At 38.4% G+C, this 63,073-nt stretch overlaps 1 protein-coding gene across 4 annotated transcripts; it reads left to right on the forward strand.

Annotated features, from left to right (window-relative positions):
* Positions 1-1,407: 1,407 nt before the first annotated feature.
* rhobtb4 (Rho related BTB domain containing 4) lies at positions 1,408-57,432 on the forward strand. 4 transcript variants are annotated; one of them, XM_081367229.1, is made up of 12 exons: positions 1,408-1,477; positions 1,875-2,161; positions 27,697-27,898; positions 28,267-28,370; positions 33,029-33,214; positions 34,000-34,801; positions 35,154-35,373; positions 37,244-37,362; positions 45,402-45,552; positions 50,533-50,621; positions 50,849-50,954; positions 51,828-57,432. In XM_081367229.1, exons 3-12 carry the CDS (start codon positions 27,707-27,709, stop codon positions 52,007-52,009), a joined length of 2,151 nt encoding a protein of 716 aa, XP_081223355.1. In that variant the 5' UTR covers positions 1,408-1,477; positions 1,875-2,161; positions 27,697-27,706; the 3' UTR covers positions 52,010-57,432. The 4 variants fall into 4 exon arrangements, with proteins under 4 accessions (XP_081223355.1, XP_081223356.1, XP_081223354.1 ...); XM_081367230.1 differs by having other exon boundaries at positions 1,415-1,757; XM_081367228.1 differs by having other exon boundaries at positions 1,415-2,161.
* Positions 57,433-63,073: the final 5,641 nt, after the last annotated feature.

Genomic DNA, 63,073 nt, shown 5'->3' on the forward strand with positions numbered 1-63,073 from the left:
ACTCAAAGAATGTTACTTAAGAAGAAGAAGAAGGAATATCAGGTCACTTCTCAGAAAGTTCTAAGATCAATGAACAGTAAACAGCATCACCTAATGATTCTCATTCATTATAGAACAGTGTACTGTTTTGCAAACAGAAGGGAAAATCTTGCTTTGTCAGTGCCATGACATAGGAAAAAAAACTGCTTGCAAAGTTTGGAAACATTTTGTGACTTTCTGAGCTGTTATTAGCATGATTTTTTATTTCATTTTAACATCTTTAAAGCATATTTAAGTACAGATTAAGGAATTATGGCTTTTTTATATTTTTGATGAGAATGCTTTGTGTCTGTATTGTATATTTTGATTGTGTTCATTCAAGTTTAGTTTTTGCTTAAGAATGGATCAGTCTCAGGCTCATGTGGGAGTAAAATGTCATGTGTTCGCTGCAAGTTGCTGTAATGTTCTAGAATAACAAACCCTGAATGTGCCGCAGGTGTGTTTGTAATGAGATGGAGCTGATGTAGGCCATATGTGAAGCGTCCTGACATGCAGGTCCAGCAGAGCCATCCACACAGCACAGTTTAATGCTTTAATGCTCAGTGCTCACACCCTGTGGGTCTGTGCTATGTCAGTGCTGTTTTGTAAAATGCAACTTTTTGTAAAAGATAAAAAATATTGCTCATAAATATCCCTGTCATTTCGTACAAAAGCAGGTAGTGTATTCTCTATTTTCTGTAAAAAACTGTTTTGTTGCACAATGATATCCTTATACTAATAGAACATCGGCATCTCCTTTGCTGATGGATATGGCATTGTGACTAGTCAGCAGACTAAATTGGGAAGTGTGGCAATCCATTGTAATATTTTCTGTGTATGACATTAAGTTAAACCATCAATATTCAAGAAGAAACCCACCACTACAATTAAATAAATTTAGAGTTCGAGAGAAACAAAATCCTTTGCAATGTTTTGTTTACCCTCTTTTTCATATTTTGATCATAACAATTATATTTATATTTTAAATATTTACATTCCTTTCATTTATTTTGATCTTGTACTGAAAATATTTACCTTCATGCATTCCTTGAGAGGAAGTCAATGATTATATGAAAATAAATTCATTGATGTTTACCTTATTAATAGCATTTACTTAATCACTATAACGTGAACCCAAATTAGCTTTTAGCTAAATATAACAATTGACATCTATGTTTAGCACACGTCCCATTCCATCACTTGCACAATTTCAGCCTTTGAGTGGCGACACAACACGCGCCGTAGACTGTCCACGCGCTGTAGCGCGAGCTGTAGGCAGACGCTCTCGCGCTCCACTTTATGAATGGATGGGAGTGGCGCTGTAGTGTCAGTGTCAGTGTCGTCACGCTGTTAATAGGCGCTGGCGTTCGTCAGTGGACTTCACAGGACAGCAAGTGGACGACATATGACAGCAGCCAGAGCGAGACATTAGGGGCAAAAGGCGACTGGAGGCGATACGGTGAGCGCGCGACTGTGACAGAGGGGCAGTTCACACATGTTACACGGTGGGAGGATGGGATAGGGTAGACAAAGGAATAGCAGGCACGTAGTTTAATTGGCCGCTCGTAGACTAGGCTACTAGGACACGTTTACGGACTGAATAATAAAAAGTTTCATTCCTTGTTATCACGCTGATGGCCTCTCACACGATTCACTTGGACTTTTTGATTCGCGGGATTCATTTTTACTCCAAAACCACCTGAGAGGGCTGCTTTTTCCCCGTCATTTTTTGTGTTTGTGTGAGTGTGTGTTTAGTTTATGGTATAGCCTACTTTGGTATGACTGGATATCCCGAAATGCATTCCTACAGAGTTGTGGCAAAGTAGAGATATAATTGTACGAATCTCTTTTCAAAGGCGTGACATAATCAAAAGGGCGAGACAGAGAAAAAACTCGCATCAGCACCACGCGAGCACACTTCGCCTGTCTGTCTGGGAGAGACCCCAACCGGAGAGCCTTCGTTACAGGATCTCAGAACTGTTGGTCTGCATTTACTGTCCCTCCCAAGAGTTTTTGGGCTGTTCCAACTCCCTTTTCTTTTATCTTGGAAGAAGGACACACAACTGTATGGTTTAGTAGAAGGCAGTGAGCACTTTACTGACGCGCGTACACGAAAGATTCACGAGGCGAAATCACATTAAAGGTAAGTACGGTTTTTATTTTTGTTACAAACACAAAACTTTTTAGTTTGATATGACATTTAGCCTAGTGTTTTGCCTACAGGTGCTGTTTAGTGTGATCCACATTTTTAGCCCATATGTGCATTATTTTTTTTCTCAGGTTTTAAAAATGTAATTTCATCTTGTCGTGATTGATGCCAGTATGACAACTGACAAGACTCACATTAGTTCGCTTTGAAACATTGCAACCTATTACAATTGTTCTAAAATTAACTTAAATTGTTGCTTTAAATTTTCTAATGAAAAATCAAAGTGGTGCCAACAAGTGACAACCTGCAGTGGTGTTCATAACACTTTTTCAACCACTTGAAATTAATCAACGATAAAGAAAATTGGGTTGAATTCCGAAAACACAGAAAACAAGTTATTGACAAATAATGACAAGATCGGAAGCAAAGAAGCTGTAAATATAACTATAGCCTAATCCCTTTTACAGTGTTAAAAGCACGACCATACGTGAAGTAGGCTAGACCTATTTTTTTTTTTTTTTTAGCGATTTCTTCGCGAGTTTACTGTGAGGTTGTTAATCTGAGGTTGTTATACTAGGGCTGTGTCTTAAAACTGCTCAGATGACTGACCGTTTTCCCTAGGCGCGTTCTGGTCAAAAACCATTGCAATAAATGCTGGTAAATAGGCAGCTAAATAAGTTTTGAGATACAGCCAGTGCTTTGTAAACAGACTGTGAGTCACTCCTGTAATATGGGTTCAGGATTCAAGTAGGGGTCCCTAATATTCAAGGGGGTAAGTGGGTGGGTCATGACATAGTGACAGCCCAACTATCTAATTTAGATTGTTTAACAATCTGCTGAACATTATAAAGTAGTTAATGTTTTTTAAATCAAAGTTAATGTAAAAAGTCCATGAGTTAGAGTCAGGCTACTGTATAGAAGCCATTGGCACTGTAAAGGTTGAAAACTCCTCAGCTAGAGGAACACGTAATGGACATTTACAATTACCCGAATGGATGTACGTGGCACTTTTATATTTATATTACTTCCACATTTCTCCACATAGATTTTGAAGATTTCGCACAGCTGAGTAAACACTGACTGTCCGGTCATAATCCACACTTTTCCTCACTTTTCCGTTTCCTCACTGCTGTATTAATAATGAACGCATGATAATAATAACTAATAATGATATTTATTGTGGGAAACATTCATTAAATATATTTACATTTCAAATGATACAAGACCAGCTACAGAAGGAAATTCTATGTCATTGCACTTTGATTTGTGAATTAATAACTTGTTATGCTACTATGCATATCTTGATTGAGTTAATGTAGATATTTAAAGTTAACTTGCCATGGCAAATGTTTAAGCTCAGATTCATATCTGTAGGTTTGAGGCTGATCATGTTGTTTGGACAATACAAACTTGACACACATTGGAAACAGTAACTACATGATTACTGGCAGTTAAAGACCGTTAAGGGTACAATTGCATATTTTTCCAACCGTTTGTTATCTGTCATGGAACTAAAACCATTGTTTTTTGGGTGAGGCAGATTGTGGAATATGTTACCTTTCTTTCTTTCTTTCTTTCTTTCTTTCTTTCTTTCTTTCTTTCTTTCTTTCTTTCTTTCTTTCTTTCTTTCTTTCTTTCTTTCTTTCTTTCTTTCTTTCTTTCTTTCTTTCTTTCTTTCTTTATCTACTTCATCTCCAAGAGATTGTTGTTGGTGACTTGAGCTTTCCAACAAGCTTGCACTCCAAACATTCCAGGCCTCTCGAGCACCGAGGAGCTGGCCAGCTCCACACAGCTGGGAACTATATAAGACCCGGGGCCAGTGTATTGAGCAACATCTTTAACTTGGTCTTGCACTCCCTATGGCCTGATACAAGAAGGGGGAGGGGGGCGTTCCACATTCCACTTTCTCTACCGGGGCAAAGTGCCATCCAGATCCCAGTAGGAATACATAGAAAGGTAGAAATTCCAGTGTCTCCAGTGTAGATGAATATGTCACAACACATGACAGGATGAGTAAATTTTGCACACGGCATACATCTGTATGCTGAATGCACAAATTACATTACACAGACAAGTGCTGTTCATTCCTGAACTCTGCACACATGCATGTACAAACATGGGGGTAAACAAACATGCATCATTTCCCCAAAGCACATGATGTCCGTCTGTGCTGGACCAATGCAGTTTAGAGAGACGGTCAATACAGTGTTCTGTCTCCCTCTGCGTTTTTGGCTGCTCTCGCAGTTGTTTTTGAAAGGGGAGAGTCCGTGTGCAAAGAAAGTTGAGGCCAGGACAGCGGGCCGATAGCGAGAGAAAAGAGTGGGAGAGGGAACTGGAGGAGAAAGAAGAGAGTAGATCCTTGGAAAGACTTTGCAAGGGGTTGCGGGGGAAAGGATCGCGGATGAATAATGCACAGCTGCATACTAAAAGACAAAAAGAGCATTTGAAAAGGAGAGCGAGAACGAAAGATAGTTACAGCAAAACAGCTCATTTTATGTCTTATAACAGCAATTACGAGACAGTATGGGAGGTAGGAAGAGGAGGAATATTAGAAAAACAAACTGTAAGCTTTAGTAAGGCAGTGAGAATGAGTGGAGAGTAAGTGGACTTTTTGAATAGTTTCGAATAGACTTTTGACTTGCGGTAGAAGTTTGGTCTTTATTGCAGCCTATTCTGGCCAAGAACACACTTAAGCCCCTTTCACACAGAGATTCCGGAAAATACACGGATAATGTGTCCCGGGATTTGTCCCGGGATCGTTTGATTTTGGTTCACACACATCCCGTAAAGATCCCGTAAAGACACGTGACGTCAGGATGTGATATGACTCTTCGTCATTTCTACACAAAGATGGGTCCATACTTCCCAGTAGCGCCACTGGCTTTGCCGAGTGGCTTGTTCCCCATATGCTGTAGCATAGGTTGTAGAAAGGCCCGTGCGATGGCATCACTACGACACACCCCTTACGGCATTGGTCCCGGCTTTTGTTCACACAGGCCGCGTTCCGGGACTGATCCCGGCAATGTTACTAGGTCCCCATCCCGGCGTCAATCCCGGGACGTGTTTGCGTTCACACAGAAGGCTCTCTAGCAATTTTACGGCAATTTCCCGGGATCAACGCGCTGTGTGAAAGGGGCTTTAGACAGGAAGAGACCATCTGACCAATATGTACATTTTATGTGCAGGGTTATCTATTATGCATTTGGCAGACAATTTTATCCAAAGCAACTTACTACAGAAAATACTGTAAAAATAGCAGAAAATGTCATCAAAATGGTTCTATCAAAGGTTTTTTTCCACATCTAAACTAAATTATGTTTTATTAACAAAGTTCGGGAGGAGCACGTTCAGATAATCAAACCTAATTAGACACGAGTGGAGCACACTCTGTTAATCAACCTAATCAACGAGTTAAGAGGTGTATATATACAGCAAACTTGCCTCCGTTCGTTGACAGTTTAACAGCATCCCTCCACCTCTCTAGCTCCTCACTTCTAGTCCTAAATACTCTTACAACAACGGGGGAGTACTCTGGGTTCGGGCAAAAATTTCGAATTTCATATTTTAAGATATGTCAGTGCAAGTTGCTTTCAGTTAAAAAAGCCCAAACATGCATTTTTGATGCATGTGGATGGGGGCAAGTGTTAAGTGAAACTTAACTGATACGTGCTGTGTACTTGATGTGCACAACTGATACTTGATGAAGGTAGTGCCAGCCATTGTGACACGTTATTTTAGGCAGTGTCTTAAGGCCCATTCACACCAAGCACGATAACTATAAAGATAACGATAAAGATAACTATATATGCGTCCACACCAACGACCGATAACGGTCTTTTTATTCTAAGCACGCGCGCGCCCGGATGATCCAGATCCATTTTAAATGCGCGAGACCTTTAAATTAGAATGGGTTCTGATTGGCTGTCAGTGTTTTATTGTTCGACAGCTGGAAAAAAATCGTTCTGAAAGTGATCCCAACGATATCGTTCCTCATATCTTTATCGTTATAGTTGTGGTGTGAACTCTGTTATTCTTTAATATGGAGAACGATTTTTAGAATTATATCTTTATCGTTATTTTTATAGTTATCGTCCTTGGTGTGAACGGGCCTTTAGTCTTTTTTAAAACTTCTTTTTACTTTTGTTTCAAATGGATTGATACAGAAACCTATTATCCATTCATTACAATCCTGGAAGCACTCCTCACAGTTTATATATTTATTTAAAAAAGTATAATTATAATGATTTTAAATATAAATAAATAAATTAAAAATATTTATTTATCTCCAGAACCATTTAGAAAGTGTAGCTCTCTGCTTTGTTTGTGAAACCTTCAGTGGCGTAAGCATGTTTTGTGCACACAGACACACGCAGTCCATGTGACAGTGCTGAGAGACGTGAGGACAGGCAGGTGTTGTGCAGGAATTGCTCAGTGATAAGGTCCTCACCCTGTCTCCTCCCTGTCCTAGTCCAGATTCCCTCTCCTACTCTCCGTCAGTTTGTTCATGTGTGTATGCTTCGAGTTCAACGGATAGGGCAGATAGGGTTGCACATTGCACAACTATTGACACACTTTCGGGGAGCATGAACTCAGTCACCCAAGACTGCTTGTCTCTACAGGAGTCATTGCCTTCTGAAGTTATAAGTTATTCACAACAGCATTGGTTTAAATTTGACAAAGTTTTTTAATTTTACTACTGTATACTTAAGTAAAGGTCAAGTATATTTATGTATACTTAATGTAGTAAGTATACTAATATCAATGTACTAGTATTATACTTGTAAGTGTACTGTACTGCTTGGGACTAAAATGGCCCACTTTTTAGTGTATAAAAGTCTAAGTATACTTTAAGTGTAACAGCAGTAAACTTTGAGTGCACAACTATATTACAAAAATGTTTTGTTTGTACTGCAACTATACTACAAGTGAACTTATAGACTGATAATTTACTAGTATGCTTGTAGCACATTTTTTTTGTTTATTTTTTTAGCCCTATTTTAACAATCTGAAACGCAAGTATCAACTTTGCGGGCGGATCTCGGGTGCTGTTGCTATTATACCGGCGGGATAAATGACTCTTGCGTCCGACGCAAATCTAAAATGGGTTGGTCTGAAGTAGCTTCATAGGTGTGGTTTGGGCGTAACGTGAAATAAACCAATCAGAGCGACATCTCACATTCCCTTTAAGAGCAGACGTGCTTGTTCCATGGCGGATTGCTATTATGATGGCGGATTTGCCAGGCGCACGCCAGGAGCGGTTCACAGCCGAGGAGACCGACGTTCTCGTCAGGGCCGTAAAAGACAGAAAAGTGACATTGTAGGGGGATGGGAGAAACCCACCCAAATTAACTTCGGTTAAACAGGCGTATAATAATTTGGGTAAATGGGTAAGCTAGATTTATGCCTATTTTTTCACATCTTCATGGACACCACAATGATTTCCCTTGTGTGGTAATATTTTTCCTTGTAATTATGTATAGTTTGTGTGGAACTGCTGTATTTGTGTAGATAGATAGATGAGAGAAGCAAAGTGTATGCATGTTGTGCACACGCTACATTATGGCCAAGCATGCGCCCTTAAAATAGCATCTGAATAACGCGCCACTGACTTTAGACTAGGTTTTTCCTGGTCTGTGGCGGAATTGTTTTCTGAAACTGCAAAATAGCCCCAGGGAATGTTTGTGCTGGAACACGCCTCCTCTTTTCGCTGAACCGCCCCCGGGAGCGCAAGTTCATTCCCTAATTTACAGACGTCCGTCTGTGGAGGGAAAAGTCCGCTGTGCGTCGGGTGCAAAATAGGAATGATACATGCGTCGGTGTACAAAGTCAATTGCGCTGGGTGCAAGATTGGGCCCTATATGTGAAGAAGTATTTATTAGGCTACTCAATCAAAAGAGTAAACACAACTAAAAGCCAAGTATAGAATACTTGATTATACTTTTAGTTATATCTCGATCAAAAGATTGAGTAGCCTACAAGTATAGGCCAAATATAAGACAAATATATACTTCTACTGACTTTTCTGTCAGTAGAAGTATACTTGAATGTAATTTAAGTATATTTCTGAGAAGTACATAAAAAGTAGACTGAAAGTATACTTTCTTATTTTTAATTTAAAAGAAGTATTCTAATAGCACACTTGAATAAACTTCTTTCTTGTGATAGTATGTAAAAGAAAAACCTTTGGGTGCATTATTTCTCCACCTCTTTTCTTTTTTAATACTAGATATCAAGGTCTGTTGTGTTTGCAGTATGTTTTTTTTTTTTTTTTTTTTCTCAAAAGTCAAATGATGTTGTACGGAAATGTTAAATATTTTCTCCAGTTAATGTACCGGTTTATGTAATCTCTGGGTAATGTACTTCAGGTTTTGCTGCTCTGACAAAACATTTGATAGCTGTTGATTATATGTCATGTTTTGTTTACATTTTTTTTCTGAAGCTCCAGACATTTCAAATGTCAATGAATACTTGAAAGAATGCTAGTTTAACATTTAAAACCTAATCATCAAAATGTTCTGCTGTCAAAATAAAAACAACATATCCACAGTGCAGATCCTGGCATAGAGAGTATCCAGGTGATTATATTATATATTGTCTCTGAGAAACACATACTAGCAGCAGTGTCTTATGCTTGTTTAGTTTCTGAATGAATCGGTGCTTTTGATTGAATTGGTTAAATGAATGACTCAGTGACTCACTCATAAAAAAAGTCACTTGTCGCCAACTATTGGTGTACATAACTGTTCAGATATATAACCTTTATCTGTTATTGACAAACCATAGATTAATTGAATTATACAATAAAAATATTATTTTGAAGTTTAATTCTTAAATTAATGTTTTTAAAAAAAATGGTATATTAACATTGGAGTACATTTTATATAATATAGTACATTAAATTAAGTTTTGTTTTGTTTGATGGGTAGATAGGCCACGTCTTGCTCCTCCAAAGAAGTACTTCCATGTAGTTGTTGTAACAGTTGCTAATGACAGTGTTGTATTTCCAGAAATGTATTAAATTTAAAAACCCTGTCAGCTAAATTTTTGTCATAGTTTTGCACAATCAATATGATCCTTTTACTGCAGCCTGTGTTCTATATGTGGTTTTGGACCTTTGGGCTCTGATTTACATGCAATCTGACAGATTGTATGCGCAAATTCTGAGTGTAATCCATGTGTTTTGCAAGAATAATTGCACAAAAGCAACATGTGAGCATAGATTTGATGCACCCATGTTTAAATGAGGCCCTCTGCATGTGGTAATTGTGTGCGTGTGTGTGTGGTCTGGTAAACCCTACATTACACAAAGATGGCAATATCCGAAATCCTTGTCCTTGTGGGAAAATTGTTTGGTCCCCATGTGGAAAACAGTTTATAAATCATACTAAGTAATGTTTTTTTTTTTTTTTTTATGTAAAAATGCAGAAAGTTTTGTGTGATGGGTAGGTTTAGGGGTAGGGTTAGTGCCGTTTGTACAGTAAAAAATTATGTCTATAGAAAGTCCCCCCAAAAACATGAAAACACAACATGTGTGTGTGTGTTTGTTACAGACTGCTTGCATGTTAACATACACAAACATTTTTGACTTTCCAGACCCAGAGTCAACACCAGTCTGATCCAGTCAGTGCACCACATTTTTATATTCATCAAATCACATAACATTTGCTTTTGGATCAAGACACTGTGGCTTCAGTAAATGACCATGTTTCCTTGACTGTTTGAGTTTACATATCTCGCATAACTACCTGAGCCCAAAAGTTACAGCAGTGCAAAAATGTTTTGACTCATTTAAAAAAGTTTTCATAAGGCTCTCTTGGGGGGGGGGGGGGGGGGGGGACACACACACACATGCACACAGTGTAAAATATAGAAACACATTAACTTTCAAATCATTTGCTCTTTGTAGAGTAGATGCAAAGCAACCTGACCCGATGTCCCGGCAGTGCCTGAAAACCACATTCCAAAATAGCACACCCAACTTGATCTGTGATCCCATAAAAAGCACATATACAGTAGTAATAAGCCAACACACACAATGAATCATGAGGAAAACCCTGTTGAGCAGGGAGTGGCTGGTGTGGCATTTCTGTGCAGAACACCCACAACAGCTTCTGCTGTAATTCTTCTCATAGAAGCACAAAACATAAGGGCTGACAATGCATCTCACTGTATGACCATCATCCAACACATAATAGATTGCTTTATTTGTTTCAAATGAAGTTTTCTGTATCTCACATGTACAAATGTATGAAAGTCATTGCATGATCTAACAATATCAAACCTTGTGGCATAATGCACAAGCTTTTCATGCAATGCATTTCACAAAAAGAAAGCTGTTTTAAATGATAAAACAATATGTATTTTTAAGTGTGACTTGACTTTAGGTTCCAAATAGTGTTTTGAGGCCACTGTATATTTGCAAGAGTGGACAGTACTTGAGTAATTGTACTGTGATTGTAATTAGGGAGTGTTCAGGAAACCTGTTTACTATCAACAGTAAAAAGTTTTTTTTTTTTTTTTTTGTTTGCAATTCCATGTTTCTAGTGGCACAGACATTACATATTTGAACTTTTACTCAATTACATTTCCAGGGGGTGAAATATACCCTTTACTGAGTTTACTCCTTGAAATTTTATTTTTTTAGACATATTCTGCAAGGGTTTTTTTATGACTAAAAAGTCTATTCAAGGTTAAATACAATGTGCATCAAAGTTACTTTAATGAGACAGTCTCCTCTGTTCCTTGAATGCATGAGTACATTTCTAAAGACAAACCTTAATATTTATTTTAATACTTAAGTACAATTAAATGTGATTCTGAGTATTCAAAAAAAATACTTTTGAATACTCATAATACATTATGAATTGTATTTTTTTACATAGTACCAATAAGCAGGTACAATTTGTCTGCACTCTTTTGACCCCTGGCAAGTGCTGATGTGACAGGCACAGAAATAACACCAATATAGATTTTTCCAGTGCTTTTTGGAGATGTTGTTTTAAGTGTTCAGCAGGGTGCCAGACAGTCAATTTGTTGTGTGTGCATGTGTTTGTGTCCATATTCAGTGAGTTCTGTGTGCATAGCAGTTCCTCATTATTTGGTAACAATTTTATATTTGTGGGCCTAATTTTAACTATTTACCCTGCTAATTCCAGTTCTAAACAGTCTATGGAAATACATTCCAAAGCGATTACATTGACCTGTTCTCTCTGAAAACCCTCCACCCAAAACATAGAGAGAGAGAAATGAGGAGTGACTGAGAAAATGTGAGACTATGAAACAAAATCACAGCAGCATATTGGCCTTTGGTTTGTTTCCAGCAGGTTCAGCTCCTATAGCAGAACAGCAGTGCAGTGTACTTCCTCATTCCCCCGGCGGTGGACAGCAGGTTCCGATTTGGCCTGTGGTGCTTCAGAGATGTTTGTTTTGGCATGTTAACATTAAATTAGCCTGCTTTTTTTCTCCTGGACCCTGTGACATTTTTTAATGTCACGTTATAGCTACTATTTTTCCATTTGCTTGGAATACAAGATACTTTCCACTAGGTGTGCTTTATAATTACTTTTTGTGAATTCATATTTTATGTACACTGGCATGCACCTGTAAACACCATGTGCCAATTTAATTAATATTATTATATATTTTTTTTTTTTCTAAACTGAATGAATTTCCATGCTGGTTATTGCTGGTTTCGAACTGATCTAGCTGGCGGACCGACACAGCTAATGAGTAGCAGCGTTTCCATTACCCTTCAAATTGCGCAAATTGAAAATGCGAATTGAAAATACACCCAATGGAAACACATCAATTTTGCTAAAACTCCCATATATATCGCAAAAAAAAAGGTTTTACACTCGCATAAGGTGGTTTTTCAGGCAATTCAAAAAGGTATATTTACCAAAACTGCAATGGAAACAGTTTTTGCGCATTTACAGGTCACCTGACGTAGATGGCGCAGTATGTTTGGACCGAAGACAAGGCAGAGTTCTTCATCGAACTCAAAAGTATTACGGGAATACTGGATTCTAAACAACAAAGAAATGCCCAAATATATCAAGACCTTGAAGCAGATGGAGAAACACCTCATATGTGCCGCTCCCAAGTGTAAGGGCCTTTCCTTGCCATTAATGCTTGGATAATACGCCTATGTCTCCCTTCGATTAAAAATAATGGCTGGTGCGGTGGCTGAGATATATGTAAACCTACCAACATCCATTGCCATAATTTTTGGAATGACTTATCGCAAGAGGAAAAAATTACGTTTTAGTCTCATAACATCGGTTAATGGAAATGCCGTCATTTCGCTATAGTTTTTTTAGCGACATTTAGAAAATATTGCAAAAGTTTTGCTGTAATGGATCTGTAATGGAAATCTGTAATGGAAACTGGTTACCCAAGGTTGTCTTGCTGGTTAAAGGTATCTAAATATCCAAAAACCACTTTCACAGGGTTATATATTTAGTGTAATTGTGTACTTACATTATCCTAAATGTTTCCAAGAATTTGTAAACAATTTTAAATAGTGCCTGTCTCTTGTCACTTGTCGCCTGTTGATGACGTAATATCTGCGTTTCCGCTTGTACTGCCATAGTTACCATGGCAACAGACGTGGACAAATGTGTAACGTCTAGCGGCACGCTGTAGTTGTTTCGTTCAAACATTATGGACCATGGCAAGCAGACTATGGGACAATAGGAGAAATAAAATGAGGATCAATATCAGTGTGGCGTTTCCGAGACGCCGCTCTTGCATGTGCTCTATTAGACAGGGGAGCAAATGTACATCAAATGAATCAATGTTATATAGTTCAACATGATGAAATATTAGAATATCAACAGTATGATATTCTAATATTGATCTAGTTTACTGCTAGTCTCATACAGCCAACAAACTAACACATAGAATAACATTATAACTTTCAAAACACTCAAATGCAGTTTAGTGTAGACCAAGTGAAACAGTGCTGTGTTACCTCACAATTTTAATACGTCAAATAAACTGACTGGCACGTAATCCGAACTTGCAAAAATATAGCATGTAAAATATTATGGACAATATAAACGTGCCTGCAAGTTGATGTGGCTATTTTACGTTGTTCAGAGTCAAGCAGAATGTGTCCATACAGAAAACATAAGGATAAATAGCCAACCGGCGCTGCCATCAGTGTAATACTCAGATTTGTGGGTCTTGAGGAATCCGTGCTTGCCGAGTATTACGCGTGGGTTCCTGGATATTTTCCGTATCTGTTGTGCCCACAGGATAGAGGAGTCAGACCAAGACTTCTGTGCTCATTACTCAGTGTTTATTTCGACATTCCTTAACTTGTGACTCTTCCTCGTTCCACCCAATCACATCGTGCATTTCCTTCTCCCCATCTCTCTTTGTCTCTCCCCCTTCCCGTTTTTCCCTTCCGCTCGGGATATCTCGCGTAAAATCTAACTTTATTTAAACCTTCCCATTTCAATTCTTACAGTAGTAATTCAGCTCTTGCGGGTAGTTCGGTAGAATGAAATGTCCTCATTCCTTTATATCCCCCGGGATTCGTGTGTGGTGCTGATATCTGTCTGTCATTAGCAGTCGTGCCCTGTTTCATACCACAGTCATGTTAAAAAAACATGAATATTTTCACTTATCCATAAATATTATACATAAACATTATCAGATCCATCGGCATGACGACAAGTTCCATGATTCAATGCTCATCAATCTAAGCCTTTGTTATTGTTTTGAAGAGGTTTGCTACCCCTAACGGCGAAAAAATACATATTGTACCTTTTATTTAAGCTAGATATTTACTCCAAAGGATTCAGAGGAAAGCTTTACCATTAGATGTTCCACTGTGTCTATATATTTAAAGTAGTAAAATAAATATTCTTGGCAAACACAGCCCTGGTGTGTATCCACACCCAGGTGTGATGGTCAGTATAGTCTCGTCCAGAGGTTAAGAACATTGCAGCATAATACATAAATAGCAGCACTGAGTAACTTCATTCCACAGATCAGAACAAAGATTGATGTGCTAAACGAATAATTCATGTGGTTGATAATTTGCACACACAAAAAAGTTCATTTTAATGTCTTTTCCTATCCAGCAAGTGTTCATCCCCTTAACCCTGTGGGTAGAAACTAAATAAAATGGTTTGTCTGTCTATGAATGCAGCTTTTGTCTTCAAATGAATGTAATTCCAGAGAAGCAGAACTTTGACTTCAGGCTAATCACACAGTTCTTTGAGTTCAACTGGTAATGATGTCATTGACAGACATGATATGAGGCTTAAGGGAAAAAGGTCCTGAAAACTAGACTTGATATTCCTTTCATTATCTTTTGTGACAGGTTAAGTGTCATTTTTCAAAAATGGGACGTCTGGGTCATATCTGAGACATAACGGTCATTATATTCCAAGCTATATGTGCAAAATGATATTACTCAGTTAATTTTAGCCGAAGTTTGGTAATCTTGAAAGGAACTTGTGCCGTACTGCACTTGGCCCCGGTGTAGCTCTGTGATTAAACAGCTGAGTAAAGGCTTAGTTTGGTTAGCCTCTTCATTTGAGCAGCTTCTGCTTAAAGATGTTCACATTTAATACATGGCACATCCTGCTAAGAGTGGCAACGCTTCTGTCTCCTATTCTACTATAAGATTAGATGTCTTGCTAATAGTAAAGATATGAACTATACGCAGCAGGGGTGGGGGGATCAGAATCACATCTGACTCAAGATGTCTCACCCATTATGGGCCTATAAGCAGATAAGGCCTATAGTTGCTCAGAGTGCTTGTTAAAGCATTTATCATGTGGGTAGATATTAATTGATTGCGGGAGAGCAGAAGTGTCTGTCAATGGCTTGAAGCGTCTGAGATACCCTTCCTAATGAGGCCTGGAGAGTTAGTCTTGACTGAAGTCTAGAGCATGGCTAAGCTCACTTCATCTTCATGTCACCGAACAATGCAGGGAAACCACCTTAAAGCTATCTTACTCTCTCCACTGTCATCTTTTCAAGCCTGTTGATTGGAATAGGATGGAGGAGTGTAGCTGACGTCACGCAAACAACGTGCGGTTCTCTTGAGCGCTGGGTGGATGAGTTGTGTTTGGCAGGTGGTTTTGCCATTGGATGTGTCAGATGAGTGTCTGCCTCCACTTCATACGTGAAACCTATAACTGAATCACTCAGCAAATACAAGCAAATTTCAAGATAAATTTTGTGCCCCCCATTATGTATGAGAATGCATTTTTTACATACTTTGTAAGAAAGTTGACACCTATAGTGCGCTGACATAAATCAGAACAGTAAGTAGGTCACATGTAGCACACTGACAGCTGGCCTGAACTCACAATGTTAACATCCTTGGAGAGCTTAAAATTGTGGGTTGATAAGACAGTGTGGCCTGTCTCAGTGTTGTGGAGATAAAGTCTGTCTCACATTCTCCCCTCTTTACCCCCCTCCATCATACCCTTGCCTGTCTTTTGTCTATGGAGAGATTCCATGCAGCTTTTTGACATGATAAACAAGAGTGGATGTTGCCAAAGAATTAATAAATAGTTCACACACAGATACAAACATGGATGCAGATAAACATGAGCCTGCGGTGGGTGGAGAAGTCCTGTTTAAGTCACCAGAGAGAAGCCTGTCATTTTCACCGGATGATATAGTCATGAATCAGCAGTGAAAGTAAAGTTTTAATGATGAACTCAGCAGAAAACACGTTGGCACAAACGTTTTCTAAATCTTACTGAATCAATTTCTGATTGATTTCAGTGATTTATACACTTTGGGGTTTTGGTTCTGTGTATATTATAATTAATTTGAATATAAATGTGACTCCCCTCCTCATGTGCATAAGTTCATGATGATCATGTTTGTAGCTACAGACTCACAATTTTATAATTAATGGCTATTAATAGAAAGACTCAATACAGAAACCCAGAAATTATTTTATTTTCTGTATATCTACACTAATTGCCATTTTCTTTCATTTTATCTTCATTGTTTTCCTAAGTGTTATCTTTGTTTGGATGTTCTGCACACAACCTCACAAGCCTCTCACATGGGCAACACCATGCCACTGTTTGTGTACTGATACCAGGAAACCTCCCTCTGTTCTCAGAATGTAAATCTCATCTTTTTCCTTCACGTTATGCACTTAATGACTTGTTTGGTGACTTTGTGTCCATGGCGCTAAATCTTATCCCTTATTTAACACAAACTATTAGTACGCATGACAGGGTTGTGCCTCATTCAGTTCACTGTGCCCAGTCAAGATAACAGTTTGTTTGCTGCAATCGATGTACTGACGTAGTCCTATGACTTCCTGTTTATGCTTTTTTTTTTTGTGGCTCAACTTCTTTGCATTTATGCTTCTTAAAAATATTCCCCATTGTATAACAGGTCTGACCTACTTTGCCTAGTCTGAAGATGAAGATGTTTGCAGTAAAATGTTACGCATCCGATTATGATAGCTGTGTAAAACACAGTTTGTAAGTTTGCCACTTGCATGAACAGAGGATGCATCATGTTAGCAACTTTATGCCAAGTGAGAGTACGTGTGAGTTTGTTTGATATGAATGTGAAAGACGGTTTTTAATGTGCATGTACAGTGCGTCTAAATGTGCGTGCTCATGACCTGCGGTTCACATCCAAAATCCACAATAACAAACATAGCTCAACTCTGCAGGAGACACTTCATAATGTTTCCCAGGCTCACCCTTCATCCACCCAGCCTAATTTATGTTTCTGCCCTCCATTTCCTTTGCTTTGCGCTGTCATAATGTCAGTATAAGAAGTCTGACTGTACATTATAGGCTCAGACACTTTCACTAACCTCACCTCATTATACATCATTCCATGTAAACCCTTTCATAGACAAATCCCACAATGCCCACATGTTCATAGTCTCTCACTCTCATTCTGGGTGCTCCAGAGAGGCCACAGGGGCATCATTTTCTCAGGGCCCACTGAGGCACTGGCACTGGCATGCCTGCTAGAGTCCAGCTGGGTCTAAGATGGATGGCAGAAAAGGCTGTATTGACTGAAGTGTGGGAACAGGGGCTGTATGTGCTTCACTAAAATCTGTGACTGACATCACTGGCAGGCTTTGTGCAATGACATCATGGACAGACCCAATCCGCAGTCTAGATGTTTGAGAAACGAGTTTTTTTTTAAGTGCTCATTGTTTCAAAATTGAAATACTATAAAAACGGAAACACCATGGTGATGGATGGGTGATATTTTCTGGGTGATGGGTCTTTCTCAGCACTTACTAGAGGTCTGTGTTGTGTTTTATACCAGTATTTATCACTAGAGGTCAGTATTACTTGCTGTGTCTGTTTAAGTATCTCAAACAAATATCAACGAGTTTCCCTGTCAACATATTAAAATGTTATTTTCAAGAAATTTTTATTTTTTAAGGCCCCCTCCCCCAACAATAGTTCATTGTTGTTGTCTTTTTAAGGAATCACAAGTGAATTGATGAATATATATGATGAATCGTTACTGCAGATTAATACAAAATATTTTACATTTGCTGAGACCCCCTACACTATCCCAGATATCAAACGTACATCGCAGAGATTTTGATGTGCGTGTTTTCATCTGGGAGACATCTTACTGCTCACCTGCAACGTGTCTATGAGATGTTTCCTGTCAAATGTTAAATAGACATTTAGAACATGTCTTTAAAATGCTTATACTCTAGAATGTATGTACAACTGACCTTTTAAAGACATTCATCAGATACACAGCAGAAGCTTTCCAGACGAAGTGCTCTTTATAAGACATCTTGGAGACGTACGTGTGCGTATATGCTTAGTGTTTATATAGATCTTTGTTGAGACAAGAGGGGCTTTCTGTTAGATTATTTCCTGTACAGAATTATTAGTAATTTATTTACAGTGCAGCTGTCACACTTATGTGGAAATGACAATTTTAATAATTAATACACATCTGAATACAGATCGTAATCTTGTTTTACCACGTAAACGGTCATCATTTACGAAAAAGAAGAGTGTAAAATAAAACACTGTAGCCTACGTGTTCCTGACTGTCAGTATGACTGAAACCTTGGAAGTTACTCTACGCGTGGTATCGCAATAAAATAACGTCTGTATCTATTGAATATGCGCCTCTTAAGTCCAATGATTAAGTAATGTATGTATGCCACTAGTTTTCAAACGCAACTACAATGTGTTACGGGACTTGCATTGTAAAAACATAAACCGCTCCGCCTGTCAGGGCGTGTTTGAGTCTAAACAAATGACTGGTAGATTGTGGGTTAACGGGCCGAGTGTTCCAGACGGGGCGGGGCCATCGGCCGCGATGGATTTGATTGGCTGCCAGTCACAGTGCCATGGATTCGGGGTGAGTTCAGTTTACGTGACGCTCGAGTAGGGGCGTGTCATTGGCGGAATCAGCTGTAGAAACAATAACACACCAACGACGCCCCAAAATGAGAGCTTATCTATAAATGTCAGTAATTTCAGGAGAAAGAGGCATCTTTGAGAGAGTGGGGATAGATGTAGCGCACTTCATGGTTGAGGTTTTCCACTGCATTCTGCAAACTTGTTTCAAGGGATCTCTTTCAGTTCAGCAGAGAAAGCGAGTGTGAAGATGCTGCCTTTGTGTCAGCCGTGACACGCCAGCGAGTTGAACACATACAGTCGAGAGTTTTTCAGAGACGTCTCAGTCATTTAAAGGTTTGATTTGATCTCCTGCACCCGGTTTAACGGGAGCTAGGAGGGAACCACGCGAGGACTGGCATGTGGGTCAATTCTGGAAGCGTCGGAAGGTAAGGTGAAGAAATTTAACTTTGTTTCACCTCGCGACAATCATGCAGCATTTGCGGATTCTTAGTTATTGTTACATTTTTGCACTGAACGATGCATCAAAACTGACTAGTAAAAACACCACCGCCCATCCTTAACGCTTGATGTTGGAAACTTATGGCAAGCTGTTTTAACATGTATTCATTCATTCATTCATTCATGCAACCTGCGTATTTTGTTACTGACTAGGATCTATTCAGTTAGTCACTCTCACATTACCATTTCCACTCTGTGGTTCACATATCAGCTATTCACTGTTTACTATTACCATTTTGTTATGTATTCACCATGTTTATGATAGGATAGATATCCCATTTTTATCAGTAACATTCTCTATATCACTAGATACAGTTGCTGTTTTATAATTAATAGAATCTATAGAATTGCTACTTTATAGTTCAATGAAAACTCTTACACCGTGACCACACATGACGTGCCGCGTGACAAAGTGACCAATGCAAATCCATTTGTCCTTAAATAATCCAATAGTAATCGGATTGATGGCTAAATCGGACTGAAAAGCCATCATGTAAACAATCTAATCGACCCGACTGAGCTCAATCTGAATGAAATTTCGATTGGATTGAAAGGGTCGGTGTTTTCCTTTTCTAATCAGATTCGAGAAAACGTAAACACTTGATTGGATTGAAAACTGAAACTGGAAAGGATTGCGCATGTGCAATGATGTATGACGTATGAAACGAGCTTCAGTTGTTGTTAAATATAATGTAATAAATTACTTGTGTTATTCTAAAATTCTCCTACCACTCATCTTCCGTGAAGTGGAGTCCCGGACAGCAACATAATGTCGGCCCAGATCCGGCCCACATCTGGTACACGTGGATTCCACACGCCCCAGATGTCGGCCGGATCTGGGCCGACACGATGTTGCTGTCCGGGGTAGAACAACATCCCATCAATCCTCACTTCATACTCTCCTCCACAGTAGGGTGACCATACGTCCTCTTTTTTCCAGGACATGTCCGGCCGGGATTTCGAGATCGGACAAAATATCCGGGATTCGGCTTTTGCTTTCTCGTCGCCATTCATTTTGTTTACATGCACACCTTTTGATTCAATAGGACTGAATTAATTGGTGAATCTGAATGTAGTGTTTACATGAACGCTAAACAAGTGATTGGTTGATGTGCGTTTTGCTAAGAAAATTCCTGTGTTTTCGTCTCGATCGGGATCCGTGTGAAGCAGAATGCATGACCTGCAAAGCTGGCACGTACGTGTCAGTGTCAAATAATGTAATAATAAACATAATGAATGGTGACTGTAGAAAGCAAAAGCCGAATCCCGGGCATTTTGGGCGATCTCGAAATCCTGGCCAGACATGTCCTGGTTAAACAGGATGTATGGTCACCCTACTCCACAGACACTTTATTTTGGGCTCGGGAAGGGTGTTTTTAACTGTTTGATAACTAGGCTATAAGCAGCATGGCAGACTGGTTCATGTACTCCAAATCAGAACCTGAAATTGAAAAATAAACAGTGGGAAACTGTATATTCATGCAGTGTGCGCATGTCAAAAAATATATTCTGATTGGAAGCTTGTGACATAGAAACGCGCACATCAACCCGATCACTTTATTTATCGTTCGTGTAAACACTACGTCCAGATTCATCAATCGGAATGAAATAGAATGGGGCATCAGTTTACTGGTTTTGATTTAATGATTTGTCATCATTTGTCAATATTGGCAGTGACTAGTAGCAAAGGAATACATACTAATGGTATATATGCTTGTTGCTGTTGGTATAATTATTATACCTAGTAGGCCTATATAGTGAATAAGTAGAACTATATAATAAATAGTTACTAATAAAATTGAAAAAAATGTTCTTTCTACTCGATTAAGTACCTTAGCATAACAATAGTTAGTCTTAAAGAATAAATGGCTTGCCATAGGAAGTGTGTCTTTGTATCGCGTTGCGGCAGCTGAAACTCTCCACCTTTTTCACTTTGGCCGGTTTGTTGCTATGCATCTTCTCAGTCTTCATAGTACCGTGTTTTATGTGTGTATGAATTCATTTTCCACAGCACACTCTGATTCGGTGGTGAGCATGTGCTTGGCTCACCTTTTCTCACCTATCTTTTTCTTTCTCTTTCTTAAATGAACTCACATTTAATTCACTGGCATTCTGTTTCATCTTAAAGCGAGAAATCCTCTTACTGAGAGAATTCACTACTGGTTTATATTTCTCAATGAAGCACATTCTGAATGGGGTGCTGAATTAGGGCTTTATACAACTATGAATGGGGGTTTGTCAATGGCCGTCCCTACATATTTTTACACTATACTTTTACACCTGATCTAATCACAAGAGAATATCTTGAGCATTTGAATTCTCTGAAATTCCACCATGATGTGTTTTTTTTTTTTTTTTGTGGCTTTGCATGCATGAGCCAAGTTCTCCCGCTAATGCTATTGTGAGATCTTACTGACTCTTTGTCCATTATAATCCAGGGACAAAGTGAAGTGTTTTAGTCTTTTGCTGATTCAGCAATCATTATTTTATGATGTGATTGCTAGGCTATATTATACAAGCATTGCTTGTCAGCAATAAACTGCTGCTTCACACTCATTACAAACTGCAGTTAACATCATGCTCTGTCATGCTGTTCAGAAATTGATAACACAAGTGTGTTTTTCGCTTTTTGTATGCTCACCTTATCTGACAATATTTTATCAGAATGACAAGTGCTGATAATCATAAAACAAATTCAAATTGTTGTGCGATCATCCATACCAAAAATGCTCTCAGATAAGCCAACCCTATCAGCGCTATTTGAATACATTCGCTTTAGCTAGTCCATTGAGAGCTGAAGTCTGGGGACTCTACCTTTCCTTTTTTTTTTTCCATGGGCTGACTTTAATGAGTCTCTCATTGCTGAGTTTGCTCTCAAGGGTAAAGGTACAGTTGTATTTATAGTGCACATGACAGCTTAGGTCCATAGGACTCATGACGCTTGTAGTCCATGTGGGCCACTGTGCTAAATAGTTAAACTCTTTTTGAAGACTTAATTGGTGGTTCACTGTTATGTATCAGCTTAACTTGTGCACATCTTGCTGTAATTACTACTTTGTTCTTGCTGATGTGAACTTGTTTGAGTATAGCATGGAGGACATGAGTGTCAGTTGGCTGCAGTTGCGATCAGTTTAAGGTTCATCAGAAAATACTAGCAAATTTATGTATATAGCCTACATATATTTGCTAGTATTTTCTGATGATGGCACGACGTCACATACATCAACAACATATGAAGCAGCCTCTATGGAAGACACTAGCACGCATTTCAGGCGTGAATCACGGCAGAGTCGACGAAGAAAGCGCGGTCGGAAGAGTCAAGAAAAAAAAAACGACGGCTCTGTGTGTTTGGTATTTACGACAGTGACGTTAAATACAAGTACTTCACAGCGACTCTAGGGGTCGCTGTTTGAGAAAAACAGAAACTGCATAGTGTGCCTTTAAGTTGCACTTAGATAAGTAAATACAAGTAAATATCAGGTATGTAAAAACAAATGATGCTAGTGCTTTCTCAGAACTAACTTCCCTTTTCAGAGCCATTTTCAATTACTTTTAACTGAAGGGGATTTTTTGCAAGTCGAGTCATAAATGTTGTAATTGCGAGTTCTGCGCATGTGAATGATTGAACAAAGTTGAAAGGGATGTATCAATTTGGCATATTACAGAAACACTGATCTGTATTATAGAGAACATCATAAAATATATCCATAATAATCTATGTAGAAAAGAAAAGAAAGCCTGTAGTGCTTTAAAATGGATAATTATGCAAGTTATTTTAATTTTACATGTTGTATGGAGTGATATAAATGTAGTTATTTGAGTTTACTGTTCATAATTTTGTTTTGTTTAGGCTGTTTCTAACTTGAATGGGTGACATGTCATAACAAAGGCCAAAATCGGAGGTATGAATTTCCCAGGTGCAACCTAACAGATTCATTTTGTCCAATGTTTTTACTTGAAAATGTTGTATCTATGTGCTATAGTTCTTTTAAAACCAGTTATCGTTTATTAATAATCGTTTTTTTTTTTTTTGTTTAAAAAATGCAAAGACATTCATACATGAAATGGGACTTAAGCATCCAGACACTTTTTGTGGCTACTGCATGTGAAGTAAATAAAATGTCCCTGATGCTATCACACTGACAGTAGATCTCAGTGATTCAGTGGTTAATTCCTCCATTACCCCCCAGTGACTGATGGCATTAAGGGGAAATATCTAACTCATTCTCTGATCTGAAGGACTCAGCACTCTGAACGACTTTGTGGCCTGCCTATAAAATGTAATTGATCCACTAAGAGACATAGACTCCTCGCAGTACAAAGGCATGTGGTGTAAGACACTCCAAGGTTCTATGCTGCAGTGGTACAGTTTGCTCAATGCTTGCTATTTTGAAGCAGTCTAGTATTTGGAAACAATGTAAAGTCTGGTGTGCAGCAAAACGCTGCTCCACTTTAACCTGTTTACTGGCAAGCAGGAGACCACCTCGTTACATAAGTTGTCTGTGCTCATGGCATACCCTATCTTCACATGTCCCCTCTATAAACACTTAAAATATGCGTATATAAACACCAATGTGGACACACTCAGGGCGAAACACTTGGCATGATGCATTGATGGAAAATACAGAAATTATTATGATAGGCAGGGGTTAACCCAGTGTATGTGTTAATATGATTTGGGTTGATTTAGTTTGTATATTTGGATTTTCTTTTTATAAAGAAGGGAAGTCTGGTTTCCGTGTAAAGGACGGGGGCTTGCAGGTGCTCTCTAAGAGCGAGGCTTAATCGTGGATTCTGGTTATGTGACGGCAGAGAGAGCAGCCTTTGCCACTGGAGCTGTTATGTAACACACACACAGTGCAGGAGGGGTGAGCAAGTCTCCGCTGCCCAGCTGTCTAGAAAGACAGCTGTACAGAGAGGGAAAGGACTGTCAAACTTACAGAAGAATACTCTTGTTTGAGATTTATCTCATGAGGAGATCTTGAAAATGTTCCATTTGAATCCGTAATTTAATTTTAGTGGTTGGCACTAGAAATATGTGGAGAGTGCTCTACTAAGTTATTATAGCCTACCAAAAGAGTCTATTGTCCATTAACTGCCATATTTGCTTGTGGGTTGTAGTTGGTCCACAATGCTGTGATATTCTTCTTTCTACCTACCTACATATTTAGATACACAAACACACACACACACACACACACACACACTGAGGCTGGCAGGACTGAATACAAGCAGACGAACTGTTGTGTGGGACGTACAGTGTTTGTGAATGGAGTGGGCGTCTGCCACGCGTCTCATCTCTCTTTCTCTATCTCTCGCTCATTCTTAGACCTCACCTCCCACTGTTTCTATCACTGCCTGTCACTAAAACAAGCGCTAGTGTGGCACACTGCTCGTCTCATTCCCCATGACAAAACACTGACTCACTCAACTGACTATGCTAAAAGCTTCATGAGACATCCATGTCTCTGGTATCATTGCTTTTATTATACACATTTGTTTGTTGTGTTTGTGTGTCACAAACGGAAACTATACTCAGTTCGTAGATATTCTGACCAAGTGTTCAGGGATAGACAAAAACACAACACTATAAATTGTCATCATTTAAAGGGTTAGTTCACCCAAAAATGAAAATTCTGTCAATAATTACTCACCCTCATGTTGTTCCAACCCCGTAAGACTTTCGTTCATCTTCGGAGCACAAATTAAGATATTTTTGATGAAATCTGAGAGCTGGTTCACTCCTTCATAGGCTGCTAGGTAATTGCAACTGCCGGCCCAGAAAAGTTAGTAAAGACATTGTTAAAATAGTCCAAGTGACTACTGTGGTTCAAGCTTAAGTTTATCATGCGACAAGAATACTTTTTGTGTGCAAAAAAACCCCCCATCTAACCCTTTAATCACCCACATGTTGATTCAGTTCTGTAAAAAATTCTTTCTTCTATGGAACTATTTAATGAAAATTAAAGGTTGTATCAGTGATTTCAGGCCCCCCAAAAAATCTAATCTTTCCTAACTCGTGCTCGTGCACGGCTGCATGCGAAGTCGGAGCTGAAGAAGAAGCTGGCTCAAAACCTCACAACACCCTCCCCCTGTCTGTGATTGGTTGGAACACTATTTATTTTGGTTTTGAGTGGTTGGTGAAACCAATTGTTGTTGTGTGCAGATCTCAGAGCCTAGGCTGCCTACAGAGACGCGTTTTTTTGACGGCATGCTTATGGGGCGGGCAGCTAGCGGATCGTTTGGAAAGATTAGATGAATGTGAGGTGTTTTTTTTTGGGCCTGAAATCACTGATACAACTTTTAATTAGGCTGTCAATCTTTAAAATGACACACACAAAATGTTTTATTAATCCAAATAAGTTGTGCAGGATATCTCAAATCTTCTGAGGCTGTACAGTAACTCAGTGTAGGGTGTGAGAAACAGGCTGAAATTTAAGGTATTATTCACCAATAATGTTTCTCAGTGCCATTTTTCAAAGGAAGTGAAGATTTTCATTGAATAGTGACTTAAATTTGAGGTGTTTCTCATAGAAAGCTATCATAAAGTTTCCATTTCCATTTTCTTATGATCAACAAGTATGCGTTTATTTAATCAAAAATATGGTAAAAACAATATAACTGAGAAATACTTTTACAATTTAAAATGACTCCAGTCGTCAGTGTTCTGCTGCTTAAGAAACAATTATTATCATTTGTTGGAAACAGTTGTGCTGCTGTATATTTTTGTGGGAATAAAAAATCTTACTGACCCTAAACTTTCGAACAGTAGTGTATTATAAAAAAAAAAAAAATCACCTTTTATATTCCAAAGCAGATGGAAAGTCATACGGGTTTGGAAAGACACAAGGATGAGTAAATGATGACAGAATTGTCTTTTTTTACGTTTTTTTTTTTTATTGAACTATCCCTGAATGTAATTGCAAACATGTAGGCCTATAGGAATTGACAATGTGTAGAGAGTTAAATTGTGGAAACATTGTGGTTGATTGTTCGAAGTGCATAAGCTTGCACTCACACCTCTGTACCACCGCCCCACTTTTTGCACGCTGGGAAAACATACTCAAGTCTGTTTCTTTGAAAATTTGGTAAAGATCTCCCAAATATTTTTTTTTTTAAATATGCAGTCATGATAATCTTCACCTTAATAGCATCCTCTATAAATGTTGGTGACTCTCACACAACAGCTATAAAGATTGCTGTTAGATAACAGAAAGATCTAGTCACATTTACAGCTCAGCTTCATCAGCCCGTAGTGCCACCGTTATGTAACCTGTTAAAGAAGCTTCCTCCAGAGCACCCTTAACACTGACAACATTTCACAGAGATGTCTCTGAAACCTTCTTTGCTGATCCAAAATCTCAAAACTGGCTGTAACATTCCCCTCATGAGGAATTAACTGAGCACTGGTGCTCTAGATAAAACGTCTCTTGACCTATTATAGGCTATTTTGACACATTACTAATCTTTGTCTGATTGCCACCTTGCTACTGAGAATGAATTGAGTGAATGAGAATCATTTTTAGTTCCCTGTATGTCACTGGAGGCCAGAACTGTGACGTCTTTGTCAGTGGAACAATAAACAGTGGCGTATTAATCTTTCATGAGCTCTTTTTATGGAATGTTAGCTGTCTTGGATAGCGGAGCTCAGAACGGGTTGTAATGTATATGGCTGTATCACTTTAGCGGTATCAAAAGAATGCACGGCTCTTAGTCGGCCAAGAGTGTTGCCTGTGTGTTTATTCATGGAAATGCTTTATTGTTTCCCGGAAAGTTAATTGATTTGTGCAGCTCAGGACACTTTTAGTGCATTTATCAAGGGTAATTCAAGCCATAGCGGGTGCACTTTTAAAGCCACAGAGGAGTTATGGTTCCCAAAATCATTTGTACTTAATTTTATACAGCCTCTTGTGTATTAATATAGATTTTTTTTTTTTTTACAGCTCATTGTACAGCTTATTGAACAAATGTCTGCATTCATTACAAAACAAAAATCTCTCATTGTTTTAATGAAAAAAAGCACATCTCACGTTGCTTGGTTTTGTTTGAACCTAAATGAGAACTTGCTAGTTGTCATGGATATTAAGTTACAGTCGTATGTGTTGGCACGCAAGTCTCCTAATGATTTGTTTCAGATGCATCCCTCTGCAGGTTTTTTTTTCTCTTTTCTCTGCAGTCTTGATACTTAGGAGGTTTAAGTCAATGTTTATGTTCAGGAACCCGGGCAAAGCGTGAGAATTAATGCTGTCTGGTTTAGCTGTGTTCTCTCATACAAATCAGCATTACCACCGGGCTTTGACCTTAGTTAGCTTCAGGTGGATTCTTCCGAAAGAAGGAAAAAGTGCTAGATGCACTTGTTCACGTCGACTGACGCGGTACAGCCAAGTGCAGAACTGTGTTGGCTGTCTTTGTTGTTCCTTCCTCAGACAGAAATAGCACCTGACCCAGATTTTTGTTTAAACTTTGAACATTTGGTGAATGAGTAGTCAGTATTGATGTGGATGTTGTTTTGAGTAACCACAATAATTGGAGTGAATTATTATCGTTTTCCTACCATCATTTTTTGTTTGTTATAACTTATTTGTATTTTTGTTTTGTTTGGACTTTTTGTCCAAATTAGAATATTATTCGATATAATAATGATTAACTATTTATCTCTATTTTGCTGTCTTTCAGGGCCCTCTCCATGGATATAGACACAGATTATGAGCGACCCAATGTGGAGACCATAAAGTGTGTGGTGGTGGGTGATAACGCGGTGGGCAAGACTCGGCTGATCTGTGCCCGTGCTTGCAATGCCACCCTTACTCAGTACCAGCTGCTTGCCACCCACGTGCCAACTGTCTGGGCCATCGACCAATACCGTGTGTGCCAGGAGGTGGGCAGACCTTTGGCATATTGTGTACATGTTGAAGAACATTATGTGTTGACATAAATAGTGTACTATAACTGTACATACATTAACCAGTGTATTTACTGCATATACTTTAGTATATCAATATATTCTTTAGTTTATATAAATTAGTTATAAATTGTATAAATATGTATCTACGATTTGTTTACTTGTAATTGTAAAAAGCTCATTTAGTTTTACTTTTTACTTGTTGTTAACTGTCATAATCCTAGCCAGGCAATTTCAAATGTGACATTTGTTCTTTATAAACTTGCCAGTTTAATAAAGCTCAATATAATAAATATAATGTGCTTCCATTGGTGTGCTGGTAAAATGAAACCTTACTTAACTAGGTGCTGGAGAGGTCACGAGACGTGGTGGACGAGGTCAGTGTCTCTCTCCGGCTGTGGGACACATTTGGAGATCATCACAAAGACAGACGCTTTGCTTACGGCAGGTCAGTTACGCAACATGGACCTGGATTTGAACTCATAGTGCTCAGTGTGCCGTCATTGCACGTCCAATAAACCATGTCACAGAACCCTTGCCTTGACACCCACACACAATTCATGTCCCACAATACCGTTGCTCAGATCAATCTTCCATTTGTTTTTGTTTTTTCTGATATCTCTCCATTCTTGGCTGTGGCATGTGTTGCCCTGCCAAGCTTTGGTTATTGCCCTAATCCTCCCAGCTGGGAAGGTAATGTGCTGTAAGCCTAGCCAAAGAGCACTGCGTGGAGGCTCTTATTCTCAGCGCAGTGCAGGGCAGCGGAGGATCAATGGATCAGCAGTGATGCTTTGGCTCAGGGCAGTGCAGCAGATCACAGTAGCTGCTAAACCAAGCAGAGAGATGGGTCAGTGAATGAGGGAGAATGACACTGTTCCTAAATGCTTACAGTGTTTACATCTAAGGGTGTGTTCACACTTGTAGTTCGGTTCCCTTGTTTTGGTCTGGACCAAAAATTTAAATGATGCATTTAGTCCTGGTTCGCTTAACGTGCACACTGTCATTTTTAAGACCAAACTTAAAGATTCAAAAACAAAATAAACGGCTTTTATGACGTACATTTTGTGACAGAACTCATCGAACATCCAAAACAATGCTGTGTGCTGGGCTAAACGCATCCATATGATAGCATTATTACCAGCTGAGAACTCATGAAGAGCTCATAAAATGAATTATAAAAGAGTCAAAACAGCCCCAGGAACAGATCAAGAGACCCAACTTTTCAGCGGTCTGAATCCGCTTGTTTGATGAGCACCAAGGTTCATTTGCATTAAACAATAAACAATTTGATTGCATTAAATACAAACTATCAAGCAATAAATATATTTAGTGGATGCATTTTGCCCACATATACTTTTTTCTTAATATTTATGTTTTTCAGTAAATACTCATTTTCTGAGAAAAAAAAACTGGGACTGAACCTTTTCCAGCCCAGATCTTTAACCATACGCACAACCGTTCAAAAGTTTGGGGTCAGTAAGATTTTTGTACTGTTTTGTACAGTAAGAAACATTTCTTATTACTATTAATGTTGAAAACAGTTGTGCTGCTTAATTTTTTGTGAAACCAATCATTTTTTTTCAGAATTCTTTGATAAATAGAAAGTTCAAAAGAATTATTTATTTGATATAGAAATCTTTTGTAACATTGTAAATGTCTCAAATACTTCTGATCAATTTAATGCATACTTGCTAAATAAAAGGATTAATTTATTTTCTAAAAAATCTTACTGACCCCAAACTTTTGAGTTGTAATGTACATAGTATAAGAGCTCATGGCAAGTGAGGTTTTGATTATGTTATTCATCAATAATGTTATAGCATTGTGAATGTGTTTTAGTATTACTTGTGTGACAGACACAGAGAGAGAGAGAGAGAGAGAGAGAGAGAGAGAATGGAAGACAAAGAGAAATCTGTGTGAATGAATCAACAGGATGTGTGTCTGTGAGATCAGACACGTCCTGTGTGTGTGCAGAGTACTAAGGCAGATGCAGTCAGCTGATAAAACATTGTTAATGGTGGTGCCCTGTTATGGAAACAGAATCAGGTGACCTTCACCCCCAGTGTCTGTTACTCAAGCTAAATACACACCCACACAGACACATTTAACATTTCTTGAAAATGTTTATCAAAGCCTAGCTGAGTCCATTAATTATTTGTGAACATAAACTGACAAAACACATTGTGAAACGCAAGTGAAACTATCCTAACTTATTTAGATGTTTAGGTAGATAAGGAAAAAACCTCTGGAGGAACCATGATTCAGTGGGTAAGTCCTCTTCCACGAGCTGACACATATTTATACATGCATATCATCACACGCGCGTTGTGTTTTCATGTTTAATGGAGACTTTCCATAGACATAATAATTTTATGCTGTACAAACTGTATATTCTATCCCCTTACAATAACCCTACCCCTGAACCCATCACACACAACTTTCTGCATTTTTACATTTTCAAAAAACATCACTTAATTTGATTTATAAGCTTCATAAGTTTTCCTCATGGGGACCAAAAAATGTTCCTACAAGGACAAGGATTTTGGATATTGCCATCAATCCGGGGACTTTTTTTCCCCATAATGTAGAGTTTACCAGGCCACACACAAACTGATACCATCCTCATGCTATGGTACTGCCAAAAGTTATATTCTTTGCTTTTTAATGTTTATTTTTGTTTGTTTGTTTGTTTGTTTTTCTTGGAATATTTAGGCTTATTTGTATGTTTAGATGTGTCTCTGTGATCGAGACTCTGTTTACAGTGTAGTCAAGCAGACCCGTAGTCAGGAGTTTGAACTTAGACATGCTCTACATAGCGCTACAGAACACCACACACACTGATTACATAACACAGTCCTGTATGACCCTCAGCACTCGTTTTTACAGCGGTTATTATTCACTGAGAAATGGTGAATGATTGTGGATACACCTGTGGTTGTGGTGTGTCAGTCTGTTTTTTATTTGTCTTATCACTGACCCATTTCCACATATTCTTGCAAACGTTCCCATGTTCATGAACGTACACACACTAACAGAGACACAGACAATCGTCGACTTTGACCCCTGGAGGCTGTAAGTCTATTTGCACATATACCTAGTATGCAGGGTTTGAAATGAACTGTTTCACTCACCGGCCAATTTGGCAACTAAATTTTGAAGTTACCAGCCATTCAGAACTTCTACTAGTCGAACCCCCCCCCCCCCCCCCCAAAAAAAAACAGATTAACTATATCACAGCTTATATATATATAGTGTGTATATATATAGTGTGTATGTATATAGTGTGTATGTATATATATATATATATATATATATATACATACATATACATATACTGTATAGAAATGCAGTATAGAAATATAAATACTTTTAATATTTTTATAAGTAAATATTTTTTTACTTATAAATATATATTATTTTTTTTTTTGACTAGCAAAAGTTCTGAATGAGACACATAGGCCTATATAGTATAATAAAATTTGTATTTAATACATTCATTTCTTATTGAACAAAAATCCTGTCATCCAGCCATCTCCTCCCTTCTTCTTTCGTCCTCATCCTTTTCACCAAAAATGTGTTTTACGTGGACAGATCAATACAGTACAAAGAACATCAATAAAAAGTTGGATGTTGGAAAATAACAATAACTTTTCTGTTAACCAAATGCATTTTAATCTTGGCTATTGATTCAATTCAAATGAATGATGTGCATGTTCAAGTAAGCCAGATATGTGCAGATTCTGCACAATATGCTTAATATATCAAGATGACTCACGAGTTGAGTGTTCGCGCTAAAGTCGCAGATTTGGCCTATACAAGCTTCCCCAGCTGAGGTTAGTAAACATTATAAGTAACCCGCCAAATTGGCTAGTGATTTGACAGCGTTACCCGCCACAGTAGATTTTTACTCTCATTTGGTGGGTTGGCGGGTGTTAATTTCAAACCCTACTAGTATGGCTTAAAATGCTGTTTAGTAATGAGTCTTAGCTGATCTTGCTCAGACTGTATATAGGCAATCCCATTGCAATGTCAACATTACCATATATTTTCTAAAGGAAGTCAACATGTTATAATTGTCCACTTTGCTAATTTTATGTTTTCAGGGAAATTCCATTGTTTAATCATCACACATGAGGTGTTCGCCAATAATAAAGCAAAATTTTTGAGAAGCCATATTGTTTCAAAAAAGTAATAGTTCTAGATTTTCACTTTGTTGTCAATAAGTATTTCCCAGAAAGATTATATCAAAGAAAGAAAGAAAGAAAATCTCTTAGAAATGTTGTCTGAGAAACACTCTCTGTCATATTATATCTATAAACATGCACATGAGCACTTTCCACTGTAAATGCATAACTGTGATGAGATCCGCTAGACCAAGTTTGTTTACATTACAACAACAATGCAGTGCTCCATTAGTCATTCTTGTGTATGCTGGTCTCACATGATGAGCTTGTGAGTGCAGCTGTGAAATATGACATGGTCGGACGACTCGCTATTATTAGACCAGCGCTGGTTATTGAGTCAGATGAGATGCTTTAATGACGTGCGCAACACCTTGCATGCAGACACATTCACTGGAAGAGCACACATGCATTAATACACACGCAATCACACAATCATTACTCTATTTGGCTGCTCACTCGCTCACTGTTTCTTTATGAAGTTCATTTATGCCGCAGGGGAAATGGTCATACCTCTACTTTCATTATGAGCTGGTGATCTTTGGATTTGCATTTATGCAAAAATCTCATTTATGAATGAATGTTAAAGCCATTAAACTTATATAATTGTAAATAAATATCACTTTGCATATAATTGTGCTACAACAATACACTTGTAAAATCATTCTCCATAATATAATATATAAATATATAATAAGTCTGGACTTATGACATTTGGAAACCAAGGAAATCTCTTTGCAGCTCACAGTAGTTTTGTTTGTTGCATTTCACAGTTTTTATTCCAATAACAGTGATTCACTGTCCATTTTAAAGCCTCTGTGTAGGATGATTAGTGTCCAGGGTTTGCCAATTTCCTGCCTATTACATGATTCCTTCGGATGTATTCTCTTTAAATAAATATATTTCTTTCTCTCTGTGTGTTTAGATCAGATGTGGTGGTGCTGTGCTTCTCTTTGGCCAATCCGAACTCCCTGCGCCATGTCCGCACGATGTGGTTCCCTGAGATTAAGCACTTTTGTCCCCGCACCCCAATCATCCTGGTGGGCTGCCAGCTGGACCTGCGCTATGCTGATCTGGACGCTGTTAACCGGGCTCGCCGGCCTCTGGCCAAGTATGACCACATCCTACACCCACTCGTAGCACATATTATGTTGTTAAACTTCAGTATGAAGAGTTTTTCATTCTTTTTTGAGCTTCCGATTTGAGAGGATTCTTGTGCTTTTTGTGGTCAGTTATGCATTTGCTACACTTGCCTTTGATGCCTTGTAGGGTAAGATGGGTAATATACCCCCATATATTGTATATAAAATTGTAAAAATGGTTGGTATGATTGAAGAAAAAAATACTCTATTTTAATTTTTAATTAATACTTCAATTCAGTAAGGACACATTAAATTGATTTAAAAAAATGACAGTAAAGACATTAATAATGTTTCAAAAGATTTCTATTTCAAATGAAAAACTTTCCATTCATCCATGGCTACCACAAAAATGTTAAACCAAATAACTTTTGTCAACATCAAAATTATATAATATTTTAGTGATAACAAGAAAAAAACTTTTGACCACTATTTCTGAAGGATCATGTGACATTGAAGACACTGATGATGCTGAAAATTCAGCTTTGTAATGATGCTGAAAATTCAGCTTTGCCATCACAGGAATAAATTACGTTTTAAAATATATTCAAATAGAACACAGTTCTTTTAAATTGTAATATTATTCAACAATATTACTGTTTTACTGTTGTTGTTTTTTATCTCATAAAGGCAGCCTTGGTGATCATAAGAGTCTTTTGATAACATTACAATCAACAAATTTTTTTTTGAATAGTAGTGTATAGTCTGTCTGGCTTTAATAATGCTTGTGTTTTTTCTTTAACTGTCCCCCTCCTAGACCCATCAAACCTACAGATATCCTGCCCCCAGAACGAGGCCATGAGGTCGCTAAGGAACTTGGCATTCCATACTATGAAACAAGCATTGTCGCTCAGTTCGGTGTAAAGGATGTGTTTGACAATGCTATCCGTGCTGCGCTCATCTCTCGACGCCACCTTCAGTTCTGGAAGTCCCATTTAAAGAAGGTTCAGCGTCCCCTCCTCCAGGCCCCCTTCCTCCCCCCCAGACCACCACGACCTGTGGTGGGCATCCCCGATCCTCCTCCCATGGATGGCGAAGGTCCGGACTCTCTTTTCTGCCAGCTGTTGTGTGCAGACGTCCTGTTCCTCCTCCAGGCCGGGGCCACTCGTGTCTTTGCCCACAAGATGTACCTGGCCACTTCCTGCTCAAAGTTCTATGACCTTTTCACTATGGACCTTGGAGCGGCAGGGCTGGAGAAGGAGGATGAGGAGAGCTCGGAGGGGAGTGAGGAAGAGGAGCAGAGCCGAAGAGGAGCCAAAGAACAGGCTGGGCGTACCAAGAGCCTGGACATTGATAAGGAGGGTGAAGGTGGCACTAGGGGTTCAAATAGGCTGCTCATGTTGCAGCAGGGCTCACTGAGGACTTCACAGAGTGATAACGCTCTGCCTGCCAGGGGCCAGTGCTCTTTGGGACCCCTGGGAACAGGCCGTGCTCTTTTGGGATGGGGGCGTGGTTTCCTGGGGGTTTACCTGGAGATGGTGGATGACCCTGTGACAGGTCGGCCGAGACTCATGACAGTAGTATCTATGGATGAACTCATTCAAAAAGGGCCTTTCCAGGTAAGAACAAACTTAAGGCCAATTCACACTGCACCAACAGATGCCGACAGACAGCAACAGACACTTTATCGGGTTTTGTCGGATCAGAGTCGGCGTCAGTCGGCTCTTGTTTAGGCCAATTAAAACGTTGAATCGCTGTTTGTCACGTCGGTGAATGTCTGAGAAGTGACGTACTGTAATCAGGTGACTGTCGCCGTTGGTCTGCATCTGTTGGTGCAGTGTGAATTGGCCTTTAGATGACATACAGTATTATAGCGATGACCATGATGCCATTGCATGTTTTTTAGGAATCTCTATGAAATCTCTGCGGCGGTGTCACATTATCTGTTTTCCCTTGTCTCGGCTCTTTTAGGCAGTGCTGCAGTACCTTTACACGGGTCACCTGGATGAGAAACGTGGGGATCTGATGCAGGTTGCCACCATCGCTGAGCTTCTAGAGGTCTTCGACCTGCGTATGATGGTGGCCAACGTACTGAACCGTGAGAGCTTCATGAACCAGGAGATCACCAAAGCCTTCCATGTGCGTCGTGCCAACCGCATCAAAGAGTGCCTGAGCAAGGGTGCCTTTGCTGGTAGGCAATCTGAAATCAGGGTCAAACATGCATTACGTATTTCTCTGAGGACGCATTAATATAGTGTCTATCGATCTATCTAATTCAAAGCAGCGCCATCTTTGATTTTCAATGGTAATGAAAGCGAGGCTGCGAGGGATAGACATGCAACTTTTCAGTGGGTTGTACTGTTATTTAATGTGTTTTGGGATTGTTCTGCTGAAGAAACAGTGCTAAAATATCTTTCCAAGCTGTGGAAAATGATAAGTGATCTAGGCGCTTTATATAGCTTTTTACAGTGGATGCCATTGAAAACACAGTAAGTCTATCACTTACAGCCCCGCTTTCATACCTGTCATGGCGCTGCTCTGAATAAGGTCTATATTGTCGATGTTAGATTAAACTCATAAGGAAAATCAGTTCATATCATTTTGTGACACAAATGTCCTGACAAATTTTATCTATCGTATTGTGAAAATACCCTGCTATCTATCTGTTTTATCGTTTTACACTGAGATGCTGAATCAAGTCTTTTCTACAGTTTTCAATCTTCAACTTTAATGACTTTTGACAACTTTTGATGTTGCTGAGGGAATGAGAAAAAAATTAATGAAGTTCTAATTGATTTTTTTGACTAATTAACTGTCCTAATTTGGATAATTCTGATTCTTCTGGAGGTTCTGGTGTTATTGACTATATCTAATCTCACATTCAAAAGGTTTCCGTAGTGACACCATTGACTTGAGCCTCATGAGTTCTATTTTCAAATCCAGAATCCTGTGGAATTGGAATAGAATAGTTTATACTCTAGAGCGTCAATTTGCACAATTTGTCTTTCCTTTCCTTCATTCAGTCTCTGTTTTTTGTTGTTGTTGTTGTTGTTGTTGTTTTGAGAAAATACCCAGTGGAGTGCTTTAAAATATCCTTTCATTTGCTGTCAATTAATATTTGCATATTGTGAACGTGTTTGCATTTCTGCTTTGTGGTGTTCTGTGTCGCTTAATCTCTGTTATTGTCATGTCTTGTGTGTTGTGTGCATGTTTGTCATATTTAACCTTTTAATAATTAACCTCAACACTCCTGTACTCTCCACTTACACCTGTTTATTTCATTGCATCCTCTGCAATTGTCACAATCTAATTACTCAACCATGAAGGTGCTTCTCTCATGTTTGAAAACCTGAATGTTTGTCATCTCCATTTTGGCCAGAGGACTACTTGTACATTTCCTAAAGCCGGGGACACACTTAACGACTGTAAGTCCGATTCTGAATGTAATTTGATACTTACGACTGATCATAACCAAACGCGCAGAGTCAGAGACAGTTGCGTTCAGTCTGTGTTCACAGTCGCTGTTTAAAATGTGCTCCAGTCGGTGGGAACAGTCTGTGTACAGTAAGTGTGTTCAGTTCAGTCTTAGAATGTTTCAGCTAGTCATTAAGTGTGTCCCCAGCATAAGGCTATACTGAAGATTAGAAACCAAATCATTAGAGATTTATTTGCTTTCCCCGTCAGAGTGAAAAAATCAGCATTGAATTTAATTAGTTGCAGTTTTCCCATCATACCCTCCTGATACCCGCAGCATAATGCTAAGCAACCTTCCAACATCATCTGTTGTTTAACGTATTTAGTGAGCATGTGGAGTCATCCATGACAGTCTCTAAAGGATTCGCTGCTAAAATAAATTTGCCCCCTATATGGTCTGGCCCTCCCTTCACTTTTTTCTGTCTTCTTATCCTTAGCCTTGTCAATCTGTCTATTTATTATCGGTCTGTGTGTCTATTTGTCTTCTCGTCTGTCTCTTTGTGTTCGTCCGTCCACCTGTCTCCCCCTCTGTAGCCTCGACTCTGTGACACACGCCGAGATGTGTGCTCTTTTCCTCCTGGTTTTAGATGTGGTGTTTCGATTAGATGACGGATATCTGCCAGCCCACAAGCCACTGCTCATCTCAAGCTGTGATTGGATGGCAGCCATGTTTCGTGGATCCTTCATGGAGAGTTATATTGAGGAGGTGAGCAGAGATTTTAGTGATTCATATTTCATTAAAGCAGGATCATGTCGCAGTCTATGCTAAGGTCATAGACAAATACTGATATGCTTAAAAGAAGATTTATCTGAGAAGCAAAACTGCATAAGTATTAAAGATGTGGTCTCATTTACTGTTGCTTGATGAAATGATGAAATTTCCCCACACAAATTTGATTGAACTTTGGCACGTGACCAATAGGAAGCTGCTTGTTTTGAAAGTGACCTTTATGCATCTCTACACTATTGACCATTTTTTATGCATTGCTTCACTATTGAATTAATTTGTTTTTTTAACAAAATGTTGCTGATATTTCGTGCTAAAATGTGATTGGGCTGTAAGAAGTGTATTTTGTCTTACTACTGCCACTGCCGCCTGAAGTGATTTTTCACTTGTTTTTGACTTTTATACTTGGGTTAAAATTAAATCTACCAGTGCAGTAAGACAAATACACTTGTGGTAGGTATTGTTAAATTTTTTTACTCTCACACCGTGTCTACACCAGATGCGAGTGACGCAATACGACAAAAGCAAATATAGCCCATTATAATTAGTGATGCTGTCTACACTAGATGCAACACGACACAACAAATCCCCGAAACTGATGTCCCTATTTCTGACTTACTCCAAATGCTCGTGATACTTCTGATACGAAGAACCAATAGATTTGCAACGGTCGCTTTGTCCGTGACAACTGTCATGTCCAGTGTAGACACTTTGGTAGTTACCGGTATTTTTGACATCAGTAGTCTGCCATATGGGTTTGATTTGATCTCAACAGAAAATTGGCTACAACTATTTCACATCTTTAGAGTTTCTCCTAAATTTATTTATGGACCCACAAAGTAATGACTAGACTCACACATTGATCCTTTTCGTACCCTGGAGCTCTGACAGATCCCACTAAAAAAGTGGCACAGGTAGTTAAAACTAGGCCACCTCTATGACAGCCTGACCCACATTGATGCAGCTGCGACTGGAGACCGTCTCATCCATGTGGAGGAATTAACAGCCCCGCAGGACTAAACAGGCCTCTGAGGAAAGTGCTTCAGGCAGACTGTTGCCGAGACTGAGAGGAGGTCCTGTGCCAGCGGGAACACACGCTGAGATATATCTGCTTTCTGTCTGCTCTCTTATATTCAAAAGAGGGACACTAGAAAGGGTCTAGAAAGATTTATTTGCTGTGATTGCGGTTGTAGACCAACTTTAGGAGTTGGTATAGTTTTGACATTATGGTAGAGTCATATTATTATAGGTTGGAATCAGTTGTAATTGTTTTACTTGAAAAAAATAAAATAAAAATTAAGTCGCTGTATGAGTTTCCTTTTGAGAAAGAATTAAATTTAAAAAAATCAAAAATCGAGTAAAAACAGTAATATTATGGAATATTTTTGCCATTTAAATAACTTCTTTCTTTTTTAATATATTTTAAAATGTAATTTACTTTTACTATTTAGCTGTATCAAGCTCATATTTAATTTCAGTAATTTCACTTAAATGACAATGAAAATTACCTATGAATTGTCATTTAAGTGAAATTACTGAACTTAAATATACAAGCTTGAAAAGAACGATCATTCTAGAAGAAAATTTCAGATGGCACTTAGAGGCTTTTGCATCTGAACTCTTCATACACTAATTCGTTCCCTCGTTTTACTAAATCATGGCCACGTTGTAATAAGTCGTTCCCTTGTTTTAGTTAAATCAAAACGAAGGAACAAATTAGTTCAATGTGGCCATGATTTACTAAACGAGGGAACAAATTCTTAATTCATGGCCATGATTTACTAAAACAAGAGAACAATTCTTAATTTGTTGTCACGATATATATTTTTGTCCGCATGTTATATAGGAGGCTCCATCAAGATATGATCCATGAGATACTGTCTCTTTAGATTATGCAAAATCTCTTGCCAAAACAAGCTCATATTTTTGTGTGTGTTTCGGTGCATTGCATTGTTTGCAGTAACAGGAAGTCTGTTAAACTGGGCACTTCCTGAAATTAAGGCAGAGTCACTTCCTCAGCACCATCACGTGTAAAGGAAGTTTTAGTCTGTGTTTCATAGTTAATTGGACTCTAAGGTGTATTTTTCAGCAATGTTTAAATTAATTTCATGTTAAATTAGCACATGATAACCATTCCACGCAGTTTTTGATAAAGTTACACTTGTTTTCTATGGAATTAATCTGACACAGTTTCTGCTTGGCATAAATTTAGCTCATGTATTTTTCATCCAAAACTATTAAGTCGGGTGTCAAAGGTAAGGTTTCGCTGTATTCCTTTCTGAGGCCGATCTCACCCGCACACTCTTTCCAGGTCTATCCCGTGCACGCTCTCTGATTTCTTTGGGCTACCATCTGTCAGCTCAAGTTCTAGAAAGACAAGCTCTCTGAGGGCAGGAACTCAGAACCAAGCTGACCAACACCCGAGGTAGAGAGACAACAGGCTGGGTTATAATTGTCCAGGCCTGCCGGTGAACAGGATCACCCTGTATAACATTACAAGCATTACAGGGAGCTAGATTTACAGCACAAGTACAAACTGATGTGGGAAATAGGATGCTGTCTGCTTTTCTATTCTGACAGCATTGGCTGAGAGTATGTCACATAGAGAGCAACACAAGGTGGCCAGAGACAAGTAAACTTGGTTCTGCTTTGACAAGCTCGACATGCTCATTGGTCAATCGTTGCATTTTAAGGAGTATAATAGAGTTACTTCCCCCCAAAATGAAAATTATCTCATCATTTACTCATCCTCATGACGTCCCATGATGTATATGATTTTCTTTCTTCAGATGAACGCAAAAAGATTTTTAGAAAAATAATCCATCTCTGTGAGTCTATGCAAGTGGATAGATTCCTTGACACTTCAAAAACATGCAAAACGAACACAATGGTAATCCAAACAACTCGAGTTGGTGAATCAATGTTCTCTTTAGCAAAACGATATTTTTGTTTGAGAAAAATACTAATAAATACTAAGTGATTTGAAAGCACAGAGGAACACCACTTCTCACGCGAGTTTCACAAAGCGCTTACATCAAGCATGTATGGTGGTTGGCCGAAAGCGATAGTTTAAAGTTTAATAAGTTTTTCTCAAGCACGTTTCGATTCAGAAGACTTGATTCATTAACTGGAGCTGTATACAGTAGATTACCTTTGTGTTTGTTTTGCGTGGTTTTTAAAGTGTGAGCTTTGAGGGTTGCATTCGCTTGCATTATATCGATTCACAGAGATGGGACATCTGGGATGGCACAAGGGTGAATGAATGATGAGAGAATACATTTTTTTATGGAGTATCTCTTTGATGTCTATTTTGGTTGACACTGAAATAGCATCTGTATGTTCCATTAGTTAGTGCAGTAACTAACTTTGAGGTAGTGTTATTTCTATTTAGTCTCTTATTTGCGCACAGTGCACATTTAATTCAAGCAGTTTTGATTAGAGATCTCATTAGGAGCAAATTTTACCTGGAGTTCACAAGGAGATGGGTTGTTTGGTCGTCGACTTAAGCAACCGAGTTTCCAAGTTTCCTTAAAATTCTTTGTATACAAACCATTCCACTTGAAAGTGTCCCTCCTCTTGTGCCTCTTTCTTAGCTTTAAGCAACAATTGCTTTGGAAATGTTCACAGGGCTTTGGAAATGCTCCAAAATGTTAAAGAAAATTAAGCCTGTTCCATACATTACAGTAATGATGTGAGGCAAAGAGCAGCCAAATGGCTTGTTCCTCATCTCCTCTGGTCTGGCACATTGGCAGTGTAGCGACTGGCTGTAGTGAACACTGTACTATTTTTAGAATGAGGTTTTGAATAGAGCGAGCCCTTGTCACTGTCTGCACGGCAGCCGGTACAGAAGATGTTGTATAACCAAATTTAAAGCCCTTGCAAGACCTCAGGCTGGCAAATATTTAGAAAGTGTCATTCAGTTGAGTAAAGCCTGATCGTTCACCCGTAAGTGGAGTCTGTGCTCAAATGTTTCTTGTGTATAGCTGCACATTATTGTTGCTCCTCAGTTTGTGACGCACAGAGTCAAGAATTGACCTTGAATGGTCTACCACATGTAAGCTTTACTATTTGTAACCCTGAGTTCAAGAAAGACGACGAGGGAGGTAATACGAGGTTTATTAGATACATACAAAGATAATAGCCAACGTGCGAAACAGCGTGCAAGCATAACACGAACGAAGAACTGAACACAAGCAGGAACTTAAATACACAGAGAGGATTAACTTAAAGACGAACAGCTGTGAAGATGAGTGTTAGTGTCCATGGTGACTGATGAGTGGCGAGTGAAAACCAAAACAAACTGAACATGACGGTGACACTATTCTAGTCCCTGCTCAGAAATATGTCTCAAGGTTTTTGAGGTTAGGCATTGAATACGTATTACTGAAGAAAACTTTAACAATCCATACAACTTCTGCACTGCTTCTGCATCTGAATGTTATTTATAGGTATTTTATGTTGTACGTTTACATCCCATGAAAACTGTTCATGGAACTACTGAACCAGGAACTGTTCTCTGTTGTTTGTTTCTCTGCTTTTTAAGGCAGGAAGTGTCTGAACATATGGGAGACGCTCAGGTGTTAGACTTCCTTTCAGCAATATCATACTTCTGAGTGTGATTAGCACAAGCCCGAGCGGAAGCTCAAATGTGAGAAGCTGTCACATTTTCCCCGTGAGAAAAAGACGAAGTGAAAGTGTAGACGATGAAGGCGGAGACTGTGGTTTCGGGCACTGCTTTGTTAGTTGATGAGAAGGAGTCTGGTGGTTTTTGATAGGTGACCACTTCCTCTGTAACACACATTGCCCTGGGTTTTGACCTCTTTTTCTTCTCAAGGTAGTTTCTATGTAGGTTAATTTTTTTTTTTTTCCAAAGAACAAATTAAACAGACTATTCATTTTAATATCACCATTTCATTTAAATTACATGCTAAAATCAGTTGTAAAAAATAAAACGCTAAAAACGAGTGAATTTAGGCATCACATTATAAAGTATGAAAATGGATGTTCATTTAGCAATTTGTTAAAGATTACATTTAACGGTGCATTCAGTAGTTCTTTAGCAAACATTAACATCGCTGTTCTTCTACTTAAAGTACCGATGCTGCACTGCCATATATTGACATGGATCATCACTGTTTTGTGTAAATTACACTGAGTTTTAGAGAGGTCCAGAATTATTCATTCCCTTATCTGTCCAACAAAAAAGAAGCAACTTCTTGGGCATTTTCAGCATCAGCATCATAAAATCTTTGTCTGTCTTTCTATCTTCTGGACCTTTTCTGCATCTTTGGCCATACAGGTACTGATTCTCCCATTGTCTCCGCTGTTAAAGAAAGCATGTGCGTTTCATTGTCTAATTTTCACTCTTTGCGTCGCCAAACTATGCTATACTACTAGCTTGTCTACAGAGGTGGCAGCCAATGAGCCAGTGAGTGTCCGTTTAGTGAAACATCGCAGATCACAGCATTTTAACATGGCGACATACATAAAGAGGGAGACCTGCACCATATATAATTAAAACACATTTTATAGAACACTATTATGAGAATAGTCTCATGTGAGTGTTCACAATTTATTTGTACACAATTACACAACACAATTTATTTCTTAATTGTGTAAAACCTTTTGAATGGGCCCCAAACTACTGAATGCACCTTTAACAGTCTTATTATAATACTAGTGTTAAAATCGTATACTCTGATAACCGATATTGGTATTTATATACTGTGCCCCCTACACCTGTGTCTGCAAAATCTATAAAGTTTGTTTGATTGTACTTGGAGGAATTAGGCAAACAAAATTTCCAATCACTCATAGCACCATTGTTATCTTTGGGTTTTAACAGGAAGTTGTTTTACCGTGTCTCCTCTGCGTCTTTTAAGTCTGCCCTTTAGCCATAATGAGAGGTCATATTCACACTGACATTCTGTTAATTGGCTTTGAGACAGACAGGTGAAGGGCACCCCTAGGCCTCTGAAGTACCGCTGAGTGTCATCTTGTTACCCCCCAATGTACCATCTCTGACCTATAGAATCTGTGTCAGCTTACAGCCGCCGTTCCCCACCAACTCCTACTCATGTGGTGGAAGCAGTACAGATATTGTTTTGACAGTTGTGGTTTGATGCATTTTGAGTCTTGCACTTGTTCTTGTTTTATTCACAACTCAGTGCAGTGCAGAGTAAGTGGACACATCTTGTCATTTCTTAATTGGATGTACATGTTATTTGAAGCATTAAGATGTTACTCATGTTGAGCACTATTTTTAGACGACAAACCCTACACAAGTGCAAGTGGTTTCCAGGTTGCTACAAAACATCTGCGCCATATAAGTGTTCAGTTCTCAAACAGGGTAACTGCAGAGGCAATTAAATCCACTCCATCCTGTCTTATAATTCACAGAGGAACCACTGCTTAGTCTGAGCATGACGACAGCATTAGGAGAAGGTTGCCATGGATTGATTCACAGGCCCGGCACTTTCCTCTTTGTGTCCCTGCTGAAAGCTCTCCCTTAATTCCTTGCCTGTTCCTTGGAGCTGAAAGCATGCCTTTGTTTGCTCTCTGCTCTTTTAGGTGTATGTGATTTTGGTTATGAATGGTGTTGGATGTGGGAAATTATGTCATGTTGCCTCCAGGGAACTCACCAGTGTTACTGTATGTATGCCCCTAAATCTACCATAATAGTACAATGGCGCCAAAATTTCAACTTTCTATGAAGGATGAGCAAAGTGGTCCCACAATAGAGATACATTTTTGAAATGCAGTGCTGTTCAAAAGTTTGGGTCAGTAAGATTTTTTAAAAAGTTTTTGAAAGAAGTCTCTTTAATTTGATCAACAATACAGTAAAAACAGTAATATTGTGAAATGTTATATTATACTAATATAATTAAATATAATTATCATTTAAAATAGCAGTTTTCTATTTTAATATGTTTTAAAATGTTATTTATTCCTGTGAGGACAAAGCTGAATATTCAGCATCATTCAGTGTCTGTTGATCCTTCAGAAATCATTCTAATTTGCTGATTTGTGGCTGATTATTAAAATAGTTGTTGAAAACAGCTGTGCTGCTTAATATTTTTGTGAAACTTTTTTCAGGGTTCTTTTATAAATCGAAAGTTAAAAAGAACAGCCTTTATTTGAAAAAAAAAAACTTTTGATCAATTGAATGTGTCTGTTGAATAAAAGTTCAAAGAAAAATCTCACTTGTAGATTGTACAAGTGAGGCTTGTACTAACATGGTGTACATCCATTCACTAAAAGCAGAATAATACAGTAATAAAAAAAAAAAAAAAGTTAAGTGGTAATGAAACACCATAAATTAAATTTAAATTGGTGCACCAAGTAGCTATTTTAAATATGATGACAAAATTTGCCATATCAGTATACAGGAGCTGAAACTTACTGAATGTTGCGTATTATTTCTGTGAAGCATATCCTGTGTTCACAGTTTACGTATATGATGACAGTCTCTCCTGTAGGCTGGTTTGTTGGCTATCATTTATGCAGAGGCCAGGTTTCCCGTAGCGACAAGCCCACAGAGTTATTTTTCCACAGCTTTAAGCTGAGACTGTCAACGGTTTCACACAGTGCTTTAATCTCCTGAAGGATGAAAGACCCCTTAGGGAGGCCGCTGCCCTCGCCCTTCTATCGCTCTCCCAGGCCCTTTCCTCCACTAGCCTTCCTGGATAAATACATCCCTTTCTAACCGCTTTCTTGGCCACTCCGGGTCCTGCCTTGTCAACAAGAAGGCCTCTTCTAATGGTCAGCAGCCAGGACCATGCAGGTCTCAATAGGGGAGAGGTGTGGAGCAGATTGTTTCATCCCTGGATCAATCTGCTTCCCGAGTTTCCATGTCCTGGAGATGAGCTATGAATAAACATCCCTCAGCGTGGGTTATGAAATCTGTTTCCACAAACTTTTCTCAACGTGGGCTTTTGTTAATTACCGTGAACTTGAAATATTTAGGGTGTTTTTTTGCTAACCCACACGTCTTTTTCTTTCTTTCTTTCTATTTTCAGGTGTCAATCCCCAACACCAGTTGTGCCTGCATGAGAGCTGTTCTGGAGTTTCTCTACTGTGGTGTATTGACACCATGCCCTGAACTGGAGCCAATGGACCTCATAATACTAGCTAACCGCCTCTGTCTTCCCCGCCTTGTAGCTCTAACAGGTAGGTTTGGTAATGGCTATGTTTACCTGAAGGCAGACAGTGTACCTTGAAAAAACACTGTATAATGCTGTGGTTAATGGGCCTGGGGAGGAAAAAAAATCTGATGTCTTGATTTTTTTTCACACAACTCCTTGAGCATGAATTTGCAAAGACATGATTCTGTTGTTTGGATGTGCCAAACACTAAAATGCTGGTTAATATAAAAAATGATAGCATTTAAACTTGAAAAAGTGAATAAATAAATAGAATAAATATTATCTACAGCTAAACAATACCTAGTGAACAAAACCTATACCAAAATGTATTTAAAATATATATTTTTTTCATATTAGGTACAGTTGTGGTCTGAATTAATGGCACCCCTTGGTAAATATGATCAAAAACGTCTGTAAAAAATAAATCTGCATGGTTTATCCTTTTGGTCTTTCATTCAAAAAACTTGCAAAAATCGAACCTTTCATTGAAATAATTGAAAGTGAGGGGGAAATCACATTATGAAATAAATGGTTTTCTCCAAAACACATTGGCCACAATTATTCATACCCCTAGAGTTTTTTATGAGTAAAATATCTCTGAAGTATATTCCCATTAATATTTACCTTTATTTTTTTTTAGCACACCAGGGTGACTAGGAACATTAACAGGGTGACTAAACTTCTTGTTTCACAGGAGTTTAAATATGAGGAAACACAAAGGCCAAATTCCCTGAATCATCCATCACAATGAGTAAAACCAAAGAATATAGTTCTGATGTGCATCAAAAGATTGTTGAGCTTCACAAAATAGAAAGTGGCTGTAAGAAAATAGCTAAAGAATTGAAAATCCCCATTTTGACCATCAGGGCAAAAATGAAGAAGTTCAAATCAGCTAAAGATGTTATGAATTTGCCAGGAAGAGGATGTGTGTCTATATTGTCTTATACCATGGGCTGTTTAAATACTCGATTCTGATTGGCTGGAATGTGTGCAGTAAAACCGTTTAATGCACAGGTAGTTCCAGTCAGTTTGACTACAGTTCGAAATTAATCCGCTACATTGGTAACCATAGTAACACAGATACACTTGCAAGCAGAGTGAGAGACGCATATGAAAACGTTTAGGTAGGCTGAATGGATGATTTTTGAATATCGTTTAATTTGTATCAGTGTTGCCTGTCATTCATAAATAATTGTAATAAATCCATTAAAGAATCATTAAGTTAGCTATATGCTTAAGCAACGAGGGGACTGTAGCTGCTAGACTTTAAAGAAGAGATCGACGCACACAGGTAACTCGCGCACGCATCTCTTTCTCTCTCTCTCTCTCTCTCTCTCTCTCTCTCTCTCTCTCTCTCTCTCTCTCTCTCTCTCTGTTCTTTCTCCTTCAGTTCTCTGTCTCTCTCTTTTAATAATGAATTTAAATAAATGTGAATTCATTCAAATAAAAGCAATCCGATGGCTCTACTTTATTTAAAGCGGACGGAGTGCAAGAACTGACGAGCCTTAACTTAAGAAATAACCGTAATTTTTACACGTCTGTTAAAAAATTACACTGTAAACATCAGTTACAGCTTTAACATATTTTTAACTTGCCTTCGTAGAGGCAACCACCCTCCGCTTCGCGTCGGGTGGTTCTTCGCCTCTACGTCGTGCATTAAAATTCTTTAATGCATGGCTAGCCGTGGATTATCCCTTACTTAATGCACGGTGAGGAGGAAAGTTTGAGTGGCCAAAGACTCTCCAAGGATCACAGATGGAGAATTGCAGAGATTAGTTGTGTCTTGGGGTCAGAAGCCTACCAAAAAAAATATCAAACAACCCCTACATCCCCACATGTTGTTTGGGAGGGTTTCAAGAAAAATCCTCCCCGCTCGTCCAGAAACAAACTCAAGCATATTCAGTTGTCAGACACGACTGGAACGGCACAGGGTTCTGTGGTCAGATGAAACTAAAAAAAGAGCTTTTTGGCAGCAAACACGCTAGATGGGTTTGGTGCACACAAGGATAAAAAGTACCCCATGTGTACAATTTAATATACCGTTGGCTCTTTAATGTTGTGGGCATATTTTTCTGCTGGAGGTCCTGGACATCTTGTTCAGATACATGGCATTGTGGATTCTATCAAATATTAACAGATAAAAAATAAAAATCTGATGGCTTCTGCTAGAAATCTTATAATGGGCCGTGGTTGGATCTTCCATCAGGACAATGATCCAAAACAAACTTAAAATCAACACAAAAATGTGTCAATGAGCACAAAATAAAGCTTCTGCCATGGCTGTCCCAGTTCCCTGACCTGAACCCTTTAGAAAATGAGTGGGTTCAAATGAAGATTGTATACTACAAATCCATTAACATATTTACTGACATAAATATTATCTACAGCTAAACAATACCTAGTGAAAAAAACCTATACCAAAATGTATTTAAAATATATATATTTTTTTTCATATTAGGTATAATACAATCCATTAACATATTTACTGACATATCGTTTGATACTTGGTGATGTAAATATTATACACTTTTTTTGGAGTATTTCTTTATTGCACAATGCACATTTATCAATATTAAGCCGAAAATATGTTTTAATATCACTATTAGTAAGGATAGGATGATCTCTATATAATTTCATTCTTTAAATGCAAGATATTTAAAGTGTACCTAAAGTATATTTGCAACAGTTCCACTTTAGCACAATCAAATATAATTTAGTTATCCGGAAATAGTGCTGAGGTCCAACTAAGGATATTCGTAAGTGCATTACTTACTAAATTAGTTGTTCGAATTTAGCAGACTTTAAAGTGTAAGTTGCAGGTTAAATTTTTCACGAAGATAATGCAATGTGTTTATTAAACATAAAGATAAGAACTGCCCACCATTGTTTTTTATACCAAAATGCTGATATAATATGAAAAGTTGGCACTTTTAACAGTGGTTTTAACCGCTCCCGCTCCCTTCCACTAGATGGAGCGTGACGTCACAAGAGGAACTCACTAGTAGAGTTACCGGCATAGTCATAGCTATAGATGCCTTACATAACTACAGACAAGTTGGTTGTATGTTTTATTTGATAAAAAAATTATGGATAAAATAACTCAACTGTTAACATACTCGTGTGTGCTGACTTCAAGGGGACCGTGATCCTGCCTGAAATGAGAATAAGCTATTCGCAAAACAAACGGGTTCAGGCACGTCAGATCAGCCGGTCGCGGGTCGAGCTGCTCCACTAAACATCGATCTCTCTTTTTCTTTTCTGACAATAAACATCGCTAATTAAATCGTGAGAAATTGATAACGCGTGGACTGAGGAAGGGTATTACATGACGTTTGAGGCGTCGATGAGACTAGCGATTGCGCCTGACGTGCATCTCTAACGTGCAGCTCTGATTTGGACTGACTTAACGTTACTGTAAGTAAATAATGTCTTCAGTCGTTGTCCCTCCTTGCTATTCTACATGACGGCAATATTTTGAAAAGACTTGCTTGTTCTGTTATATTATCCGGGTTAAGTTTGCACCAGGCTAGACTTGCTCTAACGTAGCTAACGTTACTCACCGGGACACCTGGCTAACCCTCCACTCATTCTCCTCACACCAAGCATTAATAACTCTTTGAGTGCCATGGCTCCCCTCTCTCACGCCTGACCAGTTAAAAATTGTAGGGCTGTGGTCCATAAAGAATTTGATGGTTTCCCACATCCTCAGTCGTTCTCCAAATAGCCATAATACAGTAGGAATCTAGCAGAGTATGGGTTGCGAGTTCCTCTTGTGACGTCATCACCCAGTAACTGAAAAACACGCTACGTTTGAAGAAACCCTAATAAATGTTATTTTAACGCATTTTAAGACAGAAATAATTAAATATATACATATAGAGCACTTTAATGTACACATTAATTGGCTGTGGTGGTTAACCTGCAACTTACACTTTAAAGCTTGGCTCAGTAGTTTTTGAAATATGCTGTTTGCCAATGTTGATATTTGAAATCAACCCAAACAAACACACCCCTTCTTCATTGCTCCGCCTCCAAAACTCTCAATCCAATTATACCAGCCCTGCTCTGAGTCGGTCTCGAACCCCGACCCCCTGCACTAATAATGACGCTGAACACGGCATTCACTGGCAGTCGTCAGCGCGACTCTCACTAACTGTCCTCCGTTACGCACGCAATCCAAGAGAGGATATCTGTTTATACAGTAGTACAACAGAATAATGCTTCACAAGAAATAGAGCATATAATGAACAAATGACAAGGAAGCACAAACAATTAACCTACAGTACACAATAGTAATTACAAACTAGAGTTGTTTGTTAGTTGCCAACAGCACAGCAGCTCCAGACACACAATGACACTCAAAACCAGTGTTATTCACATGTGGAGCGAATCAAAGCAACGTCTGCGTCTGTTTTCAGGCCTTGCCATTTAGTTCTCTCCAGTGCTGGAAAGCTTTTCAAATATTAACTTGAAAGCTCTTTCCTGATCATAACCCTTTATTTTCCAGTGATTTCTTCTGAGCTTTTCTCTTTTGTATTGTGTCTCATCGCTATTTCTGCAGTCTTTGTTCAGTTCAAATCTCCCTCTTGATCATACTCTCTCCTCCACCGTCATACGCCCCCTAATGCTGATTGGCTGACACGTTTGTTGTTGTGTCGGACTGACTAACATCCAAACTGCAGATTTCAAAAACTACTGATCCCACCTTTAAATATATCAATTTATTATACTAAAAGTACAATTGCAGGGTATTTATATTCAGTACATAAATATGTAAATGTATTTGTAGTATACGTAGTATATGTATTTGAAATAATATATTTTGGTATATTTATTTTTCACTAGGGATAGCATGTATTATTTGTTCAAGGTGAAGGTGAAAAATGTTTCACTGTTGACGATTTTGTTGTTATGGAGTATTTTTCCCCCTGTCAAACTATTAACCATTAAGCCTCACGGCTGACATATTAACACTTGTTGTGTGGTGTTTTGCCATGGTCTACAGAGCAACATGCCATTGAGGATCTGTTGCTGTTGTCCGTTAAAGGGATGGACATTGATGGACATGTGCTGGCCTATCTGGAGATGGCTCAGGTAACATTAATAAAGATGAACAAACAAAGCCTTTTAATAGAATGTAAAGAACACTCAGGCATGAAGTGGCTGTATAACCATTGGAGCACATTGCAGAATTACCATTCATTCATAGCAGCCTACTTTATTCTAGTTCAAAGGATGAACACACTTTGCTTTTCAAATGAGCTTCAATGAGAGAAATCCCACTGTGCCAAATTGCCAAATCTGTTTTCTATCTGTTGTAGTTCCACAATGCCAAACAGCTCGCTGCCTGGTGTCTGCATCACATCTGCACCAACTACAATAGTGTTTGTCGCAAGTTCCCTAAAGACATGAAGACTATGTCTCCTGGTAAGTGGCAAATATATATATTTTTTAATTTATTTATTTGATTTATATTATGTAGCCTATAAACAAATAAAAAAAATCAGCAAGGACACATTAAATTTATCAAAAATGACAATAAAGCCATTTATAATTGCAATGCAATGCAAAAAAAGAAAAGAAATTCTGTTCATCAAAGAATCCTGAAAAAAAATTATCAAAGTTTCTAAAAAACTATTAAGCAGCACAACCGTTTTCTACGTTGATAATAATAAGAAATGTTTCTTGAGTACCAGATCAGTATATTAAAATGGCACTGAAGACTATAGTAATGATGCTGAAAATGTAGCTTTGCCATCACTGCAATAAATTATTATTCTATTTTAAGATAGATTTTTTTGTATATATAAAAAAATATACCAACCCACACTTTTGCCTAATTATATATGCTTTTTATGTATAGTGTATTGTAGTGTATGTATTTATAAAATACAAAAAAGTTTTCTGTACAAAAATTCTGTCAGTTTTTGTCCTGTACTCTGCACTATACGCTACATTATTTTCTTCATCAGTATTAGAGTAAACAAAAATAAAATATCAGAATATTTATTACATAAGATGTATATGAATACAAAACTATTTTTCACTGGGATGAGAAAAATAAACTTACAAATAAACAATACATTTATACAAAATAAACCATTTTTATGGCCATAAACCAAAAACCATAAACCTAGCTAAATTATGTCTTAGCTTACACAACAAACAGTATCTAGCTATGTTGCTTCTCAAGTAAATGTATATTGTTGCAAGGATCTTTAGATATTTTTACTGAAAACAAAAACAAGACACAAATACTGGACAAGAAAATAATTTTCATCTTCTCATTTGTTCTTCCAGAAAATCAGAAACACTTTGAGAAGCATCGCTGGCCCCCTGTTTGGTTCCTGAAGGAGGAAGACCGCTACCTCCGTTCTCAAAAAGAGCGAGAGCGCGAGGAAGAGATTCTACGCAAGCAGCACACCAAACGGGGCTGGTGCTTCTGGAGACATCCATCCTCTTCAGCACCCCACATTTCCTGAGGGTCTGCCTCCATCCATCCATTCGAAACCCCAATACCCCCTCACCCTCATTTCAGTCCAGACGCATGTAGCCAAGCCTGGGGAGCCCTGTTTTTGCTTCAGTGCGTCCGTCCCGACTGCTGGAAGCTGGGGGCCTCTTTGCCTCTGAGCTTTTGTCTTCCCTCCCCGTGCCGGGCCTTAGCGGGATGCCGGGCCACAAGAGCTCAGAGCGTGTGTTTCATTAAACGGGAGGAGGCTTGAAGAAAGTCTTAAATCTTTCTCACTGTCAATGTTACGTGTTCTGCTGTGCGAATGCAACAGGTCTTGTCGGAGCATCACATAGGGAACGGCATCATTGCAGTGACCTGCTTTCGCCTCTTAAGACTGTTATTATTATACAAGACCACACACACACACACACACACACACACACACACACACACACACACACACACACGCACACACTCTCACCAGCACACCGTCTGAGCGCTGGCGCCCGGGCACACGGATGCTGCATGGTGCTGCTGTGTTGAGCTTTTCTCTGTGAAACCTATTTCTGGGAAAACCGTCATGTCAAATGCCTACAAGCTGAAACATAGCTTAGCTTTGAATACAACTAGCAACTAAAATGGCGGCAGGGATATATACATTTTTGTTGTTGTTGTTGTTGTTGTTGTTGTTATTGTTGTTGTGGTTGTTAAAAGAAAGGGGTGGTAATTGCCCCCGCCTACATTATCAGTAAAAAATTCTCCATTTTGGATCTTCCATAGCCCCATATTGGCTCTGAATACCAATTGTGTTGCCTACTGAAGAACTATTTTTCAGATAACTTGTCCTGTCTCTAACTTTGTTCATGGAATAGAACAGAAAGTGTGGGTAGTTCAGGTCTGTCGCTCACAAAAAGGCTCTAGGACAGCACCAAAGACAGACAGGCAAGTTTCAAACACAAACGCCTTACCAAAATCTGCTGAAATGAAAACTTGACAGCAAGTAAACTAAGAAATTAGGGCTATTTTTACCACTGCCAGGAGAGTATTAACAGTCACAGCTGTTAGATGACATTCTGTTCGATTGAGTTTTGTGATATGACCACTAGCAAGCTCTTCAACTTGCTTGCCTTTCACCTCCACCACTGGGGGGCGCCCATGCCTTCTGAGTTTACCCTGCTTTAGAAAGTATTAGCTACTCATTTGTTTGTCAATTCTGGGTCAGATCTTCACATCTTTGTGAAATACACTTGTTTTTGTAGCACTAATTCATTCTTGGCTATTGATGGCGAACCAAAAAGTACGTTGCGCTGCAAAAAACATGAGGCCAAGGCACTCGAGAATGTAGAAAATATATATAAAAAGCCTTTATTTAAGTTGCGCTGTTTCTTATTCCTTCACCGCTCCCCTCTGTTATTCCTCTGCTCCTCTACCTCTGCAGTTAGCCAAACTGAGGGAGAAACTATCGATCCACTTCCTGTAGTGTTTGATGCGTGTGACGCTTCACTTCACACTTTACACATGCAGATAAAATCGGTGCTCAGGATTAGCCTGCTAAATGTCACAGCTTTCAACCTCTAAGATTATCTTTTTAAGGGACGGTCATACTTGAGTTTGAGCTCACCAACGTATAACTCTATATCTAAAATCTAAAAATATACAATCTACTCTACTTTCATGCAACGCAGCAAACCTGCAGATTTAAAGTTTTTCGTCTTTTAATTCGTTGTTGTTCACTTCACAGGCATTCACGCAATACAACTTGGCAGGTCAGAGTTCACCAAATTTGAATTTTGGGAAGCAGTGAAACGCAAAACTTCTTTGCTTTCCCTTGCATTTGCGGTCTCCAGCATTCACATCAGTATGAATGGAAGTGAACGGAACGGAAAGTGTAGTGTGACCGTCCCTTTACACAAGTTTACCTGTTTTGACGATCTTAACAAAATATCCCGACATAAGCTGTAAATCAAAGTGTATCATCCTTTTTTGATCGAAAAGCTTTTTCTTCATGGAAACAGGTTTTGTGGTTAAACTGCCAGTTTGGGTCCTGCTTTCAGATGTGCAACGTGAAGCGTCATTATTAGCATCCGTTTGCTAGAATCCCTTCCACCTGAAAACATGAGTGCCTATGACCATGTTACACTTTCCCTTCTACATTCAAGTATTTCTCGGTGAAGCATGTTTGTTTTGCCTGTTTCGTGCCTTTTTAACAAAAGTGTTATTAGCTACTTTGGGAGTGAATGAGAAATCAGAGACATTTGAAGTTTTCCATGCCACCCTTTTTCTATTTCTGGCTTTCTGGGTTTGCTTCCTCAAGGCTGCACCCTGCTTTTCACACCAGACGAGCTGAAATCATCAACAACTACAAAAATAGACACGCAGAGCCAATGCGCTCAGACAGGCCGATCTGCACACAAATAATAAATAAATTACAAAAGAAGAGGGAAAACAGAGAGCAGTCGCTTACCGTCTATATGCTATCGTTTTGACAGTCACCTGTAAGGGAACTATTATAGGTTCATCCCAGGAAGGTTACCGTGATTTTGCCAAGACAGACATGTTCCTGGATCAACATCTATTGTTGATCCTGGAACAACATTCCTGTCCAAAAAAATAGTCCTAACTTATCCCTAAAATCAGAGGGGAATGATAGGTGAATAACACTGATGTAGAAGCACCTAGTCTAAACCTGACGTAAACTGTAAACTTGTCCCTCAAATCTGATTGGTTGATTGGAAGGTTGTTCCAGTGGCGTTACTAGAGCCACTAAAGGGACATGGTGAAAAGAAAAAAAAAATGGAAATGCTTTTGCATTCTCTCGCAAATGTTTTGCGTTGCCCCGAGAAACTTTGCGTTTACCTTCTAGTAACGCCACTTGTGCAGTATTTATTGGGGCAGACAAATAAATGAATGTTTAGAGATTCCACTCTGCCTAAAGGCTTTATAATTAGTAAAACAATGAATGTATGACCTTACTGTGTATTTGCAGACTGGCTCTGCGATGAATTATGATCACAGCTTTTCTGTCTGCCCCTTGAAGTTAAAAAACATCACCCCAGTGAGCGCTTCGAGAACACTACAAACATCGGCATGTTTGTTGGGATTGAAAGCATCACGGTTGCGGTGGTGATTTCGGGCTTGTTAGCACTTTTTTTGTTCTTTTGACCTTTTTTTATTTCTTATTTGGTCTGCCTTTGATGTGCATGGCATTGACTGTTTCTAAACTATTGCTTTTTAAAACATTTTGTAGCATAGAACGGTTTCTTCCATTAAACGGTGCTCCTTACGTATTGTGTTCTTTTTTGATCCCTCATACTTGCTATACGATTTTTATGTCGGTTGCTCAAAGTCTTTGTACCTTGTGCTTTAATCAGATATGCCTTCGTTAACTTTGACTTCGAGGACATGTGATGTATGTTTTTTTTGTAATAATTAAGAGGTTTAGTTCATGTCATATAAATAGTATTAGAAAAGGTCAGTTTGCCTGTAAAGGGATTGTTCAGCCCAAATGCAAATTCTGTCATTTACTCCCCCTCCTGTTTCAGCTGTTTTGTCTGTATAATGAAAGTCAGTGACATCCAGAACAGCTCATCTTCATTGTATTGACAAAACTAAACATATGTTCTGTTCCACAGATGAGAAAAGTTTGGACCGACATGACAGAATGTTGCTTTTTTGGGTGAACTGTGCCTTTAAAGTGAGAGACTGGTTCAGGCCCTATACAGTGGCTAACAAAATGAAAGATCCCTGCTAACAGTAAAACTGCTTGTTAAATATGCACTTTAGCTTCAAATTTGATACAGACAATGTTCTTTGTCGATTTACTTTCAATTTAACAATATTCTTGACTGAGTGACACTGTACAGTATTTATCGGTGCACGTTTACAGGTAAGATGTGCATGGGAATGGTCTAAGCGCTAACTTGTATGTAATTATAAATAACTGTAGCTTCCATTACTAAGGAATTATCATGCACTTTTGTCTTGATGAAAGAGAAACTAGCCCTGATTGCAAAAGTCCATCCAGAACTCTCACAGATCATTTAGACTAAATGTTTATCATGTTCATTATTAACAACACATTATACAGTAGTTCTGTTTATTTATTAGCAGTACAGCAAAGAAACCCAGTAGTTTATAAGAAAAATGAGCGCGCTTAATAATTGTGGTCTATTCTTGTGTTACTGTGCCTTTAATAAAAAAAAAATAAAAAAAACCATCTTTCTGAAGAGAGGTCACTGCCTTTAGTTTTGAATAAGGTAATTGTAGTACACACACACAGTCTCACACACACACTTCAGCTGACAGCCAGCAGACCACTGTATTGCTGCTCCTGCATGCCTGTGGCCAGCATGTAGCAATACCTTCTGTTCTTCGAGTGCTGTGAAACATTTGTATCAAATATTGATACAATATTGATATCTCCCCCCCCCCCCCCCCCACACACACATTTTGGGTGTTTTTTATCCCTCTTTGGTTGTGCTGAGCTGAGTGGAAATCATGCTTGTGAGCAGTGATCATACTGGTTTGAATGAGAGTGAACTAAACACTTGCACATTAACAAAGTCAGAGGCACACTTGCGCCCTCTACAGTCAGCAGAAGTTTTGTTTTGGTTTTGCTTTTGTTTTTTACAATATAAATTAATGTAGGGCAGGGGGATATGTGATATGTTACACAATATGCTCTTTGGAATATGATTTTGGTAACATACTAATACCAGACAGCAGTAATTGCAGTGATTGTCTCTCATTTTTGTTTTGTTTTTGTTTTTTACTGAAAACTCTCACATTTTGTATCAAACTGGAACAGTTAACCACAACTTAATGCTTGTAAAATTAATAATATGACCTCAGGTCATAGGCAGAGACCACTTCAAGCCCTTGTTAGTTTCTGTGTTTGGTTTCAACAAAAGGGCCGTATCACTTCTCTGAACAACGTCTGTCAGTTATAGTGGAGCTCTTGCATTCCCTTTGGCAGACGCTGTCTCTCTTTCCAGTTGTGTGGTGAGGTGAACTGTCTTCTTGAGGTGAGGTATAGGTGTTCGGCTGACCCTTCCCTTGACCTCTCTTCCTCTTTCAAATCTGTGACTATTTAAAGCTGTTTTGCACTTTGTGGTTTTCTTTTTAACTTCTTGGTTTGATTAATTATTGTTCCTGTCCTAAACCGAAAAGTTTCTGATTCTGTAATTATTGTCCTTGTTCTGAACCAGAAAAGCACACACACACACACACACATACACCATAAACACTACTAAGGGCTTTTAATATACAAAATCAGAATGTTTTTGCTGCTGTTGCAAAAAAAAGAAAAAGAAAAAAAAAGAAACAAAACGTTTTACTGAATCGTTTGTAATATTTTTGAACAACTGTGATTTGTACAAAATGGAGAAAACAGGGTTATCTGTTTCAGTATTATAATGTTTGCTTGGCTTTTAATAAAACTTAACTGAACTCTTTGAACTCATTATTTCTTTGTGTGTTTTTTATGTTTTCGTACATTGACTGTAATTATTGGCCATAATTAATTTGTTACATTAACATTTTAGCATCTTTTTATTATAATTTACTGGTCTCTGGCGGCTTGCATATAAATGGGAAACGTATACGCAATTTTATGTGAGATTTGTATCTAAAAGCTTCTTATGTGGAAAGTCACTACTGCTAAATGTCCTGCAGAGGGAGACATACACGGTTTCATACAACTGTTTTTAAGCACTTTCTTTTGTTAAACGCTATATTAAATTAATTCTTGCATAAAATATAGCCTTTAATTAATATAAATTATATTGTAATTCGCATGTTCACAATCTTTTTATATGTCCAGTTGCTCAGGTTTGTTACAGTAGTAGGCTACTGTTATTCATCTGGCTGTTGAGTTGACTAGCCTACTTCACAATAGCTGACTAAATGGCTGAGACATCAAAAAGTTACTGCCTTCCTTCCCAAAGTCCCTCAAATGCTCTAGAGGAGATTTAATAAAACCGTTGTAGTATGAGTTTTTTGGTTGTCATACAAACAGTCATGATTATGATTTCAGTAACATTTAAATTACGTTTCATTTGTTAACATTAGTTAACTATAACATGAACTAACATTTAACAATTATTCAACAGGATTTAATCACCTTAGTTAATGTCAACCTGAACATTTACTTATATTTTCAAGATACAACAAGGCTTGGTTCCACAGACAGGGCTTAGATTAAAGGGTTAATTTAGCCAAAAATGACATTTATGCCATTAATTCCTCACCCTCATGTCGTTCCAAACCCGTAAGACCTTCGCGTTCATCTTCGTAATAAGACATTTTTGATGTAATCCGAGAGGTTTCTGAACCAGCCAAAGGCAGAAGCACTTTCAAGGTCCAGAAAGCTAGTAAAGACATCGTTAAAATAGTCCATGTGACAACAGATCAACAGGAATGTTACGACGCGATGAGAATATTTTTTGTGCGCAACGTGAACACCGTCTCAGATCCCAGAACTCTCAAATTCCATCAAAAATATCTTCTTTTGTGTTCCGAAGATGAACGAATGTCTGACGGGTTTGGAACGACATGAGGGTGAGTAATTAATGACAGAATTTAAATTTTTGGGTGAACTGACCCTTTACCATGCCATGATTAGGCCTTAGTTCAATTATGACATTTAAGTAGCTTTTATAAACGTGACTTAGAAAAAGCATCTTGAGGCAGAACAATGGCACTGAAATATTTTAAGATTTTAAGTTGCTTTCAGTTAAAACAGCTCAAACGTGCATTTTAGTCTGGGACTATAGCTTAAACCTCGTCTAAACCAGAGGCTAAAGTTGTATTTGAAAATGCACTGTGAACTAACATGAAGATTAACAAATGAGACCTTTTTGTAAAGCGTTACAATGATTTCTATCATTTCTATTGGCGGCTATGGTGCTGCATTGTTTGAAGGAATACACATCACAGGAAATAAGTCATCTCCAAACACACACGCACACTCACACACACACTGCAACATTTCCAGTAACACTCTGAAGGGGCAAAGCTAACACATATGCTGTATCCCCAAAAGAGAGGGCGTCTGTGTAGACGGGTGGCTTACAGACCAGAAAGTCTCCTTGGTGTGTGTTTTTGAAGCACTGATTACAGCCCTGGTGCTTGTGTCATCAGATATGTGACTAATGTGTTCGGTGGTGCCACGGTTTGATTCATGACGGCCAGAAACACTGTACGAGAGTGTGGAAACATTCTCCAAAAACTCAGTGCCATGGTGGGCATTTAGAAAGCTTGTTCTTTCTGAACTAAATACAATTCTTTTGTCTATCCCCCTTTTTTTTAAAAAAAATTCTAGGCTTTTATACAACAGCAAAAACATTATTGTTATAATAAGCTAACTACATGACCTTGCCATTGCATTCCTCTTCCATTATGCATAGTCTTATCCCACTTTAAGCAGGGGGCTGAACATTTTTCCCTTCATACCATCAAGAAGTAAAATTTCCTATAAAACATGAGTAAATGTCTGAAAAGGCCAGTGTACCACAGTATGCTCATCTTTCTCCATTAAACTTTCCTTTAAAGTCTTGTTTTGTTTGATGTAATGTCTCAGAGGTAATGCAATCAATCATAGATTGTATGGGTTACATCTCATTGTTCTTAAGATTTTATTGCCCAGAATGGAATTCCTCAAAATTATAATTTAATTAATGTGTTAATCCAAAACAAACAGATCAACAAAGCAAAGTCACAGACATTCCTGACTGGACCTGCATGTCTCAATTCACTCACCCCCTCATCTTATAACAAATTCATCTATATAACTGATGTCCTTGTGTCTTAATACAGGGTGACTGGCAATGGTTCTGAAAGCAAAAAACGTAATATCTGGGTACGTTTAGTCTTTCTTTGCATGCAATTATTCAGCTATCTGTTACAGATAAATGAACTGTTTAATGGGAAGTTACTCGACTGCACAGTGTAAATCAAACCAGTGAGTCAATCAATTGTAATAAAGTTAAATAATATGTATTATATGTACTGTAGCCTATTGAGCTGCAGAGACACTTAACTTTTTAAAACTGTTTCACAGATGTTACATTGTGTTGCATGAAAAAGTCTTGCAAAGTTCACAGTCTCTTAACCATTAATATTATCAAAATATGAACCATGTGCCTTTGTAGGGATTCTACAAATCTTCTTTTACTATTTATGCCTCTGTCGCCTTCTGCACGGTAAAAAAACAATATGTTGTTTCAACTTTAAAAAAGTAAGTGTTCATGCTTCCTTCAAATTTTAAGTTTAGTCAACTCAAATATCCAAGTTGTCACATAGTACAACTTCACATTTCAAGTTGACTAAACTTAAAGTTTTAAGGCAGCTCTTACTTTTTTTAAGTTGAAACAATAATTGAGTTGGTAATTTCTTATGTAATCAAGTTTATGTTATACTGCTGTTACTATTACAGTAGATGTTAATGTTACAAGAGGTCATCTTGGCATTGTTTGCGTATTTGCGTCCAATACACTATGTTCAACCTGACCGCACATTGGCAGCTTGCGTCTGTGGTCATATACACTCTCAGAAAAAATGTACAAAAGCTGTCACTGGGACAGTACCCTTCAAAAGAGTTCTAATATGTACCATTTAGGTACTAATATGTACACTTTTGGTACCAATATGTACCTTTGAGGGACTAAAATGCACTTTTTAGGTACAAAGGTGTACCTTTTGAAAAGGTACCGCCACAGCGACAGCTTTTGTACCTTTTTTATATATGTGTGTAAAATATGTTTTCTGGCCTTACTCATCCACACAGACACCTCACCTGCAGTGAGCAATTTACATATATCAACTAACGTCTCCTGTCAAAAAAGAAGGGGAAAAACATCCTGCTTTGGCCTCAATTGGTGTGATGTACATTAATGGAAAATGTAATTAACACGCACAAGAATGCCAAATGTGGGAGTGCAGACTGTGACAAATAAAGCATGAGATCTTCATCTTCTGGTGTAATGAGCGCAGCACAAAAATAATGGCTATGTAAACAGGCTGGAACCAGTGGAGGATGTTCCCTGAAGCCTCCTCACAAGAGTGTGATAATATTGGAAAGAATAGCAAGCGTTGTTTGACCTCTTAATGTCCTTATGTCATGAGAAAGCAAACACATATTGCTTACTACATGGAAATCCAAACTTTTGAAGCAAACATGTTATCCTCCCCCGATTGGGAATCTTTTGCCCCCGTATTACTTTAAACTGAATACGTATTTACTTTGAGCTGAATAAAGTCATAACTCACACTGTGACATTGTGGGCAATTTTAGTGTCACACAAATTTAGATGTTTTTTTTTAGGGTTGAAAAACAGAAAATTATGAAAGGTTTTTTTTTTTTGGGGGGGGGGGGGATGGTCTGACAATGTACAGCACCATATGATATGGGAATATGCTGTGTGTCTTGGACATGTAGGCATTTCAAAAGGTTATGAATTCCCAGGAAGTCAGTCCTGATAATGCTAGCATTTACTTAAGATAAAGCATTCAGGCAAGAAAAGAAAACACAGTATCAAAAGTCCAGGAAATGTTGATGAAATGCTGGATGCTTGAAAGGGATGGAGAGAAGCAAAGCTAACAGAAAACATATGATGAAAAAGAGTAATGACTACGAGAGGGCAGAGGTCAAACTATAATCCTGAACTCAAGGCATATATCTTTGGTGTGTTGAACTTTGACCTCTTTCAGGTCTAAACACATCGAAGTATGACTGTGTGTGTGTGTGTGTGTGTGTGTGTGTGTGCATTGCATGTGTTTAAGACGTAAAGGCTGACAAATATAGCAATGCTGTAACAGACAGGACTGGTCTTGAATGTCTGCAATGCTGCATTCAACTATTAATGAAACTTAAAAGACATTATGTAGTCGAGCAGAGCAAGGTCCCCTTAAATATGATGATTTGCTGACCAGGAACAAGAGTGTTTATATGACTAACATACTTTTTTTGCATAAAAACAAATCTATTTACCGTAGACTGTATAAGGAAAATATTATGTGTATAATAACGACAATCTTCTTGTGCGGTCACATTTACTATTGCTCTGTGAAATTTCACGTGTCAGAATCCAGACATTTTTTTGAGCATGTGATAATATTGGGAAGAAAAACACCCTTTTATTTCTGGTTTAAACATCTAAGAGTTGGTCAACTCTGGTTTTGCCGAGCAAATAACACGTCCCGTAGAAGTCACTTTCAAACCAAGCAGCTTTCTGCTGGCCAGCAAGGTGTATTTGCGTGACTAACTTGAATATGAGCAAAATTTGCATCGGGAAATTTGACCTTTTTTGTGTTTTTGACCTTTTTCTCCTGAGCACACAGAACCCTTATGACTTTCGCAAAGCAACAGTAAACAGTAACAGTGGTTGGTTTTTTCACTCAAATTTTGTACAGACATGCCCTTGCTCTCACTTTCAGTTTGAAAAAAACTATCAAGGCCAAGGAAATCACATTTGTCGACTTGTAGATGGCAGGGACTTCTTCAGGCTCAGTCAGAACACAGAGGAACCAAAGGAGAGCTTCATCCTCCATGTTGTGTACGCTCTAACATTATTTCAGTGCTAAGTGTATTCCTCTCAAACATTACAGCACTTTAAATAATCTTTCATGTCACTCAAAGGAAATACCAAACATGCTGTCATGTCAAGCACAAAAGCATAACGGTTCAAATCTGTCAACAGGGAAGGCAACACGAGGCAGGAAGCTACTTAGATCATGAAGGAATTTGAACATTTTAGCACCCGTTCCTTTTAGACCATGTGCCTCAGCTGGAATATTTTATATCTTAAACATACATTTGAAAGGGTTAAACAGCATTTTAGACAGGCAGTGGGGGCCCTTCACAAGCAGAGCTCTACAACATGTAACTAATTAAACCATAAAGATAGATGATGTAATGTTTAAAGAGTCAGACTGAGGAAAATGTGGGTTCAGTTCCCGTTCACGGCTCTGTGTGTGTGGGTGTGTGCAGAGAGAATGGTATTCCTAAAGAGTAATATTGAACTGACATCAGCAAGGAGGAGCTCAGTATGAAGACTAAACTTTTCTTTTCATGTGGGTCAGTGTCTCTCTTTCAACC

Source organism: Scardinius erythrophthalmus, assembly GCF_964197995.2.
Source record: "Scardinius erythrophthalmus genome assembly, chromosome: 5".
NCBI classification, from domain to species: Eukaryota; Metazoa; Chordata; class Actinopteri; order Cypriniformes; family Leuciscidae; genus Scardinius; species Scardinius erythrophthalmus.

Coding starts and splice junctions, on each gene's coding strand:
- rhobtb4 (XM_081367227.1), top strand. CDS start 18,919: ATGTGGGTCAATTCTGGAAGCGTCGGAAG. Junction 18,948..27,696: donor AATTCTGGAAGCGTCGGAAG/GTAAGGTGAAGA, acceptor GCTGTCTTTCAG/GGCCCTCTCCATGGATATAG. Junction 33,215..33,999: donor GCTCGCCGGCCTCTGGCCAA/GTATGACCACAT, acceptor TCCCCCTCCTAG/ACCCATCAAACCTACAGATA.